At 40.8% G+C, this 71,359-nt stretch overlaps 3 protein-coding genes across 6 annotated transcripts; 1 reads left to right on the top strand and 2 right to left on the bottom strand.

Annotated features, from left to right (window-relative positions):
• Nucleotides 1–16,125: 16,125 nt before the first annotated feature.
• HNRNPDL (heterogeneous nuclear ribonucleoprotein D like) lies at nucleotides 16,126–21,540 on the bottom strand. Of its 2 annotated transcripts, XR_006596985.1 has the most exons (9): nucleotides 20,909–21,540; nucleotides 19,956–20,124; nucleotides 19,696–19,857; nucleotides 19,117–19,248; nucleotides 18,857–18,971; nucleotides 17,972–18,142; nucleotides 17,543–17,635; nucleotides 17,065–17,169; nucleotides 16,292–16,389 (listed from the first exon to the last, which is right to left on the bottom strand). XR_006596985.1 is itself a non-coding variant. In XM_003985238.6 (8 exons), exons 1-7 carry the CDS (start codon nucleotides 21,349–21,351, stop codon nucleotides 17,565–17,567), a joined length of 1,263 nt encoding a protein of 420 aa, XP_003985287.1. In that variant the 5' UTR covers nucleotides 21,352–21,540; the 3' UTR covers nucleotides 16,126–16,389; nucleotides 17,543–17,564. The 2 variants fall into 2 exon arrangements, 1 of the variants encoding a protein (XP_003985287.1); XM_003985238.6 differs by lacking the exon at nucleotides 17,065–17,169 and having other exon boundaries at nucleotides 16,126–16,389.
• Nucleotides 21,541–21,774: 234 nt separating this feature from the next.
• Nucleotides 21,775–59,604, top strand: ENOPH1 (enolase-phosphatase 1). 3 transcript variants are annotated; one of them, XM_023252989.2, is made up of 6 exons: nucleotides 21,775–21,899; nucleotides 44,704–44,805; nucleotides 48,105–48,307; nucleotides 50,630–50,762; nucleotides 52,615–52,738; nucleotides 58,479–59,604. In XM_023252989.2, exons 3-6 carry the CDS (start codon nucleotides 48,183–48,185, stop codon nucleotides 58,616–58,618), a joined length of 522 nt encoding a protein of 173 aa, XP_023108757.1. In that variant the 5' UTR covers nucleotides 21,775–21,899; nucleotides 44,704–44,805; nucleotides 48,105–48,182; the 3' UTR covers nucleotides 58,619–59,604. The 3 variants fall into 3 exon arrangements, with proteins under 3 accessions (XP_023108757.1, XP_004001402.2, XP_023108755.1); XM_004001353.6 differs by lacking the exon at nucleotides 21,775–21,899 and adding an exon at nucleotides 21,906–22,604; XM_023252987.2 differs by lacking the exons at nucleotides 21,775–21,899; nucleotides 44,704–44,805 and adding an exon at nucleotides 21,906–22,604.
• On the bottom strand, nucleotides 45,616–47,013 carry LOC101088078 (heterogeneous nuclear ribonucleoprotein A3-like). Its single transcript, XM_045056166.1, is given in 2 exon segments — nucleotides 45,616–46,038; nucleotides 46,040–47,013. Coding segments are annotated over 2 exon segments (1,077 nt in total). The 5' UTR covers nucleotides 46,934–47,013; the 3' UTR covers nucleotides 45,616–45,855.
• Nucleotides 59,605–71,359: the final 11,755 nt, after the last annotated feature.

The following is a 71,359-nucleotide window of genomic DNA, read 5'->3' as shown; positions in this document are numbered from 1 at the left end:
AGGGTATTATGCTAAGCAAAATTAGTCAGAGAAAGACAAATATCGTAAGACTTCACTCATATGAGGACTTTAAGATACAAAACAGGTGAACATAAAGGAAGGGAAGCAAAAGTAATATAAAAACAGGGAGGAGAACAAAAATAAAAGAGACTCTTAAATATGGAGAACAAACAGAGGTTTGCAGGACAGGTTGCGGGAGGGGGGATGGGCCAAATGGGCACCAAGGAATTTACTCCTGAAATAATTGTTGCACTATATGCTAACTTGGATGTAAATTTTAAAAAATAAATTAAATTTTAAAAAAGTTTTTATACCACTATTTTGAAATTAGAAAAATTTTTATCATATATTTTTTATTAAAAATATTTCAATAGAATGTTAATTTGATCAATTATCAAATCTCTAGGTGAATATAAAGTAAATTTAAAATTTTAATTTCATATGTAGAGCAGTAAAAACATTTCTAATGTTTTTCATTTTCTTTTTATGTCTCTGAAATTATTTAATCAGAATCAATTCTTTATTTTGAAGATTCAGTCATGTTTTGCCCATGTCTAATTTTATCATTGAAGATTTTGCTACTAAAATTTCTTTTCTTTTCTTTTTTCTTCTCTTTTCTTTTCTTTTGTAAGTAAGCCCTACACCCAATGTGGAACTTGAACTCATGACTCTGCGATCAAGAGTTGCATATTCTATCAACTGAGCCAGCCAGGCACCCCACTATCATTTCTTTTTATGACCATAATGTCTACCAAATCACATTTCCCCAGCTCTAATATTCACATCTAAATTTTGTCAAAAAAAGATTTTGTTCTTCAAGTTTTAGTTAATAAAGGTTTTCCTTCTTTCAGTTGAAAGTTTTTAAAATAAAATTTTAAGTTTATTTATTTATTTTCAAGTGGGAAAGTGCAGAGAAAAAGAGAGAGAGATTCTTAAGCAGGCTCCCCAGTGTCAGCGCAGAGCCCCATGCAGGCCTCAAACCCACAAACCATGAGATCTTGAGCTGAGCTAAAATCAAGAGAAGGACCCTTAACTGATGGAACCATTCAGGTACCTTGAAAGTATTGTCTTATAGTTCAGTATTTCTAAGGTTTCCTGGGTCAATATGTAAAATTTTCCATGATATGAAAAGAGATGTGATTTTTAGAAATAAAATTTACATCATTAATTTCACCATATGCAGTTTTAGGTGAAATTATTTTTATGTCATTCATACCAGTAATATTCATTTTGGATTTAACAAAAGACTGATAATTTGTATTTCTCTCTTAGAAAATCCATGAGAAAATTACACACTTTTTGTGTGTAATTACTCAAGCTTCCTCCATTGTACTGGATGGTCTAATATTTGGCCAGTCTAATTTCTCCACATACTTAGGTCAGTTTCTATATGATGTAACAACTTTCCACACTATGGCTAATACAAAGAATAAATAGTGGTATATGAAAATATTCTGAATGTCCAAAATGACAGAGTCAAAGTATCCTACTTCAGTAACACAATTATAAGGTGGATAATAAAATTTATTTTGCATTTTAGGAACTAACTAGTTCAGTCATATTAAGATATAATGAAAGCAAACTAAAAGGGCTTAAGCTAACATTGTATCTCTCTTAAACTAGAAAAAACAAGTAAAGACCAATGTTGGCACACACACAAGAATAAAATGAATTAGTACAAATATGTTATAAGTAGCCCTGTAGATTATTCAGCCTTTTTGGAGAGCACAATAGATATACAGGTATACTACTTTGAGAAATGTACAAGAATTACTCAAATCCAAAGGAATAAAAAATATTATGCAAAGCTATTTATAGCCTTCTTCATACCAACTGAATTCTGAAAACCCCAAATTGTAACCATGATCTTATAAAAATGGTGGAATGTATACAAGAACACATACCTCTTTATGAACATTTACTTTTTCTTTAAAAAAAATTTTTTTAATGTTTATCTATTTTTGACAGAGAGGGAGAGACAGAGTGTGAGCAGGGAAGGTTCAGAGCAAGAGGGAGACACAGAATCTGAAGCAGTCTCCAGGCTCTAAGCTGTCAGCACTGAGCCCAACAGAGGGCTTGAACCCACAAACTGGGAGATCATGACCTGAGCTGAAGTTGGACGCTTAGCCAACTGAGCCACCCAGGTGCCCCTATTTTTTCACAGTGAAAATTCATTTACATTTCCCCACATTTACACTAACTCTTTTCCATTTCTTTTTGTATCTCAGGACTTTTCTCTGGGATTCACTTATTTTCTATATTTACTTAGGCTTTAACATTTCCTTTAGTGAAAACTTCCTCATGGTGAAGTGTTAATTTTTTTTCCAGAAAATATCTTAATTTCACCTCCAATCTTGAAAAAAGGTTTGGCTGATAGAGAATTCTTGGTCACAGTTAGCCTATTCCAGCATAGTAAATATATCGTTCCACTGTCGACTGGCTTCCATACTTTCCACTCACAAGTCAGCTATAAGCCTTACTGCTGCTCCTTTGGAAATAATACTTCTCTCCCTAGTTGCTTGTTATTTTACTCCCTTATTTATAGTTTTTTCATATTTTTAAAGGGAAACTTCCAAGAATACACTAGACTAGAAATAATCATATAAAGGACTCATGTACCCATCACCCATTTAAAAAAATTATCAGTGTTATTCCTATCTTTTTTTTTCTGTGTTTTTCTTCTTATGCTGTAAATACCATATACCATACCATGTTAGCACAAATGTTTTTTGTATGTATCTCTAACAGGTAAGAACTTTCTAAAAAATAACTATGTACTATTGTGATGTCCGTATTTTAACTTAATGTGTTTTAAAACTGTCTTGTCATAGTTGATTGAATCTGTTTCAAATAAAGGCATATAATTTGTACTGGATGGATTTGTATTTTTTTAGTAATAACTTGAAGGAGATATAACTCATATAGTTAAAAAATTCATCTTTTTTAAATGTACAATTTAATGGTTTGCAGTTCACAGAGTTATGCAACCATCACCACTTTACAACTTTTTCTTCACCCAAAAAGAATCTCATACATAAAAGCAATAATTTTCTACATCTTCTTCTAGCCCCTGGGCAACTGTTAATCTTTTTTAGGTCTTTATGGATTTACATAAATGGAACCACATAGTATGCGACCTTTTGTGTCCAGCTACTTTCAGTTAGCATGATGTTTTCAAGTTTCATCCATGTTGTAGTATGTACCAGTGCTCTATGATATTTTACAGCCAAATAATATTCTATCATATGGATATACCACACTTTGTTTATCCATTCTTTAATTGATGAACATTTGGATTGTTTCCATTTTTTGGCTATTATGAATAATGTTACTATGAATACTTAAGTACCAGTTTTTGTGTGGACATGTTTACATTTTTTTGGTATATATTTAAGAATGCAATTGCTGGGGGGTGAGAGGGAGAGGAGGGTGGGTGATGGGTATTGAGGAGGGCACCTTTTGGGATGAGCACTGGGTGTTGTATGGAAACCAATTTGACAATAAATTTCATATACTGAAAAAAAAAAGAATGAAATTGCTGGGCCCTATGATAATTCTACATGTAACTTTTTGAGGACTATGTCACATTGTTTTCCAAAGTTGCTCCTATTTCACATTCCAACCAATAATATATGAGGGTTCTAATTTCTCCATATTCTCACCAAAACTTGTTATTGTCTGTTTTTTTTATTTAGTTATCCTAGGGTGTGTGAAGCAGTATCTCATTGTGGTTTTGATATTTTCGTTTCCCTAATGACTAATGATGTTCAATATCTTTTCATGTACTTTTTGACCATTTGCATATCTTCTCTGGAGAAATGTCTATTTGGATGTTTTTGCACATTTAACAATTGGGTTTTTTTTTCTGAGTTGTAAGTGTTCCTTATATATTCTAGATACAAGTCTTTTTATCACATATATGTTTTTGCAATATGCTCTCCCATTCTATGTGCTGCCTTTTTACTTACTTGATGTTGTCCTTTGAAGTACATGTTTTTAATTTTGATGAAATCCACTTTATCTATTTTTTTTCTTTTGCATTTTTTCTTTCAGAAAGTGTTGCCTAAACACAAAGATTTACTCCTATGCCTCTACATTTTCTTCTAAGAATATTATAGTTTTAGCTATTGTATTTAGATGTTATATCTATCTGCAGTTAATGTTCGTATATGTTATGAAGTATGGGTCCAAATGCAATTTTTTTGCATGTTGATATCAAATTGCCCCAATACTGTTTGTTTAATTTTTTAAAAATGTTTTAGTTACTTTTGAGAGAGAGACAGAGAGACAGAGTGTGAGCGGGGTAGGGTCAGAGAGAGAGGGAGACACAGAATCAAAAGCAAGGTGCAGTCTCTGAGTTGTCAGCACAGAGCCTGATGCAGGGCTCAAACTTGTGAACCTCAAGGTCATGACCTGAGACAAAGTTGGACGGATGCTTAATATACTGAGCCACCCAGGCGCTCCAATGCTGTTTGTTTAAAATATTATGCTTCCTCCATTGAATTGTGTTGGTAACATTGTCAAAATTCAATTAATTATAAACATAATGATTTATTTCTGTATCCTCAACTCTATCTCATTGATCTATACGTCTATCTTTATGCCAGTACAACACTGTCTTGATTAATATAGTAGGAAGTTTTTGAAGGAAGTTTTGTAGGAAGTTTTGAAATCAGGAAGGGTGAGTCCTCCAACTTTGTTCTTTTTTCCCCCTAAGATTGTTTGGCTATTCTGGGTCATGTAAATTTACACAAGAATTTTAAGGTTAGCTTGTCAATATCTGCAGAATATGCAGCTGAGGTTTTGATAGTGATTGCATTGAATCTATAGATCAAGTTAGGGAACACTGTCATTTTAACAACATTAAGCCTAGTCCCTGAGCACAGGATTTCCATTTAACAATGTCTTCTTTCATTTCTTTCAGCAATATTTTATAGTTAGATATTTACAAGTCTTACACTTATTTTGTTAAATATATTCCTAAGCCTTTCACTCTTTTTGATGCTATTATAAAAATTATTGTTTTCTTAATTTTATTTTTGGATTGTTCATTGCTAATGTATAGAAATAAAGCTGATTTTCGTGTATTTATCTTGTACCCTGCAACCTTGCTGAGCTCATTCATTACTTCTAATATTTTGTGGAGTCTTTAGGATTTTCTATATACAAGATTATGTCATCTGCAAATAGAGATCATTTTACTTCTTTTTCAATCTGGAAACCTTTTATTTTTCAATCTTGCCTAACCAGTTTGATTAGAAACTTCAGTACAATAGAAGCATCAAGAGTTGACATCTTTGTGTAGTTACTCATTTTAGGGAGAAAGCATTCAGTATTTTTGTTTTTGTTTTTGTTTTCTTTTTTGCATCCAGTCTTTCTTAAGCACGATATTAGCTGTGGCATTGTCTAGATAGTTTTTATCAGGTTGAGGAAGTTCCCTTCTATATGTCTGCTCAGGCTGCCATAACAAAATATTACAAACGGGGTGATTTAAACAGTAGGCATTTATTTTCTCACAGTTGTGGAGGGTAGAAGTCCAAGATCAAGGTGCCAGCAGGGATGAATTCTGGTGAGGCATTTTTTACTGGCTTACATATGTCCTCCTTCTTGCTGTGTCCTAGCATGGCCTTTTCTGTGTATGTGTGTTGAGGAAGAGATTGATCTCAGGTGTTTCTTCCCTTTCATATAAGGATACCAGGTCTATCAGATTAGGATTATACCCTTATGACTTCATTTAACCTTAATTACCTCCTTAAAGGTCCTATTTCCAAATACAGTTGGGTGTTAGGGACTTAACATGTGAATTTTAGCAAGGGAACACAATTTAGTTCATAACACTTTGTATTCCTAGTTTGTTGAATTTTTTTTTTTTATCATGGAAGGGCATTGGATTTGTCAAATGCTTTTCTGCAACTGTTGAGGTTATCATATAGTTTTTGTTCTTTCGTATATTAATATGGTATGTTATGTGGCATTGATTTTTAAAATTTTTTTTTTCAACGTTTATTTTTATTTTTGGGACAGAGAGAGACAAAGCATGAACGGGGGAGGGGCAGAGAGAGAGGGAGACACAGAATCGGAAACAGGCTCCAGGTTCTGAGCCATCAGCCCAGACCCTGAGGCGGGGCTCGAACTCACGGACCGCGAGATCGCAACCTGGCTGAAGTCGGACGCTTAACCGACCGAGCCACCCAGGCGCCCCGGCATTGATTTTTTAAATGTTAAGCCAACCTTGCATTCCTGGGATAAATTCCACTTGGTCATAGTGTGTAATTGTTTTTATATGTTGCTGGATTCTCTTTACTAGAATTTTCCTAGAATTCCTAGAATTTTTTTAAGACTTTAGGTGTATAAATATTCCTAAGAGATATTAATCTGTAGTGTTCTTGTTATATCTTTGCCAGGTTTTGATATTAGGGTAATACTGGCCTCATAGAATAAGTCAGGAAGTGTTCTCTCCTCTTTTGTTTTTTGGAAGAGTTCATGAAGGATTGGTTTTAATTATTGGGGGGGGGGGGCTGTCTGTTAATTCTTTAAACATTTTGGTAAAATTCACCAGTGAAGCATCAGGTTCTTCATAGAAAGTTTTTTTTTAACTTAAAATTTTTATTTTTTAATTTTGTACTTTTTATGTTTAAAAAAATTTTATTTGGGGGCACCTGGGTGGCTCAGTTGGTTAAGTGTCCAACTCTTAATTTCAGCTCAGGTCATGATCTCATGGTTCATGGGTTCAAGACCTGTGTTGGGATCCACACTGACAGTGGGAAGCCTGATTGAGATTCTCTCTCTCTCCCTCTCTCTCTGTCCCTCCCCTGCTCATGTGCTCTCTCTCTCAAAATAAATAAACTTAAAAAACACTTTCTTCAATTTTTTTTTTAATTTTTTTTTTCAACGTTTATTTATTTTTGGGACAGAGAGAGACAGAGCATGAATGGCGGAGGGGCAGAGAGAGAGGGAGACACAGAATCGGAAACAGGCTCCAGGCTCCGAGCCATCAGCCCAGAGCCTGACGCGGGGCTCGAACTCCCAGACCGTGAGATCGTGACCTGGCTGAAGTCGGACGCTTAACCGACTGCGCCACCCAGGCTCCCCTCTTCAATTTTTTTTTAAGTTTTAAAGTAATCTCTATCCTCAATGTGGTCTTGAACTCACAACCCCAAGATCAAGAGTTGCATGCTCTACCAACTGAGCAGCCAGGCACCCCTCTTCATAGAAAGTTTTAAAAAAACTATTAATTCAATCTCTTGTTCAATTTGTCTATTTCTTCTTATATAGTTTCAGTAGTTCTTATCTTTTTAGGAATGTGTTCACTTCACCTGGGTAGCTAATTTGTTGGTATACAATTGTTCATTATATTCCCTTAAAGGGGAGTTACAACACCATAAAGTTCTGAGTCAGTCATTAAAAAAAAAAAAAAAAAAAAAAAAAGAATCTTGGATTGTTGCAAGACTATTTCCAGAGACCTAAAAAAAAGTTGATTTTGACAGTTTTTTGCCACTGCCCTCATTGCTTTTATAGCGAAATGAAATTTTGGATGTCCTCACTCTGCTGTTCTGTAGGTGCTTCTGATTACTGTCTGTTGTATATCTACTCCATATACACATATACATATATATTTAATAATGACTAATAAATTTAGTAATTTAATAATGACTATTTTAGTATCTCACACCCTCTAGGAGAGTTGGAAAGCCACACTTTGAAACTCTCATCCAGGAACAATTTCCAAATCATACCACAGAATTGGTTCCATAAGGATTCCTCTGTTTCTACTGCTGCTCCTGTTGCACACAGATGCTGCCACTAGAACCTTTAGGAAATTAGCTCCTTTAAGAAAGTACCTGCAACCATGGCTGCCACCTGTCCTAGCACTGACTCCACTAAATCACTTTGATTCACTAGCTCCCTGTCTCCAAGTCTAATGTAGGAGGATTTTGATTGATAGGTCACAAATCTGTGCTCTGGCTGTGAGCCTGGGAAGGTGATTATTAAATTACTATTTTAGGGACATCTGGGTGGCTCAGTCAGTTAAGTGTCTGACTCTGGATTTCAGCTCAGGTCATGATCTCACAATTCATGACCTCAAGCCCCACGTCTGGCTCTATGCTGACAGCGCAGAGCCTGCTTGGGATTCTTTCTCTCTCTCTCTCTCTCTCTCTCTCTCTCTCTCTCTCTCTCTCTCTCTCAAAATAAACCAAACCAACCAACCAACAAAAATCTTTAATATTTGTTTAATATTTATTTATTTTTGAGAGAGAAAGACAGAGAATGAGTAGGGAAGGGGCAGAGATAGGGTGAGACACAGAATCTGAAGCAGGCTCCAGGCTCTGAGCCATCAGCACAGTGCCTGATGCAGGCTGGAACTCACAAACCATGAGATCATGACCTGAGCCGAAGTCATATGCTTAACTGACTGAGCCACACAGGTGCCCCCCAAAAATGTCTTAAAAATTTTTTTTTGAGTGTTTCTCCTTACTTCTTGCCAGGCCTCCTATGATAAGAATTCTCCAGACATGGGGAAGTTCTCTCCATTTTGCATATAATCCATACAATGTCATAATTAAGGCATAATGATTTGTACATTAAATGGTTGCTTGCGATAATAATTTTGCTTTCCATAAGTCTTCTTTACTCTTGGAACCACCTCACTGCACACTTTTTTCAAGTCACTTATTTGTTGAAGAAATGGAACATTCTAATTGTTGAATTTTCCATATTCCAGATTTAGATGGTTGCATTCTCATGGTAATTTAACATGTGTCTCCATTTCTTGTATTTCCTTGTTACTGGTGGTTGGATCTAGATTTAGCTGCCTTTAAGGTTTTTCTCTTTGTTGTTAAATATTTTGGCTTCACCAAGATGTATCTCTGTATAGATTTCACTGTATTTTTCCTACTTGCAATTTGTTGGTACATTGAATCTGTAGATTGTCTTTCATCAATTCTGGAAAAAATTCAGCCATTTTCTCTTCATATATTGCCTCTTATTCTGTCTCTTTTTCTGGGGGGGGGGGGCAGGCCTCCCTGCAGGAAGACCTTAGTGCTCCTCTCCCATCCCAGCCATGCACCTTGCTCACCTTTTCAGCTGGCTGCTATATCCTTTATGTCATTTGTTCCCCATGGCAATTTTCATGTGTTTGTCTTTCCATGCTACATTTTAGATAGTTTCTTCTCATCTGTCCTTCAGTTTACTAATTTTAAGTTGCATCTACTCTTGTTTTCAGACTCATCCATCCTTGGTTTTTAATTTCATTTATTGTATTGTTTTATTTGTATAAGTTCTGATACTTTATCAGATCTACTATTGCTTTAAAAAAAAATGTATTTAAAAAGAGGGGTAGGGGGAGAGAATCCCAAGCAAGCTCCAAGCTCAGTGTGGAGGCAACACCAGGCTTGATCCCGTGACCCTGGGATCATGACCTGAGGCAAAATTAAGAGTTGGACACTCAACCAACTGAGCCACCCAGGTGCCACTACTATGTTGCTTTAATAGCTTCCTCTTCTTTGGAGATATTTTCAAGCTTATATTTTATTTCAATGTAATAAGCATGGGGGGGGGCCTAATATCTGCTGGGTTTGTTCACTGTGTTCTCACTCATGGTGGATTTTATTATGTATTGGTTATTATGTTTGAAAAAACATTCATAGAAACAATCAGAAATCAAGGATGAAGAAATTATTTTCATTTGCTTTTCCAGGCACTTGAGGCCCCTTACTTTACTAGAACTATCTTAATCTAAATTCTGAGATTAAAGTTCCCTTAACTGCCCAGGTAAGGAAACTGGGTTCTCTTGTCTTTTGTAAGCCTTTGACTAATTGGGGTATCAGAGTCTCCCCTTGGGGGTGGCCTAGGGTTTTGACTTCTGTGCCCATTGGTAAGGCCATCAAACCCAACTTTGAGTGCTAGTCTTATTCTCCTGGTTTTAACATTCTCTTAGATTAGATTTTAGCCAGGTGAATTATTCATGATCTTTTTAGCTCTTTTAAGGATATTTAAAAATATTTTGCATCCTGCTGGTCTTCCATAGGATTGGTTTGAATTACTTAGGCCATAATTGCTGAAAACAGAAGTATGGAATACTTTTTGAAAAAATGTCTGATAATTCTAATATAGTTATAGACATACACTTGAGTACATATTATTACCCTATATGGAGGAATGTGCTAATGCATGTAAATGTATGTACTACTAAATAAAAAAATAGAATATGATCTTAGGAGCATTTTATGGAATTTTAAGAACCTTTGACATCTTCATGTAATGCTTTTTCTTTTCTCATGGCAACAAATGTAGTTAATAAATTGTGACCACTGTTCCTAAATTGTACTAAAAATTTGCATACCTTTTCCGAATTGCCAAGAGAACAGTAATTAATGCCTAATGCCTATGTATTTCCTGGTTAAGAGTATCTGATTGATTCTATTAAAAGGCAAAGGAGAGAAATTTGTCCCCTGTGTCTCTAAATGAAGAGAGGGATGATTTCATCAAGGGGCAAATATTTATACCCAGGAGAATTTAAATAGGAAGATTTAAACAACAGTAACACTAGTCTAGTAGTATTGTGGACTTGGCTATGGGTCATTGGTAAATCTCTGTACCTGCCACTAACACCAAGACCCTCCTCTCTTGGGGTTGAAGATTTAAAAAAAAGGAAAGAATCCTACTGTCAGCAGAGAACTGAAAGTGATATGATACGGTGTGACTGAATGTCACTGTGTTGGTTGGGTAACAACAACAAAAAAACCCTTTCGTTGATGTCTGTATCTTCGTGTTCTAAAACATCATGCTAATAGTAATTAAAATAGCTTTTAATTAAAAGAATAAGGTAAGACCTAGGCCAGGATGAACTTATTCTCGGTTTTGACAGGCTCTAAGTCCTGTTTACATGGATTATAACTAAAGAATAAATACATGAAGAACATAGAAGTGTATTTTAAAATTTTTTTTGCGTTTTTATTTTATTTTTGAGAGAGAAACAGACCACTAGTGGAGAAGGGGCAGAGAGGGAGACACAGAATCTGAAACAGGCTCCAGGATCTGAGGTGTCGGCACGGAGTATGACGTGGGGCTCAAACTCACGGATGGTGAGATCATGACCTGAGATGAAGTCGGACGCTTAACCAACAGAGACACTCAGGTGCCACAGAAGTATATATTTTAAATAAGATCAAAAGTAAAGTTGGGGAGTCTTTTTGTTTCTGATGCAGTCGTTCAAATGTATAATTTAAAAGAACTTGAATTGTATCCATACTGCATGTATTTTAAAATCACTTTTCATCCAGAATATGAAGTAATGCATACTCGAAAATGCCTTTTCCTTTTCCTTATTTCCAATATGTTAAGTGCAGTGCTGCAGTCCTAGAAAGTAGTAATGAAAATTCTTAGACTTATTTTCAGTATTTAAAAAAAATTTTTTTTAACGTTTATTTTTGAGACAGAGAGAGAGCACGAACAGGGGAGGGGCAGAGAGAGAGGGAGACACAGAATCTGAAACAGGCTCCAGGCTCTGAGCCGTCAGCACAGAGCCCGACGCGGGGCTCAAATTCACGGACCGTGAGATCATAACCTGAGCCAAAGTCGGACGCTTAACCGACCAAGCCTCCCAGGCGCCCCTATTTTCAGTATTTTAAAAGTCTGATAGAAATCACAGATTTTAAAAAATCTGCACGAGCCAATGAAAATATTATTGCTTTGATTTTGACTGGCAATAAATTTGGTGGTATGATGCTGATTATCACACTATGGAAATTCTGATTGGCTCAGTTGTTTAAGCATTGGACTTTTGATTTTGGCTCAGGTCATGATCTCACAGGTTCATGGGATTGAGCCCTGCAGCAGTCTCGGGATCTGCCAACAGCAGAGAGCCTACTTGGGATTCTCTCTCTCTCTCTGCCCCTCTCCCCAGCTTGTGCGAGCACTCGCTCTCTAAAAAAAAAAAAAAAAAAAGTATCATCACATGAGAGCAATATACTTGATAACATGTATTCAAAACATATAGTCCATGGAAGAATATATTTAAAAGACTTGTCCTGGTAACGGAAAATGTTGGAACTATCCTAAAATACCACTTAGCCCCCACTATCACATCATTCTTTCATCCTTTCACTTACATGGTCTATGAGAAACTTATGTCCCAAATGTCTCATGGTTCAAGAGACAACCTAAATAATCACTGTCAATCCCATTGGACAGATCTGTCATGAGAATAAGGAGTTTGCTACAGATTATCAAGGCTTCAGTGTCATCAGAGGAAAAAGAATCAATCAACTGTACTAAAATCTTATTTTCCTACAAAAGATCTCAGTAGTTACAAATTAATTGTATTAAAGACTGCTGACCAATCTTAATGCTAACAGATCATTCCCATAGGTGGCAAAAGCTTGTTCAAAATCTAGGACTCAAGAGATGCTTAAGGGAATAGAAATCTAAGATTCCAAAATGCAGTGCATTTTTTTTTTTTCTTTAAAGATTGTTTGAGAGAGAGAGAAAGTGCAGGCACACATGAGTGGCAAAGGGGTAGAGAGAGAGAGAGACAGCAAGTGAGAATTCCAAGCAGGCTCTGTGCTGTCAGCCCAGACGTCTGCACGGGGCTTGAACTGTGATATCACGACCTAAGCCGAAACCATGAGTTGGATGCTTAACTGAGACACGCAGGTGCCCTGTGTGTTGGTATTTTTAATTAGCTAACTTCTACAATTTTAAAATCAGGAGATTAACCAAAATTTTGCATAGGGCCTTTTGTGGGGTTGGCAGCTCCTGTCTTTTAATAAAACTATCACCCTATGTAAGTGTTGACAACCCAAGACACAAATACCGAAGTAGAGAACATCTGAAGACACCCCTTGTGCAACCTCATCAATGATAGCAAATTCAGTAAATTTTAGTCAGTTACCATAAAAGCCACCAACTGCAAAAGCCTTTTAAAGTAGATAGCTTTCAAAGAATTTCTCTGAATCCACCCTTAAAATACTTATGTATGGATAGGCATTTTTCGGTCAGAGAATTCATTTTTGGTCAGATTCTCGAAAGGACATAACCACTGGAACAGCATAAGGAAAATTTTTTTTTTTTTTTTTTAGAGAGAGCACGTGCGAGCAAGCACATGAGCAGGGGAGGGACAGAGAGAGGGAGAGAATCCCAAGCAGCTCCACACTGTCAGCGCAGAGTCTGTTAGGGGACTTTATCTCACAAACCCTGACATCCTGTCCTGAACTGAAAATTGAGTAGGACGCTTAACCAACTGAGCCACCCAAGCACCCCTGCAAGACACTTTCTTACATATTTCTAATTTGTGTTGGCCTTTGATAAACTCTAACCATTCTGTTATTCAACATTTCTAGGTTTTAAGTAAATCTGAAATTATACTGAATATCCTTTTTAAAACTACAACTCCAGGCACCTGGATGGCTCGATCGGTTGAGTGTCTGACTCTGGATTTTGGCTCAGGTAATGACCTCACGGTTTGTGGGACTCTCTTCCCCTCTCTCAAAACAAACTTAAAAGAACAAACACCCTACAACTTACTCCCAACACCCTCTGACAATATACCTCCCCCCAAATGGGGGCACACCTTTTTAAAAAGATTTTTAAGTTTTCTCTACTCCCAACATGGCACTCAAACTTACAACCCTGGGATCAACACACATGCTCCACTGCCTAAGCCAGACAGCAACCCAAAGGGGTGCACCTCTTAAATGACTCCTAAAAGAATAAAACCAGGGGCCAAACTGCCACATAAACACAAATCTTCAGAATGTTTATTTTCCTGTAATCCCCAGGACAGCACTATATTCTATCCTAGTTTATAAAAAGCAGTGGCTGAAGTGTTATAGGTGGTTTCTTACCATTTCAACCAAAATTTGTTGCAATTCCACATCCAACCCGAGACAAAAATACGAAACCCCATCTAATCCTAACAGACCATATTTTATGAATGACTTCATACAAAAGGCAATAAAAAATAGTTTATACAACTGCAGCATCCTTAAAAGTGATTCAGTGAAATTTAGCATCCCGTGGTTGACATCTTATCAAATCTTGATATTGGGTAGTGATGAAGTTTTCATATATTAAAAAATTATTAAAGTGTAAGACTATCAAGAAGTCCAGTCCCTATCACCATTTTGAATGATGCATCTGAGAATGGAATAAAAGCTCTGCTTATCCACATTAGTACCCCAACACACATCTTAATTCTTAATATCCCCAATTATATAAATTTAACTGAAACTAATGAAATCAAATTTCTATTAGGATGAGGAACACCACACAGAACTTGGTCAAAACCATTCAGATAGCATACTTAACAAAATACACAGGCTACTTGAATGTTTGTCATAGGCTTTCAGAATTTCCATCGTCACCCCTTCAATTAACTTATCAAATTAGTTCTAAATGAATACTTCAGGGTATCTTGATAACTTTCATTCATCAAAATCAAGTGCCTAAAGCACTTTCTTGGCTTATTTAAAATTTACATCATTTGGCACTTATAGAGCCTAAATTCTTAATAAGAGTCCAAAGCCTCTTGAGGGGGTAAAAAACCAAGCACATTGTTTTTTGTAAACCTCAGACAATAATCTCTAGATGTAGTGTATTTCTTCAAAGCCATATATACCAAGACTTGATTGAAGAGTTTGGATTTTGTTTAAAAAGCCTTTATTCATTTTTGATCAGGGAAAGGACAATCTCAATGTCAACTTGTCACCTAATCATAAATTTGAACTTAACAGGATTCACTGCCCTAGACACTGCACCTACAGACTTTGACAACATAACTTAAAATGAAAATCTCCCTTGTTCCCTAAGGTTGCATGTTGAAAGAATAAACAGTCCCTTGCAATAACCAACATTGGTACTTGGCCTAGGTTTAAGGTCAAATAGCAAAACAGGAGCAGAACAAGGCCAAGTGCATTGTAACTTGATAGCCAGCGAGTACAAACATCATTAAACAAAGAAAGCTGCAGGCACCAAATAAAACAAAAGGCAGGTTCATCAGCATAAAAAATTTACATTTGGTTGAAGGTGAGGTCAACTGCTCTGCATAGGAACACGTATGCCAATCCTAAAGGCTAATGTAGAACCACAGAAACAAAACTTAAAAAAAAACCCTTAAATCCAACTACACTGAATGTAAAATTTGAAGCTTAGATTTACCCAGGAATTTCTCCAAAACCTAGAGCTAAAACTGCTTGATTCACCAGGAAAATCTGTTGTAATGACTCAGTCACCTTAGATTTGCATTGACATACATAAAATTTAAATTATACTTTTCCTCACTACTCCTATGTCTGAATATGGAATGCTTAACTATGCAGCTCATGCACTAATGCATTAAAAATGATGGAATCTACTAGCATGACTTTTTCTAAAAACTCACACCACATTAACAGTTAACACCCAATATAGCTTCCTAAAAACCCCCCAAAACATTTTGTTCAGTTTGGTGCTTGCTGTGACAATACCGATAGAATACAACTGACTTCCTCAAGTCACTACTTCAAATATCTGCATCTAACTTTTGCTCAAATTTTAACCACCTCATACCTATCTGCCAAAATCCTTGTAACGATTTCGGATACTCAAACTGTAGCTCCAACACACTGTTTAACAGTGCCTTTTCCCTGGGTATATCTGGATGTTTTAATCAAGAAAACAAGTAAAGTCATGGTATTACAATTAGCCAAAGCTCTAACAGACCAGATTCTGAATGAGCTTACCCTAATCAATGGCTTTCCAGAGACAGGAACAAAGCACAATCACTTCTATTTACGAAAAGGAACTACCAACATGCTTTGCGCTAAAAAGGTACAGTTCTTCAAAATATAATCCAGAAGACTGGTGGTCTGCTAGAAAGCTTCCACTAATGACAACACTATGACAAGGTCTCCAAATACACAGAGAAACGTTACAGGTGTGGTGGAAACCTCAGCAGGGAAATGAAGCCTTAGAGCATAGACTACATCTAACAAAAAGGGGGAACAGGGGCACACTGTAGCTGGCTATTCGTAAAAGGACCACAGTTTCTCCCTATGGACCAATATTCCCTACAAAATAAACTGTGCCTTAATTATTGCTTATTTTAAATTACACTTTTACAGAGCTATTTAGTACCTGACGCAGAAAAACAATCACATAAGGAAGCATTTATTTGAGGTTTAACATGAAATCATACAAATAAAATTTGTATAAACACAAATCCACATTGAGTCATAACACAGATAGCAAAGACAAAGTAAAAACAAAGAAAACTAATTGGCGGCTATATACAGTTGGACACAGTTGTATCTTGTACACTAGAAAGTCTTTTACAAAATAATCATCTTAGATCAACAGAAGACCAATCTTCAATGTCGTCCTGCAAGATGGGTTAACTTTAGCAATCTCCTCCTAAAAACAAAAACAAAATAGCAATTAGATTTGTGTAACTCTGAAAGCTTTCAAAGGTCCACTTTCATGAATTGTTTTAAGTCCTCAATTTATTCTTTTCTTCAATAATTAAAGATCACATGCATATTCAATTACAAAATGTAGATTGGGTAATTAATATTCACCCTGCAGTTCCCAAATGATAGTGAATTTAAATTTAGTAAGGAATCAGGGAATGCAATGTTCCCATATTCAGACTGAAGTATACTAGATTTAGGTCTACTAGAAGCATCTCTAGTAAGCCAAAAAATGCTCTTACAAAAATGAATTCCTAATAGGCTTATTATATTATAAGAACACGAATTGCTGTGTGCATATGATCTTTAATTTATATCCCAGATTTTAAAGTTCTTGTTTTGGTTTGTAGATTTCACTATTAGCTATAAAAAGAAAAAGCAAGCATTAAATCTTAAAGAATGAACACTTAAAATGAGGCTCCACAATTGAAATACAACACTAAACAGAAGACCAAAATGATTAAGCTGTAAAAAGGCATTTATGTACTTTAACTCCTGTAAAAAACCATTTAAGTTAAGTTTAGACACTTAATCTTCAAAAAGATTAAAAAAGAAGCCAAAGTCTGAAGTTTTCCACTTTAATCTTTACGCTGGTACATGAAGTTGGAAGAGACCATACCACAGGACAGCGTTTTCTGGTGTATGCCTTGCGCTCTGCCCGCAACGTGCGACCCCCAGAGATAGACGTGGTCAGGGTGACACACGGCCTGCAATGAAGTTCCCGCTGGCGGGTACAAACAAGGTATAATGTCAGAGTTAGAAGACAACATTCTTGTTTTCCTTAAGTTGTACCCATTTCAGTACTTTACCTGTTAATAGTTCTAAAAATGTTTAATTATTCCTCTAGACCACCTGGTACACAAAGCAAACAGAAAAACTCTTAAGTTTTTCTGTAATACTAAAGAAGGTGAGATAAGACTTTAAAGTTAAAGATCTATAGACACTTTAGGCAAAACAGGCTCATAAAGCAATTAAAAAATTAACAATTTAGTAAAAACAGACTACATAATATTTTGTTTTTACTTATTTTTCATTTGTCTATTGATCTTTAAATTAAATTAGACATTTCCACTGGTTTCTTGTACTCTTATACACACCTGTTTTCTCCAACGTCCTCCTTTAGTATGGCTGGTAATTGTTTTGGTGATTGCCACCCCCTCGAGACGCCTTGCCGTAAGTGCTCTGTTGGCCTATTTTGAAAACACAAAAAAATTACATTAAGAATGCTTTCTATAAAAGTTTCATCATAAGTATTAAGAAAACTATTAAATGTGTAATACTCTGCATGCCAAAACATCAAAACCATGTATTTTAAATAGCTATTATAAACTAGTCATGTATCACATACTCCAGAACATTTCTAACCAAAGTCTTTGTCAGTAACCATCCTATGACTATTAAATGCTTCAAAAACTCCCAAACACTTCAAAAAACGGAAAACCCACACACAATTGCAGAATGGGATTGCACTTTTAACACTGAATTTTAATACCATTGGTTTATGAAATTAAGTTAAATATTCTTACCACTGTAGTCTGCATATCCCTGTCCATATCCATAGTTCCCATAGTTATACCCAGTATAATCATAGCCGCCATAGCCACTATAGTTTTGATCACCACCATAGGCACTATTGTAATTTCCATATCCTTGATCATAATAGTTATTAAATCCTTGGTTCCAGTTTTGGCCCTGACCTGAAACAATGCACAATGATTGTTAGGAGACAACTTCTGACCCCCAATCCTAACATAAAATGTTGTGTTCCTGTCTCTCACTCCACAAATCTTAAACAAGCAGAATGTACATCTATATTGCTATCTGACTGGAGAAAATTATTAATTATCGTAAAAGGGGGCAGAAAGTCCAATTGTGCCAGTTATCAAGCTCCCTACATGTAATGGAAAATCAGGACAGGGGCACCTGGGTGGCTCAGTTGGTTAAGCAACAGACTTGATTTCCGCTCAGGTCATGATCTCAAGGTTTGTTGAGTTCCAAGCAGAGCCTGCCTTTGATTATCTCTTTCTGCCCCTCTGCCATGCGCACAGGGGCGCACTGTCCTTCAAAATAAATAAACTTTAACAGGAAGGAAAATCAGGAGAAGGTGAAAACAGGTAGATTGTTTAGCTTTAAAACAAGGACTCCTGCCCCCCAAAAAACCTATCATGCCATGATGTACCATGTAATCTTAACCACATTAAGTGGTATTATTTCTCCATTCGTAATGGCCCTGTCAGGCTGGCCATTCTTTGAAGAGGTGAAACCAGTAAACTAACAAAAACCCACCCACTAACCTGAGAATTTTTCATATTCGAACAGTTTAAAACTAGCTTTACTTTCTTATGGGCATATTCCTATTTAGCAATTTGCAGCCTAAACCACTGAGCCATCTTCAAAGAATTAAGTCTCACCTCGTCCACGACCCCTAGTACCACCTCGTCCACCAGCTGCAGCACCTCTTCCTCCTTTTTGTTGTTGCTGTTGCTGCCTATAGACCTCTTTGGGTTGTGCAACTTTGATTTCACACTATAAACACATTAAAAAAACAAATAGAACTTTTACTATGTCAAGCCCTTTTATTCTTCTCAAAACAAATTGAGAAATTCACTAAAAGAAACAAAACAAAAACCAGCCTCAACATTTTCACTTAATAGAATCAAGATGGCTTTACCTTCCCAGAACCAATTTGATGATATCTGCTTTCTAACAATTTCTTTACTGGCTCTTCATCTGTGTATGTAATAAAGCAAAATCCTCTTCTTTCATTTGTTTTTGTATCCATGGGAAGTTCAATATTTTCAATCTGAAATCAAGAAGCACACTCACGATCATCCAGTAATGATAAAAGCTATCAAAAGGTTTTAGAATACCCCAGGTCCTTTCCAAGTTTCAAACACATATTCCATGTTACTCTAGTCACATTACATCTGTATAAAAGCTCCTACTTTACTGTCAACTCAAACTGCAAAGATTCGTCTGTGAAGCATTTAGAAAGGAGAGCAAAACTTCATTTATTATTTTGTACCCAATAGATGCCATTGGTAGAAGTCCAAACACTGACCACACCAAAGCACCTGTGATTTGGCCAAAACAAATTCAGTATGGGTTTCCATCATAGCACAGTAAACAGTGATTAAGGTAGTGACTAAAAAGGACCTGAGTAGTTTAATCTCTTCCACATCGGATAATGTTCTTTTCTGTAAAAGGCCGGGATTACATAAACATACACAAAAGTAGTCATAAAGCGCACCTCTCCAAAGGCTCCAAAATATTCTTTAATTTGTTCTTCAGAAGTATCTGGGCTCAATCCACCCACAAAAACCTTTTTGGGAGGTTCTTTCCCTTTTAAAGCTTTGGCCCTTTTGGGGTCTATCAATTTGCCATCCAGTTTGTGTTCTTTCAGTTCCAAAACCTAGAAGACAAATTTAATCTGACAACGCTATGCAAGGAAAACCCCCAGACAATTTGCAAAAGTACACAGAAGGACTACAATGCAAAACCTGTTCCTACCTTATCAACACTAGCAGCATCTTTGAAAAGCACAAATCCAAATCCTCTTGATCTTCCAGTCACTGGATCTGTTTTTATTGTACAGTCTACAACTTCCCCAAATCGAGACAAATATTCAGTCAGATCTTTCTTGCTTGTATCCCAGCTCAAGCCTCCAATAAACATTTTACTAGAAATAAAGTTATTTTTTTAAAAAAGATTAGCAGCGCCTCACAAGATTACTTCAGTTCTGGAGTTATGTTAACTACGAACCAAGCACGGGGAAGTTTAACTGTATATGCAAGGAATTCACTCTGGGTCTACAGATCAAGTATTAAAACAAAAAACACAAACCCTCTCCCCAATTCATCGAGGTCGCTTATTCCGAAGAGTGGACAGCGTGCTCGCCATGCTTCATGATACGAAGTTTAAACAAGATCAGCAAAGTATGTTCGATTGCTTTAAGATTTAAAAACCCCAAGTTCCTAAGCTGATCCCTCACAACTTAGGTTCATCCTCTTTCACAGCTGTCAAGCCAACATGCCACCTAAAGAACTCTTAACACGTCCTGGGGATCCAAGTACCACTCACACACCGATTCCAAACGAGTATTTCCGTAACACCGCCCAGGAAAACTGCGCGGGGCTCTAGCACAGACACAATGAAAAGGCGGCAGCAGCTGCAGCATGTGGCGCAGCGAGGCCGGCCCCTCCCCCTCGGGCCCCACGCGGCGCCTGCGCACTCGGGACACAGACGCCGCCGCCGCCCTCCTCCTCCAACTCCTCCGCCCTTCCCCCACCCTCCGCTGGAGTCACCCCTCCGTTTCCTACTTTCCTCTTTCCTCTAAGCTAGTGGGGCCCGGCGGGCACGCGAGGAATCGACTCGGGGCAAGAACCGGAATAGCGCGCGGCTCCCGAAGGATGAAAGGCGCGTGCGGCGCGCTGGGGGAGGGGGAAGAGAGAAGCGTGCGGTACCCGTCATCCTGCTGATTCTTGCTCGCGTTGATCTTGGATCCCTCTGCGAATTCCTCTATGTTGCTGTACTCGTTCATGTCCTCCATGGTGGCGGAGCTGTCGGCCGGGGGATGCTGGCGCGCAGTCCGGGTCGCGGCAGCAGCGGCGGCGGAGCGTTGTATGGAGCTGGATTTAAAATGGCGGCGGAAGAGATCCGGGCGCCGCCTGCGCCCTCCCTTTATAGCCGCCCCTCCCGCCAATCGGGAGGGCTGCTGGGCGGTGACGTGGCGCTGGGGCCGGCGCGCCCCCTGCCGGGCGGAGCTGGGAGCGAGCGAAGGGAGGAGCGGGGCGAGCTGCCGAGGCGCCCGCGGCCGCCAATGGGAAAGGCTGCGGGAGGCTAAAGTAGCGGGAGCAGAGGGGAACAATGGCGGCGGCACATGGGAGAGCCGGGGCGGGACCTCCATCGCGGCCCTCCCGGTGAGGAGCGAGGTCGCGGGTGAGGGGACGCGGGCTTAAGATGAGAGAAGCGTCAGAAGAGAAAAACGAAGGGGCGAAAAGTCCTGGGGTCAAAAATCCCGAGCCGTGCCGTCGCAGGGCCACAGTCCCTCTTGTCTTGAGAGCCTTTGTCTCTGGCGTCCGGTCCAGCCCACTCCTAGTACAGAGCCATCAACCCCGCCTTTTTCCAAAGCCCTCGGTCCCCCAGTGCGGACTGCTGCGGTGGCTGCTGCTGCTATCGATTAGCACCGTGGCCGGGTCGCTCCAGAAAAAGGCGGACTGCGCCCGGCGCCGGCGGCTGAGACAGCGAGCGCGCTCCGCCGCGCGCACGCGTGTTTTGTCCTCGAGCTGGCTGGAACCAGCCGAACAGGAAGCGGGCGCGCGGTGGCCCCTCCGGACAGCGGCGCGGCGCGGGCGCCTCTTCCGCTACCGCCACAGGCGGGCCGAGGAAGCGCGGCGGGCCTCCCTAACCGATCGGCGGGAGCCCGGGCCGACGTAGTCAGGCAAACCAGTCCCGGTACGGCCTCTTTTGCTGGCTGAGGACGGGAGGAGGGGCGCGAGCCCGGTCAGGTTACTGTAAATATGCAAAAGCGGAGGCAGTGGGCGGGGAGGGGGCTAGGTGCCGTAGAGGGCAAGGGGCACTCACATCCCCGGCGCGCCACTCGCGGGGCTCCCGTCTGCACGTGCCCCGGGCCTCTCCCGCTCGCTCAACCAGTCTGCGGAGAGCGCGCGCGCGCCCGCGGACCCGGCTCCCGCGTTCGCTTCTTTGTTCCCGCCCACGCGAGGCCCATTTTGACGGATCGGGTTCGAGGCCCTCTCGCGGCCAATCGGCATCGAGGCATTTACCTCCCCCCACCCCTTCGGAACCCTGCGAGGACCGCCCCGTTTCCCTGCCCACGTGGTCTCGTCCTCTGGCCCTTGGCAGCTCTGTACTTCTGGGCCCCTGTACGGCCGTGTGATCCACCTTTAGGGGCGTGGAGGTGGTCCTGTACCTTAAGCTTCGGGCCGCACGCGGTTGCCGGGTGGGCGATTCTTGCGGGGCTGTCGGAAGCCCAGAACGGTGCTGAGGGCGCAGCCGGCGCCGCCCTCTGCCCTACCTACCAGTAGGCCGATTCTGGTAGTTGCATCCGGTAGGGAAATGGTCGTGCTTTCCGTGCCCGCCGAAGTCACTGTGATCCTGTTAGATATCGAAGGTACCACAACCCCGATTGCTTTCGTGAAGGTGAGGGGCGGAAGGGAGCGGGGAAGTGACTTGTGCTTAAAAGCATTAAAAACATTTTTTTTTTAGGTATTGCAGGCCTTGTACTACAGACGCGAGGCGTAGGAAAGGTGGTGTGGCTTTGCGCCGCTCTGAGATGGGAGGAAGTAGAAAGGCTGCGGCAGGTTGCGGGGATCTTTTTGTCACCGCACCCTGTTCATCATCCTCGCCATTCCCTGTCCTTGGTTAGATGCTGACGGGTGGGGAATGGGTGGAGATGGTGGCGAAAAAGGGTGGAGGAGGGCAGATGCGCTCAGACTGGGAGAGGCGAGGTGGGCGCCCCCCGCCGGCCAGGTGTGCGCCCTGTCGCCCCGCAGGTGAGCGCCTGCTTGGTTCTAGGTTGGGCCTGGCTAGGCGGTGGCTGCGATGGAGTGGTCCTGGAGACGTCTAGTCGCGCAAAACGTAGAGTGAAGTGTCAAGATAACTTTTCAGGTAACCCTGGTATTTTGGACCATGGTGGTTATTCTTCGCCCCTTCCCACTCTTGCAACATTAGTGGCCAACTGCACGCTTCGTGTTATTGGATTGGGCAAGGTGGAATGTAGCGCTGATTTATTAAGCTATAGATCAAACATGTCTAGATTCCGTTCATTTTCCTCTGAACACCATGGAAACTTGAAGCTCTTACACAGAGCCTTTCTTCTAGGGTGTCGTTATTAACCAAACACTTGCCTACACGTAATTCATAAGCATATAGCTCTGCTTTTAGCAGTTTTAAAAAATACATACGTTCTATCAGAGTAAGTAGCAAGCATTAGTGTAATTTGTAAAAGAATTCCTTGGTCTAGGCTACCCGTTATTTGATTTCTAGAGGTTTAAGATAAAAGCATTAACTAGAAGCGTTTACATACAGTAATAGGTTACTTACAACTAGGAAAAACCCATCTTTCAACAAACAAAGCAGTCTGAGTTTTAAATATTTTTACGTTTATTTGTTTATTTTGAGAGACAGAGAGAGTAGGGAAGGCGCAGAGAGAAAGAGGGAGAGAATCCCAGCAGGCTCAGTGCTGTCAGCACAGAGATCATGATCTGAGCTGAAATCCAGTCGGTGACTTAACTGACTGAGCTACCCAGGCACCCTGAGTTAAAAATTTATTTTATTTTATTTTATTTTTTTATTTTTGAGAGAGAGAGAGAGAGAAAGAGAGCACAAGCAGGGGAGGGACAGAGATAGAATCTGAAGCAGGCTCCAGGCTCCAAGGTGTCAGCACAGAGTCCTAGGCGGGACTTGAACCCACAAACTGAGAGATCATGACCTGAGCTGAAGTTGTCCGCTTCACCAACTAAGCCACCCAGGCACCCTGTGAGTTTTAAAATTTTTTGTTAGTTTTATTTATTTATTTTTTTATTTTAAAATGCTTATTGGGGCACCTGGGTGGCTCAGTCCGTTAAGCAACTGACTTTGAGCCCTGCGTCAGGCTCTGCGCTGACAGCTCAGAGCCTGGAACCTGCTTCGAATTTTGTGTCTCTGTCTGCTTCTTCCTTGCTCATACTCTCTCAAATAAACATTAAAATTGTTTTTAAAAAATGTTGATTTATTTTGAGAGAGAAAGAGGAGCAGAGGGAGAGAGAATCCTCAGCACGCTCCACGTTCAGCACAGAGCTGGAAATGGGACTTCATCTCACAACCTTGAGATCGTGCATGACCTGAGCCAAACAGGAGTCCCACTCTCAACTGACTGAGCCACCCAGACACCCAAGTTAGTTTTATTTTGAAAATTACCTGTGAAGAATGATTTTCTTGATGTCAATCAAATAAACATTTTAGGACTTCAATATAGAACCACTTGCAAATTTTTTAGAAGAATCACAATACCATTTTAGCACATGTTCCTAAGAAATCTAATTTGACATTTTTTCTCAGTTTTTAATATGTCAGAGGCCTCTGCAGAAATGTTCAGGATTGACCAAATGCTGTTAATGGAGTTGACTTTCTTTTTCCTACTGATTGTGACAGAACCATTGCTTTCTTAGAGTTTTCAGAGAAAAAATGATTCCTCATATTTGTGGTTTGTAGTTCACAGCTTATCTCCACCAAGGGTAATCACAGGAGAGGTAGTGATGTGGCATAAGATATATACATACCATTCTTGGAAAGTTGGTTAGGGAATAGGATACTTCATGCAAATCAGTTTTTTTAATGCTTATTTTGAGAGAGAGAGCAAGAGCAAGGAGTAGGCAGAGAGTGAGGGAGAGAGAGAGACTCCCAGTCAGGTTCTGTGCTGCCAGTACAGAGCCCAATGTGGGACTTGAACCCACAAACTATGAGTTCGTGGCCTGAGCTGAAACCAGGAGTCGGATGCTTAACCTACTGAGCCACCCAGGTAGCCCCATGCAAATCAGTTTTATAACAAAATATAGGTGCCTCCCACCTCTTCCCAATCCTGTCTTCTGCCAGATGACATTATAAGCCACTTCTTGAAATCTTTGTTTATGGTAGACTTATTCTGACATCTTCCTGAGAGTTAAAATGCCTTCCTGGCCTAAATAGATTTTTCTTTTTTTTAAGTTTGACACTGATCTATAGGTAAAGTCAAGGCAGGCTACAAAAATGATTTGGGGATTTTATTCAAAGGATAGTTTCTTGTGCTTTGTCCTATAATCTATTATTATTTTTTCATAATGATTATCGATCTATTGTAGTCTAATAACCTGTTATTAATTTGTTACACATTACTTTATCAAAACTGGTGTTTCTAAAAGTATGTTCATCACTTCTCTGCCTTTTGGCTAAGATCAAGTATAAAAGTATGTTATGTTTTTTTTATTTAAAAAAATTTTTTTTTAACATTTATTATTGAGAGATGGAGAGACACAGAACATGAGCAGGAGAGGGGCTGAGAGATGGAGAGACACAGAATCTGAAGCAGGCTCCAGGCTCTGAGCTGTCAGCACAGAGCCTGACACGGGGCTCGAACTCACAAACTGCAAGATCATGACCTGAACCGAAGTCAGACGCTTAACCGACTGAGCCACCCAGGTGCCCCAAGTATAAAAGTATGTTAAGAAGAGCATTAAGTCTGTGTGGATATTTATAGTAACTATGCAAAAAGGATTCCATTATTAAATGCACTTTTGGGAAATGTTAGGCTATACATATTCAACTAGGTTTCTTCATTGCACAGCTTCTCTGAGCTTTTCTATCATACGTACACACACACACACACACGTTTTATAAGTCTTCAAGAGAGTGGCATTTCACAAATTTACTTGAACAAAAAACTTTGAAGACTGTCAGAGACTAACTTTTGGACATCTTTTATTTATTTATTTTTGTTTGTTTTTGAACATCTTTTAAAGAGGTACTAAATTATGTCCTTCTTGAATCTCTGAGGATGGAGGTGGGAATCCGACCTTATCTACTTTGGACTTTATTAGTCACATTAGGTGTATGGAACATGTAGCCCCACTTCCTATGGAAACAAACATTGAGTATTGTATATAGGTGACTTGTATACTTGACTCATTCTCAGAAACTCTGAGGTGTGTGCACTGTCTGAATTTTACTGATAGGAAATTAAGGTTTTTAAAAGTTGAACTATTATACCTAGGATTTGAACCCAGACTGTCTGTCTGAGAAACTCTTACATTTTACATTATTGCACTTGATCTCTAAAATGGAAACCACAGTGCTTGTTCCGTGTCTTTGCTTGGCTTCTGTGTATGTTAAATGACACAGTTGATATGATAACACTTCAGTCAACACGAAGTATCATAAAAGGATATGGTAACAAATTTTAATTTATACTACCTCTTGGAGGGACGCCTGGGTGGCTCAATTGGTTGAGCAACCGACTTCAGCTCAGGTCATGATCTCACGGTTTGTGAGTTTGAGCCCCACGTCGGTCTCTGTGCTGACAGCTCAGAGCCTGGAGCCTGCTTCTGATTCTGTGTCTCCCTCTCTCTCTGCCCCTCCCCCACTCATGCTTTGTCTCTCTCTGTCTCAGAAATAAATAAGCATTAAAAAAAAAATATATACTGCCTCTTGGTGATAGGTTTAGGAGTGAACCCTTGAACCATAATAACTATAGTTGAGTCTTTATTTGCAGATTTGGTTCTGTAGTTGAATATACTATGAAAATTGAGTATTGTCAAAAATTGCTCTTGAAGCAATTAGGAATTAGGGAGCAATTTAGGAAGTCATTCCTCTTTATAGGCTGATTTCCATTTTCAGTAAGTCATGCATTCATTTTTCCTTTAGGGTGGAAACATATCCCTGCTTCTTCCCTTTAGCATCAGAGGAAGTAGTTGGTTTGGGATTAGGTGATATAAATGAAAAATATGTTGTGTCAAACATTGGCCTCATACTGAGCCACTCACACTGTAAGAGACAGTGGGAAACTGAGACTGTTTCATTGGGCAACAGAACACCCCCATTAAGTGGAATAACAGATTGCCAGCACTGGCTCTGGTTATTTTTTCCTCTCCTTTTTTTTTTTTTTTTTTTTTTTTGGGCTGAACACTTACAGTTAAATGTGTATATGATGTACCTTAACTATATAAGATAGCACTTTTTAAAAATAAATTTTATTAATGTTTATTTTTGAGAGAAAGTGTGACAGAGGGAAGGGCAGAGAGAGAGGGAGACACAGAATCTGAAGCAGGCTCTAGACTCTGAGCGACATGTCAGCACAGAGCCCGATGTGGGGCTCGAACTCAAAATCCGCAAGATCATGACCTGAGCCAAAGTTGGATGTTTCACCAACTGAGCCGCCCAGGCGCTCCTATGTAAGATAAAACTTAACAGTTTGCAATAGCTCATGGGATTCCCTAGACTCCTCCCAGTCTGGGAAATGGTGTTCTCTGGACAGCCTGCTGCTCTATTACGACATGCCTCAGCCCTTAGGTGTCAGACAACAAAAACAATGGTTTTATTTACCAGCTAGTGTATCTTATTTTCTCTTGAGTCATAGCATTGTCTAATTTTTAGAACAGGAGGGGCTCCTAGATGGAATCATGCAGTGAATGTTCAACTGACTAATTAATTTCTCATGAGTTGATGCCTGGAGGGATGTCCTGTGTGAAGATCATTACAATTTGTTGGAGGCAGAGCAGCGGTAGAGCCCAGCTTTCCTTAGATATTCACAGTGCATCTGAATTCTCAAAGCCTCTAGCCCCGCCCCTCACTGCAGGCAATATGCCTCTGGAGTTTGTTTTCTTTTCAGGTGCTGATTCTGATCCTTTACAGTGCTGATCTCCTAACGTTTTTTGGTCATATACACCATCAGCAGAATTGGAGCATGCATTGCCAGTAGAATTTATAAATTGTGAACACATTTTATGGTCTAATTATGAAGTTATAAAACACATTGGAATTTGAAGATGAGATTAAAGTAATAAATGTAAACAAAGGTTGTTACACTCTGTTCCCTTACTCTGTTGAATCATCTTGCATGGCCGTGGAGCCACCACTTGATTTTTGTCCATGTGTTGTCATACTCACTTTCTGACTTTGCATGGTGTATTATTCCAGTGTTTTTAATCTATAAGCCTGTGAAATAACACCATCACCTGTCTCTGTGGTTATCCTGTCAAAGAGCCTTCAACTATTGTTTCTGGGTTTGGAGACAATTGCCCTCTTGTTTCTGAAAATACTCTTTAATTTGGTGGGTTTCCTGTTGTTACGTGCTGAATCTGTACACCTAACAGTTGATGTAGTTATGTTCTATAAAGTCACCGAGAATCTTATATTAGCCAATAATGAATCATTGCCCCTAGAGAAAATACAGGGTTAGGTTCCTGTGAGCCTCTGGTCATAGCGTTTCTGTGAGCTGATCAGTAGTAACCTTGTCTTATGTGTGTTTCTGTTTCCCTTAATATATATTATTGATAGATTAACATTGAACTCACAGCCAGTGGCACTGTAACTCATGCTGTAGGGTAGCCTATCTAAACACCTGTATTTTCTCTCTAAGGCACATCACAGTTTCTTGGGCTTAGGAACATTAGGCAGCACTTAGGCACTTTGCTTGGGAGCCCTTTTGAAGTGCAAGGTCACCAACAAAAAGCACAAAATGCAAAAATATGTCAGTAAATCGACTCTGAAAAGGACACTTGTTTAAACTATGAGAGGTGAAACAAGTCAAATCGTCACTTTGTGTGGGGGAATGTGTACATCAAGTGTTTACAGATTTTTGCCACTTTGCACGTGTACCTGTTTCTGAATGTCAGGAAAGTGCAGCAAGTATTGATTTGGGGGTTACAAATAAACTTTAGTGAGTAGGAGAATTTGTAAGTACGGAACCGACAAATAATGAGGATTGACAGTATAGAGTAGTAGTTACAGGGATAGGTTTGGAGACTATACAGGTCTGGATTAGCATTCTGGCTTCTCCCAAATGTTTTATGACAAGTTAGTTAATGTCTCTGAGTGTAGGTACGTATTTCCTCAGCTATATTGTGTGGATCTCTACCTCATAAGGCTACTGACAACATTTAATGAATGCTTAACCCTTGAAAAAACTTTGTAAAATAAATATGTTTACATCAATATTTCATCCTACCACTCCAACAAATTGTAGTAGTGAATAGTGGGCAGGGAGCATGTTTTTCATTTATGCCTTAAGAAAACTTTGTGCTTGAAAAGAAAATCTTGGTAATTAAGAAGATTCCATTAACTGAAAATAAGAACCTGATTGGGATTTTTGTCCCTAAAATATATTAAGTGGGGCGTGGTGGGTACCCTTGCCAGAGGCTCTTTGTATTTGTGCTTCTCAGACTTGAATGTGTATACAAATAATTTAGGGACCTTGCTAAAATGTAGTTGGCTCTTTTTTTCTTTCTAAAGATTTATTTATTTATTTATTTATTTATTTATTTATTTATTTATTAAAAAAACATTTTTTTTTCCAGTTTATTTTGAGAGAACACACAAGCAGGGCAGGGGCAGAGAGAGAGGGAGAGAGAGAATCCCAAGCAGTCTCTGCACATCAGTGCAGAGCCTGATTCGGGGACTGAACTCATGAACCTATAGGTCATGACTTGAACTGAAACCAAGAGTCAGATGCTTAACCGACTGAGCCACCCAGGTGCCCCCCCCCTTTTTTAAATTAAAGTTGTTTTTTATTTTTATTTAGAGTGAGAGAGAGAGAGCATGAGTGGGGTTAGGGCAGAGAGGGAGACAGAGAATCCCAAGCAGGCTCTGTGCTGTCAGCACAGAGCCTGACATGGGGCTTGAACTTGCAGACGGTGAGATCATCACCTGGAGCCGAAATCAAGAGTTGGACACTTAACTGACTGAACCATCCAGGCACCCCCCTTTCTAAAAAATTTTTAAAGGATTTATTTATTTAGAGAGAGCACGAGTGGGGTTAGGGTGGAGAGGGAGAGAGAGAATCCCAAGCAGGCTCCACACTGTCAGTGCAGAGCCTGGTGCGGGGGAACTCATGAGCCGTGAGATCATGACCTGAGCCGAAATCAAGAGTTGGACACTTAACCGACTGAGCCACCCAGGTGCCCCTAAAATGGAGTTTCTGGTATAAAGATCTGGAACGGGACTTGATGCTGAGTTTCTCACAGATGCCCAGGTGATGCCACTGCTGCCGTTCTATGTACCACACTTTTAAGGATTTAGGCGTCATAGAAATTTGCAAGTTATACCTATGTGTAGGCCTGTTAGCACTGCTCTTTTCTGATGGCCCATTTGATATGGTAAAGCAGACCAAGAAAGAGTATAGATGAATTAGAGATCTGTCACCGTTAACAGAACCACAACCTCTGAGAGAGAGGTTAAGTAAATTGATTATGAATCAGTAAGGCTGTATACAAGGGAACAAGGTCATGCAGTAAGCCTGGTAGACACCAAGGATTAATAGCAGGTCGCCACTTCCCCAGCTTTTTTTGCAAATCGCCTTCCAAAACTGAACTGTAAAGCAAAAGCCCCTTTCTTAAAGGACAAATAGAATTGTTAGCAAGGAGTTATGTGTACTTCCAGGAGTAACTAGATAGTACACTTAAGTGTTTATTTAGTTGAATGTGTATGTATAATAGGGACTTGAGTATAATAAGCCTTTGGATATCCTGGCAGAGGGGCAGGTAAATAGTGCCTTGCTAAACCTGTTGTATTATTTTCCTCTGGTTGCTGTAACAAAATTACCACACACTTAGTGGTTTAAGACAATACAGATTTATCATGTTATACTTCTAGAGGCTCAACTGAAGTGGATCTCACGGAGTTAAAAAAGGTATTGGCAGGGTTGTGTCCCTTCTGAAGATTTTAGAAAATTCTAGAAAAATTTCTTTGCCATTCCCAGTTTCTAGAGGCTGCCCACATTTCCTGGTTCTTGGGCCTTTCCTCTGTCTTCAGAATCAACAGTATGGCATCTTCAGACCAACCTTTCAGTCTCTGACTTTGACCTTCCTACTTCCTTTTACCTATAATGACCCTTGGGATTGCATCAGGCCCAACCACATAATCCAAAGATAATCTTGCCATCTTGAGAATCTTAATTTATTATATCTACAGTCCCTTTGCCATATAAAGTAACATATTCATAGGTTTTGAGGTTTAGGATATGGACATCTGAGGGTGGGGGAATTTTCCCCTCTACCATGCTTGGTTAGCACAAACATCTCTAATAGATGCCTTTAGAGGATCTAGGCTATAAAGGAATTAGAATTTATATTTGCTCCGCTTGTCAAATTTATCATTAATGGTGTTGGATACAATCTATAATGTTTTCTTTAAGATTTGACAGTTTTTTTCTTATTTTTATTAATATTTATATTTGAGAGAGAGAGTGTGCACGAGCAGGGGAAAGACAGAGAGAGAGAGATGGAGACAGGATCTGAGCAGGCTTCAGGCTCTGTGCTGACAGCTCGGCCTGAGCTCAGTTCAACGTGGGGCTCAAACTCATGAGCCATGAGATCATGACCTGAGCCGAAGTCACACACTCAACCGCCTGAGCCACCCAAGTGTCCCTGACAGTTTTCGTTTTAAAGATTGTGTTGATATTTAAGGATTGTGCTGGTATGGAGGTTGGTAAAGACATTGTTTAAGGGCTAGAGTTTTACCTTAGAGAATGAGGTATTTGGCAAGGTTTTGAGTTAGATTAAGGGAAAAAAAAGATCTCAAACTAAACCTTCTATGTTTTAGAAAATACGAATTAAACAGACAAATCCTTGATCCTATAAATATTTGTTTGAGGTAGTGGATACCCGTTGTTTTTTTTTGTTTTTTTTTTTTCCAGTTTATTTTTGAGAGAGCATGTGCACACGCTAGCAGGGGAGAAGGAGAGAGACACACACACACACACACACACACACACACACACACACACACACACAATCCCAAGCAGGCTGTGTGCTTTCAGTGCAGAGCCTGACTCGGGGCTCAAACCCATGAGCTGTGAGATCATGACCTGAGCCAAAATCAAGAGTCAGACACTAAACTGACTGAGCCACCCAGGCGCCCCAGCAGATACCCATTGAGAGCAAATGATTGAGATCAAAATGATACAGGTTTTGATTCTATTTACTTATTTATTATTTATTTTTAAAGATTTTATTTTTAAGCAATCTCAACACCCGATGTGGGGCTTGAACTCACAACCCCAAGATCAAGAATAGAACAATCCACCGACTGAGCCAGCCAGGTGCTTCTTGATTCCCTTTAGAAACATAATCCTGCTTATATACTTTTCTAGTGTTAGTTTAATATGTATATTTTTGAAATATATTTTAGGTTAAAACACTTTTAGAAATGACTGATGTATTCTTGATTGTTTACCAATGCTTGTAATTTACTCTTATATGTTCTTTTATATTTCTTTTTTTTTTTTTTTAATTTTTTTTTTCAATGTTTATTTATTTTTGGGACAGAGAGAGACACAGCATGAACGGGGGAGGGGCAGAGAGAGAGGGAGACAGAATCGGGAACAGGTTCCAGGCTCTGAGCCATCAGCCCAGAGCCTGACTGACGCGGGGCTCGAACTCACGGACCTCGAGATCGTGACCTGGCTGAAGTCGGATGCTTAACCGACTGCGCCACCCAGGCGCCCCTGTTCTTTTATATTTCAGCAGTGTATTTAAAATTTTTTTTTTCAACGTTTTTTATTTATTTTTGGGACAGAGAGAGACAGAGCATGAACGGGGGAGGGGCAGAGAGAGAGGGAGACACAGAATCGGAAACAGGCTCCAGGCTCTGAGCCATCAGCCCAGAGCCTGACGCGGGGCTCGAACTCCCGGACCGCGAGATCGTGACCTGGCTGAAGTCGGACGCTTAACCGACTGCGCCACCCACGCGCCCCTCAGCATTGTATTTTAAAAGATAATAATTGAGAAATGTTGAGGTTGACATTTCTTTCTCATGAAAACTGCTATGTTACTTTTTTTTTTTAATTTTTTTTTTAACGTTTATTTATTTTTGAGACAGAGAGAGACAGAGCATGAACAGGGGAGGGGCAGAGAGAGAGGGAGACACAGAATCGGAAGCAGGCTCCAGGCTCTGAGCCATCAGCCCAGAGCCCGACGCGGGGCTCGAACTCACAGACTGCGAGATCGTGACCTGAGTTGAAGTCGGACGCTTAACCGACTGCGCCACTCAGGCGCCCCAACTGCTATGTTAATTTTATGGTTTTTCTGGGAAGAGAGCTTGTGTTGTCTGACAGTATATCCCAACTTTGGTTAAACATCCAAATGATAAGTATTGCCACTTCTACCGTTTTTAGCACTGAGAAATATATGATGCCCATTCTGCCCTCAATATGAAACCGGCTAGAAGACAGCCCTCAAAGGACAGCAAACTAGAAAATTCCTTCTACCTATACTGTTTATTATTGACACCAGTAACTGCAATTGAATTACGTTCCCCGTCTTCATTGAATCTCTGAATTTAGGCTTTTTCATCTGCAAGGATGAGATAGTAGGATCTGGGGTGCTTATCAGGTGGTGATGAAGACTGAATGGAATAGAACGCAGAACACTTTGAAAAATTATAAAGCTCTGTAGAAACACTGATGATAATGCAAGAAGTATCAGACTAAGGGATACAGAGAGTGCTTGTGAAGATTCAGTAAGGAAAAGGGGCAACTAACATTTACTGACACCTGCTCCACATATTTTCCCCACCATGATTACCTCCACCTCTACTCCTTATGGCTCTAGTCAAAAATACAGTAAGAATGAGACCAGTGTATCTACTTTCAAAGAATTTGTGGAAGCACTAGAATGGCAGGACTGTCTTGATAAGTAGCTGTTGGGTGGTTTACTTAACATTCTCCCAAACCTTCCCCATTGCTTCATTCTGTTTCCGAAAGGGACATATACCCATGTTTGGTACATGAGAGGATTTTTGTTGATTCAACCAGAAACAAAGGGAAGAGGCTTTGGAGAATCACTGTATTAGGTCTGAGTATATCAAGAAGTGGATGGAAAGCACCCCTGGCTTGACTTTCTGGTCTCTTACTCTAGAACCTTTTGTGTCACTGCACTTGTATGATCTTTCCTTCCTTTCTCTCACATTTATTTAAATACCAATCATGTGCCAGGCTCTTCTAGGATCCAGAATCCTTAAGACCCAGCCGTCACCCTCATGGAACCTGGTAAGGAGGACAGGTACATAAATAGGTTGTCTTTACACCATGGAAATCCTTTCTGGTTTCCTGTTGGCTGAGAGATAAAGTTTCAACTTCTGCTCTTCGGTGAACAGGATTTTCCAATTTCCTGTCCCTTTATTCTGTTACACGTTTTATAGCTGAAAATGCCCATTCAGGTCATGCCCTTTCATGCCACCACTGTTTCTTCAGCTCAGAATGTAATACTTTTTCCTCTCCAAGTGCAGGTTGGTTCCACGTACTCATTAACTTAAAAAATATTTATTGTGCTAGGCTATGGAAACGCAGAAGTGAGATCTGCTTCTGCTCTCAAAGGAGTTTTGTTTGAGCAGGAATTTCAGAATCCTCTCCCTCCTTTGTAGGGCCGTATATTTGCCACTGCAGCACATGCTGCCTCTGGTGTTAAATTTGTGTCCTGTCTCCCAGCAATGTTGAGAGCTCCCCATGGACAGAGACTGAAGCCTTTCTTTCCTTTTTTTTTTTTAATTTTGATAGCAACTGTTTAATTTACTTATTTCTTAGATGGAAAACCTGGTAGGTTATTTGGGTAATGGTCGACAATTACATAGCGTAACTTTGTATGTATGAATTGATTGGGGGGCCCAGTACAATCTAAAACAAGAATTTTTAAAAAAGGCACATAAGGCATTCAGTAAATGCTCTGTGATGGTGGTATGATGTGTTCCAGAATGGTCATGGGCAGGGTTGGGACTGAGTTTTTCCCCACCTTGTCTGTCCTTGCTATTTCACATTTCCTCAAGGTAGTACTTTATCTCATTTGAACAGCATATAACTTATCTGAAGTGTTTCTAGAGTGACATTAGAATTTTCATTGATCAACATTTCTAAAACCTAGAAGTCCGAAGGAAGAAATCAGCAAAAAATGGACCTTAAAAACTATGAAAGAGGGGCGCCTGGTGGGCTCAGTCGGGGAGCATGTGACTCTTGATTTCGGTGTAATGACTTGGTGTCATGAGTTCGAGCCCCGTCTTGGGGATAGAGTTTACTTAAAAAAAAAAAAATGAAAGGTAGAAATTTTATTAACCATTAAAATTAAGTTAAAAGGCTGTGGGGTTGGGGCACCTGGGTGGCTCAATCGGTTAAGCATCCTACTTCAGCTCAGGTCACGATCTCATGGTTCCTGAGTTTAAGCCCTGCAATGGGCTCACTGCTGTCAGCACAGAGCTGGCTTGAGATCTTCTGTCTGCCCCTCCCCCACTGGTTTTCTTTCCCTCTCTCCGCCCCCCCAAATAAATAAATAAACTTAAAAAAAATTGGAGAAAAAAAAGCTATGGGGCACCTGGGTGGCACAGTTGGTTGAGCATCCTATTCTTTTTTTTTTTCATTTTTTTTTTTCATTTTTTTTTTCAACGTTTATTTATTTTTGGGACAGAGAGAGACAGAGCATGAACGGGGGAGGGGCAGAGACAGAGGGAGACACAGAATCAGAAACAGGCTCCAGGCTCTGAGCCATCAGCCCAGAGCCTGACGCAGGGCTCGAACTCCCGGACTGCGAGATCGTGACCTAGCTGAAGTCGGACGCTTAACCGACTGCGCCACCCAGGCGCCCTGAGCATCCTATTCTTAATCTTGGCTCAGGTCATGATCTCACGGTTCATGAGTTCAAGCCCCACATCTGCACTGGGGGTGTGGAGCCTGCTTGGGACTCTCTCTCTGCCCCTCCTCACCTCTTGTGCTCTCTCTCTCTCTCAAAATAAATAAGTAAACATTTAAAAAATTAAGTTTAAAAGTTAAATATATTCTCCTATGGAAACTTATATCTGTTATTGTGAGAATAGAGGAAAGTCTTTTCCCCCCAAGTTTTTCTCAAAGTAATTCATGCTTGTTATAAATTGCACACATCATGGAAGAGTATAATATAGTAATATAGAGAGTGAATGTCTCCTTTTGCTCCTGCCACCCAGAGATGACCGTTAAGAATTTGGTGACTATTCCTTCTGATTTTTTTCCTTTGCGTAGAGCAGTTGAGATTATTGAAATAAATGTAGTCTGATCTACTCCAAAAAAAGGCACCAATTATAATATCTAACTCCCACTTTTTAAATATGTAGGTAGGCCTCTATCTTGCCCAGATAAACTTTTTAAGTATATCTTGTATTTAGCTCTGAGAAGTCCTTCTCTGTTTGATGATTCTTTTAAATTTTATTTTTTAATGTTTATTTATTTTTGAGACAGAGACAGAGCATGAACAGGGGAGGGGCAGAGAGAGAGGGAGACACAGAATCTGAAACAGGCTCCAGGCTCTGAGCTGTCAGCACAGAGCCTGATGCGGGACTCGAACCCTTGAACTGTGAGATCATGACCTGAGCCGAAGTTGGACGCTAAACCGACTGAGCCACCCAGGCGCCCTCCCGTGTTTGATGGTTCTTAACATTTTCCATTCTTACAGCTTACCCCCACGTTACTCCTTTACTAAAGAAAAAAAGGTATTCTTTTTATAGTAAAAAAAACAAACTTATTTTTGTATCATACTTTTGATTTTCATAATTAATTGCTCATTTAATTTTCAAAATTGGCTTTGGTGTATGTAGGGGTCAGAGAGGGGTGGAAGGCAACCCCCGGTGAGCCTGTTGTACCCAGTTTTCCATCACTCCTCTACAGAATGTGAACATAGTCAATAGCTCTGTCCTTAGAGGCCCTCCTGGAACCTCTTGGGACCTCTTCCCAGGGGATTCTATTTCAGAAACACAGATTTCTTTTCAAAGACAGCAGTCTTAAATACAGAAAAAGGTTCTTTGTCTTCTGGGTGTGTATATGAGGGGTTCATTAACTTGATTTTTTTCCCAATGATTCATTATTGTGACCTTTGAACAAATTCCTTTTCTTAAGTCTAAAAAGTGTGGAGCTAACACCCTTCACTGAGGAAAGAGACTAAGACACATAGTTTGGAAACTAGTGGTAATCCCGAGAGTGGGACCTGGGTGGGACTTTGAAGAGGAGCCGTGGTCAGGCCAGTGTTCGCAGTTCTCTTGGTATGCTCCAAGAGGCTGGCTGACTCCTGGGCTGGACCTTGTGTGGGTCTAAGTCACTGTAGGTTCAGTTAAGCTCATTAGATCCCTGCAGCCAGGGTGATGAAGCTCTGGGATCTGGTTCTTCAAACAAAACAGAACAAGACCTGATTGATAAACTGTTACCATAGTCTATTAATTTGTACTTAACCTTTATGTGTTTGTGTAAAATGGGAGAAATAATAATACTTGTTTCATTAGGGTTATTAAGAGAATTGAAATGAGATCATTCAGACCGTTCATTAATCCATTGAATAAATTTGGAGTGCTTGGTAGTTCAGGGAGAAGTTATATGGTAAAGCTGTGGATTTGAGGGTCAGTAGCAAATTTCATGATTTGAAATCATGAAATTAGATGAGAGGTCACTAAAGATTGACTATAGATAGAGAGTGCCTGGAATAATAAGGACTTAATAAACGTTGGCAGTTACTCCCACTATTATAAAACTTACTTATATTATTACTACTGTTTATTGGAAATGTTATAGAACTGCCAGGTGAACTCACATGTCTCATTTTCTTTTTCTTTTTTTTTCTATTTTTCTATTTTTTTATTTTCTTAATGTTTATTTATTTTTGAGAGAGAGAGAAAGAGCGCAAGCAGGGGAGGGCAGAGAGAGAGGGAGACACAAAATCTGAAGTGGGCTCCAGGCTCTGAGCTGTCCACACAGAGCCCAATGCAGGGCTTGAACTCAAATGATCTTAAACTGCAAGATTGTGACCTGAGCCCAAGTCAGACGTTCAACCGACTGAGCTACCCAGGTGCCCCTCAAATCTCTCATTTGCTTTGTACAAATGTCTTTGAGAAACCAAAGGTATATTAGAATTATCTGTAGAGAATATCACGATCCCCAGGGTGTTGGGTGATCCCAAGAGTAGTGCTCCCCAACGTCATCTACCCACAGAGCTGGATAGACTCAGGCATTGGGATTTCATAGGCCTGGGTTTGAGTTGTGCCTTTACTTTGTACCAGCAATGAAACCTTTTAGAACCCAGGCTTCATCATGTGTTCAGAGGGGGTCGCCATCAGGGATGGTAGGTGGATTCAAAAAGCTAATTGTCAATTCCTTTCCTTTCCCTTCTGCTGTTTGGGGCTAGGACTCCAGGCCAATCTGGTTTCCTTCTCTGAAATTCATGAGATCCTGATAATTCTGTCTCTGTGCGTCTTTTTTAAACCTTATCCCAGCTACTAGCCCCTTGTAATGACAACTTTCCCTTGTGTGATGTGATTCATTGCAATTAATTAGATTATAGTTTATCTTTCTTTAATTACAGTTTAATCTCCTTAACAGGATTTAGAAGACACTTTTTTTTTTTTTTTTATCAGCAACATATTTAATCATTTTGAATTCAGGTGATGAAATCTAATGTTTATTCCTAAAGGCTTCTGCTTTCAAAGAGGAATGGTTACATCCCTTCCTACCCCACTGAAGATAGGGACACCAAAGTCATAATTTCTGAGCTCCTGTGGCCCCATGTAGCAGCCAGAGCACCAAACTTTTGGTAGCTCCTAGTAGGGTCTTCAGGAAGGATATTGAAGGAGCAATTTTAATACCACCACTGCTGAAGCTGTCTTAACAGGTGGCATGGACCACTCCAAGAAGTAGTAAATTCCCAACATTGGAAGTGTTCAAGCAGGTACAAACTTAGAGTTACAAAATAAGTAAGTTCTGGAATATAATGTACAGCATGGTGACTGTATTGTATATTTTGAAAGTTGCCAAGAAAAATCTTAAAAGTTCTCATCACAAGATAAAATTTATAACTGTGTGGTGATGGATGTTAACTAGGCTTATTGTGGTGACCATTTTGCAGTATTATATACATGTATCAAATCACTGTGTTGTACACTCCAAACTAATATATGTCAATTATATCTCAATTTTAAAAAAAGATTATACACTGTCATTGTAGAAAATGACCTCCTGACCCAGTGAGAATGTAATGTAGTGTAAATGTCCATGTTCCCCTCAATTTTGTTCTGTGCATTAGATATTCCCCAGAATGGGATTATGTTCTTTATTTTTAACCTGTTTTATTTCTTATTTAGAGAATGTGATTTGCTTAGAGAATTAAGACCCCACTTAATTTTCCTTTGCTTTTTATCTTCTGAGATTAATAGAAAAATAGTAGCCTAAAAGTATTGCCTTCGTGTTTAATTTTCTGGCCGAAAAAGTTCTAAGTTCTCAAATACTTTGAATCATTTGTCGTACTATGTGGTTCATTGGAAGGGTTTTAAAATAGTTTCTTTAAATAGCTGTACTCTAAGTATTACCCATTACCTTTTTATTACCCATTTTCCTCAGAGGAGTCTTGAGTAAACATTATAGCAACTATTTTATTTTTATTGATTCTATGACCTTTTTATTAAAACGACCAGACCACTTGACTGTAAAGCAAATCCATATTTGGACTTCTAAACATTAATGAGGCAACTTCTTTAATTAGATGTTCAGAAATTTTGTGGCCCTTCAGGAGCCTTAATGGAGCTCTTTCAGAAAGCTACCATTGAGCTGTGCAGAGTAATGTAAATTGCTGCTTGCATAGGATCCCCTCCAGCATTTAGTGGAATTTAATCATAGTCGCCTGAAAGACAAATACTCTCATTTAGTTCTATGGCCTTTTGTTATATGTACTACTAAAGCATAACAGCCCCTTCGGTGCCTGGTGGACTAAAAACATTCACACACTTGTAGAATCCTGGGTTTACTGCAGCATTGTTTTCATGCTATAATATTCTGAAATTATCCATAAATGGATTATGACTGAAGTTAAAGCGTTTATCATTACAGTTCTTTCTGGAATTACTTTCAAAGCCTGAAAATGTTCAATGGGCAGGGTTGGGCAAGAAGCACTAGCTCTTTGACGTCTATTTTTAGAGCTTTCTTATATGTTATCATAGCATATATAATCGATACCGTTACTGACTTTAAAAATAAGCAACTTGAAGGCATTTTATTTGTCTCACAGAATAGATTGCTCAGAAAGTATGTTGAAAGAACAGGATAAAATCTTCACAATTTAGTTATGTGCCCCATGTACTTTTATACGATGCAGTAACACTTGTGCACTAAAATAGAAGTCTGCTAACATGTCAGCCCCAGGTGGTCTTGTTCCATGTGTCATACTAAGTTCTGCTTTCATTGCCTAGCTTTGCGTGTGTACTTAGCGCAGAAGGGAGTTTTATGTCTAGAGGAAAGGGGCAAATTGGATGAACAGGAATTCGAAAGTAATGTTTAACTTGTAAAGCTTTTCCTAAAAGTTCAAAATTGTTTGAAACCTTGCACCTGTGAGTTCGCTGAGGCGAGGCTGTGGTTCATAACTCTGTTATCAGCGGCGTCTGGCACTCAATAGGTCCTCAGTAAAACTTGAATGTATGACTTGATTGTGCTTGTGATTTATCCTCTGGGAACTTCTCTGCTATTATTTGTCACTCAGTTTGGGTCAAAGGTGATCCTTGTCCAGTTTAAATGTTTGTCTGTGCTGGAGAATATGGTAAGTGGTAAGGTCTAGGTGCTTTCTAGCTAATTATCTCTAATTTCTGCAGTGACTGCTTAGTATTATCATTCCCATTTAACAGGTGAGAAAACTGAGGCTCAGAGGGGGTAAGTTGAATATGTCAGTAAAAAGCAGAGGTAGGACCCCCTGGCCTGGCATACTGCCTATAGTCTATTTCTTCTCTTCTGCCAGAGAGGTTAAAGACTTGGGCTCTCAGGCTTCACAGGCTCTCCATAAATTGTTCTTGGGGTCAGTAAAGCTGGACATGGGAAATTGGGCTTTGTGAAACATAAAGTACTATAGCATTGTATCTGTTTTTATACCTTTCAAGTACTTCAACTTTTCAGTTACTGAGAGGCCATGAATCTAACCCAATAGTTTTTCCCCAGGAATGTTTCCAGTTGCTTGGGAGTTGAGGAATAATGGAGATAGGACATTGGAGGAGGATGACCAAGTGAGAAAGAAGCAGGTAGAGGAGGAGGGATCAAAGTTGCCTTGTGTTTTAATTGTGAAACATTTTAAATAAGCAAGAATACGGATTAATATAATGACCATGCATCCACCACAAAGCTTTTTAAATTTGAGACTATTTTGTTTTAGATCCTAAAGAAATAAAACATTATAAATATAAGTGAGACTCTTGAGTACCTCTCATTTTGTATGAATTTTATTTATACATTAGGGTTTATATTCACGTTTATAATCATAATTTCAGTACATTGATGTTTTTTCAAGTATTTTTTTTATTTAAGTAATCTCTACACCCAACGTGGGGCTCAAACTTACCCAAGATCAGGAGTCATATGCTTCTCCGACTGAGCCTGCCGGGTGCCCCTCAGTACATTGAGTTTTTAACTGCTGTATGTTGTTGTATTTTTTATTTTTATTATTTATTTATTTATTTATTTATTTATTTATTTATATGTTGTTTTAGAGAATGAAAGAATATACTGGACTTTATTCTCTAGCTAATAAAGATTTAGATTGTTTCCATTGATTTTGTTATTACACCCAGTACTAAAATAAACATTTTTTTTACTTCTCTCTTTGTGTACCTGTGTTAGAGTTTGTCTATGATATATGCTTAGGAGAGGACTGGCTGTGTGTGTACCTTCAGTTTTTGTGTATCTTCTCAGCATTGTTGAGTAGGGGGCCAGCTTGCAGTCCTGCTACAGTATATGAGTCGGGGAGAAATTAGTAGGTGAAAGGAAGGATAAGGAGGGGCACGATGTAGGGCATGATGGGAAAACCAAGTATTCAAAGAACAGAAGCCTATCAGTATGGTAAAAGGAGTCTCTTGCAGAAAAAGCAAGCTGTCAATCTCAGCTCTTCATTTTCCTTCTTTTAGATCAGGATTGAGTTTTTATTGAGTTTAAACAAGGCTGTTCTGTCAAGTATGCTGAACAATTTGTTTGATTACACTGTATGCTTTTGAATCTGCTGAATGATCCATTACTTACTGGAACGCCATGTGGGAACAAGCAAAATTGAATGACTTTATTTTTACTAGGCCAGGTGAAATTTGAATAATGTGTTATGAAGAGAGGTACACACATCAGCCCTACTCTTCATTTATTTTTCTGTTGAAATGCAGTTGACGTGCAATATTATATTAGTTTCAGGTGTGCAACGTAGTGACTGGACATTTTTTTACATTAGGAAACCCTCACCATAGTAAGTTTAATTACCATCCATAACCATATAAAGTTACTACAGTATTATCGAGTATATTCCCCATGCTCTACTTTATATCCCTGTGACTTACTTATTTTGTAACTGGAAGTTATAAGGGCATTCTGTAAATATTTGAGTAAAGAAATAAGTGAGTGAGGGGCACCTGGGGGGCTCAGTTGGTTGAGCATCCAACTTCGGCTCAGGTCATGATCTCGTGGTTCATAGGTTTGAACCCCACATAGGACTCGCTGCTATTGGTGCAGAACCCCCTTTGGATCCTCTACCCCCCCTTTGCCCCTTCCCTACTTGCGCTGTCTCAAAAATAAATAATAAAAACATTAAAAAAATAAGTGGATGAGTTTAGATAAACAGACTTCTTTTTAAAAAACTTTATTTTTTTATTATTTTTTTTTTAAAAACTTTATTTTTTTTAGAGAGAGACAGAGAGAGCATGCGAGCAATAGAGAGGAGCACGGAAAGAGAGAGAAATTCAAGCAGGCTCCATGCTCTGCACAGAGCCTGATGGAGGACTTTATCTCACAACCCTGGGATCGTGACCTGAGCCAAAATCAAGAGTTGGATGCTCAACCAACTGAGCCACTTAGGTGCCCCTAAATAAACTGACTTCTTTTTTAATGTTTATTTATTTTTGAGACAGAGACAGGGACAAAGAGAGGGAGGCACAGAATCCAAAGTAGGCTCTAGGCTCTGAGCTGTCAGCACAGAGCCTGATATGGGACTTGAACCCATGGACCCTGAGTTCATCACCTGAGCCGAAGTTGGATGCTTAACCAACTGAGCCACCCAAGCACCCCAATAAACTGACTTATTGAGTTCAACTTGATTATACAGTTTTCCTTAAAGTATGAGACCTTCTCTGAATTGTATACTTGGGGTGTACATCATAGAGTATATTAATTTTTCTGTATTTTTTAGAAAAATACAATATTTAGAAAATACTGGTAATTGCTAAGACTCTTGCAGGTTATCATACTCTGGATTGGTACAGCATTCTGCTTATACTCTGCTTGTCTCACCCTTTGCCCCATATCACAAGTTTTTGTTTGCTTGCCATCCTCCTGTCCCCCCACTAAATTCTTAAGCTTTTGGAGAAAAGGGACTCTGATTTATTTTATCTTTTCAATTCCCTTTTCTGTGCCCCACTAGTAGACACTAAAAAAAACAAAAAAACAAAAAAAACTTATTGAATGTACCACATTTACTTTGAAAAGATACATAGACTTGGAACATCTGGGTGGCTCAGTAGGTTAAATGTCAACTCTTGATTTCGGCTCCAGGTCATGATCTCATAGTTTATGGGGTTAAGCCCCGAGTTGGGCTCTGCACTGACAGCATGGAGCCTGCTTAGGATTCTCTCTCTCCCTATCTCTCTGTCCCTCCTCCCATTTGCTCACTCTACTTCTCTCTCAAAATAAATAAACAAAAAAAAAAAAAAAAAAAAAAGAAAAGATACATAAGCTCAGTGGTAAGTAAATAAAAATTTTGACCTAAGAGAAATCATGGTCCTAGTGTATGGATTACCGACAGGGTATTTATTTTTGAATTATTTTGCCCATCACTGTCTTACAGGGTATTCTATAGGTAGTCTGATTACCAAGAAAAAATCATGGTGATCAAATTGTTTTGTTTTTTTTTTTTTTTTTTTTTTGGAATATTTGTCATCCATGGACATGGGCCAAATAGTGTGTGTGTATTGATAACAGCTGTGAGCAAAGTATATTTGATCCCTACCCTCAAGGACCTATGGTCAACAATCTAGTTTAGGAGTCAGTGGACTTTTTCTGTAAAGGGCTGAACAGTAAATGTTTAGACTTTGCGGACCATATGGTCTTGGTTACAGATATTCAACTCTGCCATTGTGGCCCCAAAGTAGCCACTGACAATGCAAGGAAGTGAGAGTGGCTGTGTTCCAATAAAACTTGCTTTACAGGAGCGCCTGGCTGACTCAGTTGGTAGAACATATGACTGTTGATCTTGGGATTGTGAGTTTAAGACCCATGTTGGACATAGAGCTTACTTTAAGAAAAAACAAAAACAAAAACAAAACTTCATTTACAAAAACAGGAGGTAGACTGGATTTGGCCCATGGGCTATAGTTTGCTGACTCGATCTAATTCATTTGTTTCTTGGTCTCTGTTTCTGTTTCACACCTATATCCACAGCAGTAATTTTCATATTTTCAATGGCTTACATGCCACAACTAGCAAAGTGAGATTGTTGAAGAACTTGATCTCATACAAATGACTGAAGCTAATTCTTTTTTTTTTTTTTTTTTAAACTCATTTACCCAGGACATTTTATTTCCTTACATCAAAGAAAATGTTAAAGAGTATCTGCAGACACATTGGGAAGAAGAGGAGTGCCAGCAGGATGTCAGTCTTCTGAGGAAACAGGTTGGGACACTTCTCTTCCATTGCTTCCACATTCCCAAGTGTCTGAGAATTGAGGATGCCTGGAGACTTAGAATGCGCTCTGAGCATATTGTAAAAGAAGCTCTCTGGGCTCACAGGGCATGGCAGTTGCAGTGACTTGCCTGCTTAGGAATTCACAGTACATAATTAAACGGGCAGATCATGGCAGTTCATTGTCTCTACAGTTGCTTCTCTCTGGAGCTATTCCAAAAGCATAAAAATGTCATGTATTTTTAAAACGAAGCTTTTTCTGGGTAGTGTGTAAAAGGTTTTGTGCTGTCTTGTCACATTTTTCATTAATGTCTCCCAGTGACAGCACCTCAGCACCTCATTCTCCACTCTCTTCTGCCTCTTGCTAGGAGCCGTGCCGCCCCCCGCACAGTCCTCCTCGGGCTTCACATCCACACAGCCCTCTAGACCTGTCTCCCTGCTCATGGGCCAGCGTCTGTCTCTTGTGGTGCTCTGCTCTATTCTCCCTCCGGTTTACTGTCCGTTTTTCCCTTCCACATTGTGGAACTGGGAAAGAACTGATTTTTTCCTTTCTTTCTTTCTCTCTTTTTATTTTATTTATTTATTTTTATTTTATTTTTATTGTTTTGAAAAGTTAAAAATTCCTTAATTTTTTTTTCCTGGTACCAGTACCACAATTTACAGGGCAACATACCTGATATAATGTAAAGAAAAAGGCAAAGCTACAACAGAAAGAAGACCTCAGGAATACACATCCAATTGACACTACATTGCATTAATCAATAGCTGCACTTTTTGCCAACTGTGGCTATGACCGTCCTGAACAAGAAGGGTTTCCTGTTGAAGCTGCAGGAACTTTTCTGACTATGGAGCGTCGTTCCTTCTGTGGCAGATTTTTACAGTTCCTCTAATACAGTTGGGACGACTGTCTCAAAGTAACCTGAAGCTTTCCTGACAACTCCTCGCTCTCTCTCCTGCTGAGAACTGTAGCCCTTCTGAAAATTTTTAGAACCTTCTGCTACCGCATCTACCGCTTCCACCACCGGATCCATAACTACCACCTTAGGGACTGCCTGAGCTTCTTCCACCAAAACCGCCCCCCTTCATGGGTCCGTAATTTGATTGCTGTTGTCCCCTATAATTTCCAAAATCGTTACAGTTCCCATTCCCACCACCACCATACTTACCACCTCCAAAATTTCCTCCTTCATTGTAACCATCATATCCGCCACCACCGCCACCATTATCCACCTCCTTGGTTTCCATATCCTGGTCCACCACCACCATAGCCTCCTCCACCTTTAGAACCAGGACCACCACCATAGTTGCCACCATCACCTCCAAATCCATTATATCCACCATCACCTCCTCCATAACTACCCCTGCTGCCACCACCTCCACCACCATAGCCTCTTCTTCCACCAGAGTTTCCACCGTGGCCAAAGTTACCACCACCTCCCAAGTTTCCTCCACAACCCATAAAGTTGCCAGATCCACCTCCACGACCTCTTTGCGATCCAGCAGACCGCATTTCTTGTTTGGAAAAGGCCTTTTCCACTTCACAGTTATGCCCATTAATTGTGTGGTATTTCTGAACAACAGTTGTATCAACTGTATCAGAAGTTACAAAAGCATATCCTCTCTTTGTTCCACTCTGCCTGTCCTCCATAACTTCTGTGGTTTCCATCTTGCCATAGTTTTCAAAGTAGTCTCTCAAATTATATTCTTCTGTATCTTCTTTAATACCACAAACGAAAATTTTCTTCACAGTTAGACGGGTGCCAGGCTTTACAGAATCCTCTTTAGAAACAGCTCTCTTTGGTTCCACTACATGCCCATCAACCTTGTGTGGTCGAGCACACATTGCTACATCCACCTTCTCCACACAAGAGTAAGTCACAGAACCGAAACCTCTGGAACATTTTGTTTGGGGGTCTCTCATCACCACACAGTCTGTAAGTGTGCCCCATTTTTCACAATGTTCTCTTAAACTATCATCTGTAGTTTCAAAGCTGAAATCACCAATAAACAGTTTTCTCAACTGCTCTGGTTCCTTTGGATCATGGCCCTCCTCCCCCCGGTGGTAGCGGCGACGGACAGAGTTGGGCTGGGGGCGACTGGGCGGTGGTTTTACCTCCATTTTGAGACCGGACTCGCCTCTTCCAACTTAAGTTCAATATGGGACTCTTTCTTTCTCTTTCAAACGTTTATTTATTTGACAGAGTGAGAGAGCACACGCACATGCACACGAGGGGGGGGCAGGGGGAGCAAAATGAGGGAGACCGAGGATCCAAAGTGGGCCCTGCATTGAGAGCAGAGAGCCCGATGCGGGGCTCTAACACAAACTGTGAGATCATGACCTGAGCTGAAAGCAAACGTTTAACCTCCTGAGCCACCCAGCCACCCCTCTGTTGTTGCTGCTTTTTTTTTTTTTTCCTTATTAAAATTGCCTCAGTGGCAAAGATCTTATAGGCTGTGCAGGGTGAACTCTGGCAGTTACTTTCTAGTTAGTTTTCTACATCGGGCAATGTGGAACGCTCTGGAAATGTTTTAATGGTTGAATTTGGGATTGGACGTACAGTCCCTTCCTTTGGGCCGTGGAGTATTTGGGTTTGTTAAATATTCTAGATAACTCAGGGTTCGTCTGAAACTCCCCTCCCTCAGCTTTGTCTTGTCTTACAACTCTTGTTGTTGAAACATACATACATATTCCCCCATTGTAGCGTATAAATCATTGGAATATGCTTACTCACAGTCATTGTTCTAAATAGCTGTTAGGGTTTTGTTTTTTGTTTTTTTTTTTTGCAAAGAAAAAATTCCTTTCATATTGACAGATACCGAAAAAGAACCAACCCCAGACATTGCTTTGCTAGCTTCTTTTAATTGAATTCCAGGCAGAAACGGATTTTGTTGAGATTTTGTTTCTTCCTCAGTTCATTATAGTGCAGAAAAAATGATCAGATGTAATTAAAGTCCTGGTTTGTTGATCCCAGTAAGTGAATCAACACACTGGGTCTTACTATATCATTTTACCATTGTATGCTGTGTCTTTTCTCATGTACAACATGCCTCTTGATTTAAATTTCAGCTTTAGCAATATAGGAAAGGTAATGTAAATTCATTAATTAGAATCCACTTTTCCTTTAGGAATCGTTCACTATCCTCCTCCAAAGTGTAAGACACTTTAATTTGTCACAGTGCTAGGTGCTAATGATAGTTGGAGAAAATTGTTCAGCTTGGTTTTCAGGTCTCATTTTAAGTGATCTTTTTAAAAATAAGTCCGAACCAAACGTCTTGTTTACGACTTCAAGGCTGAAGAGGATTCCCACCTGGATGGGGCTGTTCCCATCCCTGCTGCATCTGGGAATGGAGCAGATGACCTGCAGCAGATGATCCAGGCCGTGGTGGATAACGTGCGCTGGCAGATGTCTCTGGATCGAAAGACCACGGCGCTGAAACAGCTGCAGGGCCACATGTGGAGGGCGGCTTTTGCAGCTGGGCGCATGAAAGCAGAGTATGTAACTCAAAACATTTCACCAGCCCCAAAACCGAATGCGTTTTCCACTGGTCCTCTCTGTCCAGTGTTCATTGTGTGATTTATAAAATAGATAAAGTCAACATTCTTTTTATTTTAACAAGTGAGGGTTTGTTTTGTTTGTTTCAGAGCCGGGGGAAAGCCTTCCATCCGGCTCAATTCCCCAGACCAGCATGCCTGGCTTTGTGGGATGGCCGAAGGACTTTTTATCCCAGTGTAAAACAGCTTCCTAGAAGATGGTGACTTCCTTGAACTAAGTCCTGTTTGATCCTTAGCATACGAGTGGCGGCACTGTCGGGCTATGTCTCAGGACTGTTCAATCACTTGCTTTCTGCTCTGTTAGAGGAGAAAGATGGGTGCCATTATTTACGTGTTACTTTGGGGTTACTCAGGGTGTTAGGAGTACCACCCTGACTGGAGTCTTGGCTGTGGTGTTCTGGGAGCGCTCCTGCCAAAGGAGACAGGGAGTCCTGTATTGCTCAGAAATTTTTTTTTTTTCAATATTTTATTTTTAAGTAATCTCTACATCCGATGTAGGGCTGAAACTTAGAACCTTAAGAGCAAGAAGCTCATGCTCTACTGACTGAACCAGCCAGGCACCCTGCTAAGAAATTCTTTTTTAAGTTTATTTATTTTGAGAGACAGTGAGAACGGGGGAGGGGCAGAGAGAGGGAGAGAAAGAATCCCAGGCAGGCTCCACACTGTCAGTACGGAGGCAGATTTGGGGCTTGAACCCACGAACCATGAGATCATGAGTTGAACTGAAATCAAGAGTCAGACACTCAACTGACTGAGCTACCCAGGTGCCCAAGAAATTCTTAGACACTGCCAACTAAGGGTTTTAGGCCATTGCCTCATGTAAACCCTAAGATCCAAGTCTACTTCTAGCTGTTGTATTTCTTTTGTTTTTCTGTCAAATGAGATACAATACCTTTATGTACTTTACAAGGGGCTTCCACTTTTTAAAGGCTGCATTAGAATTTCCAGATAGGCCGGGGAGCCTGGGTGGCTCAGTCTGTTAAGCGTCCAACTTCGGCTCAGGTCATGATCTCACAGTTCGTGGGTTTGAGCCCCGCGTCGGGCTCTGTGCCGACAGCTCAGAGCCTGGAGCCTGCTTCTGATTCTGTGTCTCCCTCTCTGTCTGCCTCTCCCCTGCTCATGCTGTCTCTTTCTGTCTCTCAAAAACAAATGTAAAAAAAAATTTTTTTTTTTAAATAAAAAATAAAAAAAAAAAGAATTTCCAGATCGGCCAGTGATCTGGGAATGTCTGCTGGTTCACTTTGTAAAACACAAGAGTGGAGCCAGGAGAGAATGCTTGAAGTAGTTAGTCCTTTCTTCTCTTGGTCTGGTTTACTTAATTATAAGAACCAGAGACGTGAAATAAGTTCTCTTAGACTTCTAAGCCCTGCATTGGCAACGTGAAAGAAATCCTGTCTCTAGGAGTATAAAGTAATGCACAAAGTAACCCATAATTATGTATACTGGTTTTGAACTAGTTGATCTCTTTCCTTCAATTAATATTACATATTAAGCTGTTTTATCCAGTAGGAGACTTCTCTGACATTTTCCAGTTAATCTTTTAGAGATGACTGGTTCCACATTCCAAGTTCCTTGTGCTTCTCTTTGCACCTATTTCCTGCGATATTATTTCCACCACCGGATAGGGAAGACCTTGTGGAATGGGTAAGCAGGACTTAGTGTCAGGAATCAAAAGCTAGACACTGCTGACCTGCTAATGTGGGATGGTACAGGTCTCTTAACTGGCTTATTTTGTAATTTTTTTTCTATAGAGTAAAACTTTAGGTTTTCTTAGTTCTCAAGAAGTGAAGTTCCATTTTCTAGCTGATCAGATATTAATAGCTTTGAACCCGCAAATGTTTTTCTTTTAATTGTTTGGAAGCACATCTTTTTAAAGGCATTGCCATGCTTTGTGAAGACACACTGGACATAATTTAACCTTTTCTTGTCATGGATTACATCAAAGATTCCATGATTGTTATTTGCTTTTTGGAGTTCCTTGGGAACTTTAAAAAACACTGTTATTTCATCCCTTATTTGTAATCACTATTTACTGTCATTAGTGTGGCTGTCTGCCCAAAACTGTCCTCTCCACCTAAGTTGTTGCTTCTAATCCACTGTGATCCTGAATCTCCAGTGACAGGCTTATCAGACCGGACTCGAAGTCTCTTGGAGGTGCTTCTCATGGGCACAAATAGAGAAACTTGTTCCAACTATTTTGCCTGGTTTTCATCTGGTTGAATAATGTGTTCCCTCACTTGACCTTGGTGGTCTTCCCTCCAGGTTCTTTGAAGATGTAGTTCCAGCAGTCAGGAAATGGAGAGAGGCTGGAATGAAGGTGTATATCTATTCTTCAGGGAGTGTAGAGGCCCAGAAGCTATTATTTGGGCATTCTACAGAGGGAGATATTCTTGAGGTAGGTTAACTGAGTAGGTTACTTTGTTTTTTGACACTATCAAAGCATGAAATAAAGAATCTTAAAGGAATATTCTACAGTTATAAGCTAAATCAACAATCAGATCATTGCATGCATATATGCTAAGCAGGTGGTAAAGAGACGTGGATAAACTGGAGAATACATTCGAAGGAAGGATAAACTGTTTCTGTGGAGCCAGTCTTGGCATTGGAGGTTCTTAAGCTATTGTGAATAGCGATCACCTGGGAGTCTGTTAAAAGTGTAGATCCCTGGGCCATGCTTCCTAGCAGATCTGAATTGGCAGGTCTGGGATGGGGTCAGGAATATATAAATGTATATTATATATAGATGTATATGTAATACAGCTAATAAGATAGGAGCTGGCTTATAAATCAGCTACCTTGCCAACATCAGAAAATTGTCAACTCAGAGGACACTAATGGCCCGCTTCTTTTGGTTGTTTAAAGTCAGGTAAGTGGTCCATAGTGGCACATACCCCATCCAAACACAGGCACACATAAACTTCTTTCATGAAGCAGAGTGCAGTGTGGGTTCATTTGTTTCTGGCGATTTGGAGAGACATTTCAGAAATTTCATTCTCTGTAAGAGAGAACTGGGCATGTTATTGAAGAGTGATACGTGCAGGCCACCTATTACGTTTCTTGTAGATGAGACAATTCCTGCCTGCTCCCCTGTCCCACCATCCCTACACCTTCTGGAGGATACGGTGGTCAGTGGAAGAAGGCAGGGCGTTTAGGACCTGAAAAAGAAATGCCAGCTAACCAAATACAGGCTGAATGTAGTGATATATAGTAGGTCATCCAGCCAGCTATCTTTTAACAAGTATTCATTGAGTCTCTACTGTGCACAGAGAATACTTTGGCTTTGGAGGTTGTCATATTCTCATTTTAGTACTTCCCTGTGTTTTAGTTTAAATCAAATATTAAGTCAGGAATAAAACCCTTGCATTATTGGTGTACAGATATCTGTATCTCTGATTACAGATGTAAACTACCGTTTTGCTCTCTAGTGGAACAGACATTAAGGTGATAGTAGATAAGACACAGTAATTACTGAATTCAATAATAAAAAAGTACTAAGTGAGGCAGACTTGAGAAAGAAAAAATCTATAAAACCGATCTTAACTTTTTAAAAGTTTTAAAAAAATCATAGTATTAATATTACCTTAATTTGTCTTTGAGTGTTGTTAGGCTTGTTTTTAGTTTGTGAAAAGTTCTGACAGTATTCAAAGTATCACATAATAGCTGATCCTAAATGTGGACTTATTTTGGTTCATGTTAGTTAAATAAGCAAGTTACATATTTTTATCCCAGTTATCTTTAAGACAGGAAGGATATATTTACTAGCTCTTGGGTAGAATTTCAAAATGTAAAAAATGGAAGTTTCTTGAAAGTTAAGTAACAGCTTATTAGTGAGACAGGTTAGAGAGATCTGTTCATTCTGGGATCAGAGGACAATGTTCAGGACCTGTCATCAGGAGTGAAACCCAGTCCAATAAGTAGTTTTTGAGTATAAATGGGGTTTTAAGGATAGAAAGTAGGGCATGTGTGTTTTAAAAGATTTTGGATATAAAATTAATGCTTCTCAAAGAAAACTAAGTAAATTAAAACATGATCTTATATACATTGAATTGTTTACTTCTTCCAAATGTTTATTTCTATAAAATCTTACCTTATGTTTTCTTTCTGTAGCCTCCATAAGGCTTTCAGGGATTATTTACTGAGGGGACGAAATCACTATGATTGTTACGTATCTCCGAGAAAATGGAAAGACAAAGGAGTTGGGTTGCAAGTGTATTTATGACGTCAGTCTTTTCTTTCCCTTTGTGCAGCTTGTTGATGGTCACTTTGATACCAAGATTGGACACAAAGTGGAGAGTGAGAGTTACCGAAAGATTGCAAACAGCATTGGGTGCTCAACCAACAACATCTTGTTTTTGACAGATGTTACTCTAGGTGAGTAATTGGACTCCTTTTTTTTTTTTTTTGACAGAGAGAGAGAAAGCACATGCAGGCATGAGACGGGGGGCAGGGCTGTGGTTAGGAGAGGGGGAGAAAAAGAATCCCAAGCAGGCTTCTCACTGTCAGCGCAGAGCCTGATGTGGGGCTCGAACTGTCAAACCGTGAGAGATCATGACCTGAGCCAAAATCAAGAGTTAAGACACTTACCCGGCTGAACTCCCCAGGTGCCCCGAGTAATCTGACTTCTGTTGTATACTCCAGGGTAAGTGCCGGGCCTGGCACTGCAAACACGTGGCCTCTGTAAAGAAAGTTTGTGTGGATCCTCAAAAAATGAAACAGGTTTATAAAAGGGAGCAGTGAATCAAATGACCCATGTTTCTCTCCATTTACCCTTCCTTGGGGGTTATGCGTGGGCAAGTGGTACTGGAAAGACTAGATCTTCTCACTGTAACTCTTATCCATGGTCTCCCACCCATCCTTCTGTATATACACACACATGGATGAAATGGCAAAATAACAAAGGACAACTTAAGGGGTGTCACTGGGTGATGGAGCATGCAGATGCGAGTATGAGGGTAGGTGCATGGTGAGGGACATCAGCTTACAGTAGACGTGATCATATGTATTTAACAGCACTGAGATGAGCTATGCACACTCAGAAAAATACCAAAAAAAGAAACAAAAAGCTAGAGGGGAGGAGAACTCTGAATGGTTTGAGAGCTTTTGTGTCATTCTTGTTCCAGTTGATAAGCACATCCCCCTGGTGACTAGGAGCCTTCTCTCCACCTTCCCTCAGGTGACCCCAGTCCCCAGGCACCCGTCATGCTCTGAACCTCAGGACTTTCTTGGCATGATCCACCTGTTTAAAGATACACATCTTTTTTACCCATTATAATAGTACTTTATTATATGGGGTACGTTAGCCAGATGCATTATTATTTTAAGGATTGAATCCACGTAACAGTATATACTGTACCGTACTGGTAATATAAGTGACTTCAAGAGTACTTTGGGTCAGAATAGAAAGCTCACACTCCAGTTTCTGTGTACGAATGTAGATCCTCTAGAGATTTACAGAAGGAAACGGTAGTGAATGAGGAAACAACTAGTGGCAGGTGAAGAGATAGTGGGTGCTGGGGGAAGGTTGGTCTCTGGTTGTTCTGTGAAAGCCTCTGCTTGGTAAGACTTGCCCAGACGCCTTCACCTGGTGCCAGCTGTTGATTGCATGCTCATTGTCCTTAGAGTTTGTGCGTCTTCCAGGGGGCCTAATTTTGGTGTGTTTATAATTGCACCTGTATTTGAAGGCTTTTTTTTTTTTTTTTTTAAGATTTATTTATTTTTGAGAGAGAGAGTACAAGTGGGGAAGGGCAAAGAGAGAGGGAGGACAGGATCCGAAGCGGGCTCTGCACTGACAGCAGTGAGCTAGATGCGGGGCTCGAACTCATGAGCCGCAAGATCGTGACCTGAGGTGAAGTCGGACGCTCAACTGACTGAGCCACCCAGGTGCCCCATCTTTTTTTTTTTTTTTAATGTTTTTTTATCTTTGAGAGAGAGAGACAGCCTGAGCGGGGGGCGGGGGGGACAGAAGATCTGAAACAGGCTCCCTCTTTGATAGCTGTGAGTCTGATGCAGAACTTGAAACTCATGAGCCTTGAGATGATCTGAGCTGAAGTCAGATGCTCAACCGACTGAGACACCCAGGTGCCCCGAGGGCAGTTCTTTATATTTGTTTCTTCTGTTTACCTTGGATTGGAAGTTTCATGTTCCGTTTATCCCCAGAGCAGGACTTTGTGTATTGTGTGGCTGTCCTGACACACTGTTCCCCAGCAGGCTGGGAAGGGCGTCAGGGAGAAGAGGTGCAGGGCTGGGTGCTCTCTTGCCTAGTTGGCCGTGTGACTCCAGAGCCCCTCGACGGCAGCTACAATAGTCTGCAGGCCAAATCCCTCTCTCTAGTCCTTTGAGAAACCCCCACCCACTAAGACTTTCAGAGATAGGGCCCAAAGGCAAACCCAAGCTGCTGACAGAGGTATCTTAGCAGAAGTGTGTATGAGCTGTATTCTCTCTCTGCTGCCGACCCTCCAGCTTTTGGTCTGTTCTGTTAGGCAAGAGTTACAGGTATCTAAGCAAGTACTAATTTGCTAAGCGGTTTTAAAAAAATCCTAACCAGCATAGATCACATATAATGCCTTCCAAAAGTTATAATAATGCTTTCTAGAGAAAGAGGAACTTAATTTTACCTAGCATGCGGTAGACATATAGTAATTGTTAATATTTCTGTTAAATTTTAAGCCTTGGTGAATGTAGACTGAAATTTTGATCCAGGTGGATGGTACCAGATCACAGCCATTTGTTATCTCGAGTTTGAAAACTCAGCAGATGTGGGGATCAGCCTCTGTCTTGCATATCCTGGCTTGGGTCAGTTCCAAGTCCAAGGGTTCCTACAAACTGTTGTCTTGTTTTTCCCTATCCTGGAAAACTTTACATTTACTGCTTGACTGCACCAAGGGAGAAGAGAGACAGATGTTTCAACGTTTGCTGTGTAACTAGGTAGCCAGGCCACATAAATGTACCATCGACAAGTATCAACCTTGATAACAGCCATTTTACCCGGTTTCTCCCCCCAGACTATAAATATACTATAAATATTCACCTATCTTATTTCTGTACAGAAACTTCTTCCGATTTAAAGTTATGATTTACCTTCTTTTAAGAATGGTTTTTGGGGACTTAGAGTGGTGGGGTGGGGAGGTTGCTCTACCGTCTACACAGGTTAAGGGTATGAAAGCCAGCAGTTTCTGTGAGGAATGATAATTTGAATACCTTTTATTTTGCTTTGTTCCTTATGGAAAGGAGATAGGCCCTGCTCTGCTGAGGTTAGCTGGTTTAATCTGTGAATTGCTTTTCTGTCATTCATATAAATGAATGGTTTGCCTTCTATTTAATTTCCTAGCAGTTTGGATGATAAGTTTCTGCCGGCTTAGCATCAGAGATCTGCTTTGTGGCTGGAGCTCCGCATGGAGTCTGTCTCGAGCATTCTGGGATTGAATGTGTTATGATCCCCAGACTTTCCCCCCTCCCTCACTTTATGGTTACTATTAATAATTATAATCCCTGCCCTAGTAAGATCACATATAGGTTCTTCATAGTCTTGTCTGTAGCCACATTTTTTTTCTAGTTGTTATCATAGTACATCTATAATTTTATGTCTTTTCTCTTTTCACTGAAGCGATTTCCTTAGGCTGCAGTCCCAGAAACTATTCTTAACTTTAGCGAATAGAGATAATCCCCAAGTTGGCCTCAAAACAAAATTGACTTTCTCCAAGGCCTCTGCACGGAGGTTTTGTTCTTGTCCCTCATCTTCTGCCAGCTCCACACCCAGTGAAGCAGTAGGGCCAGAACTGGGCTCATGTGTAGCTGGGATGCGGCCAGGCAGCTGGCTGCTTGCCTTGTTCTTTTCTGTTATTTCTGATCCTGTGTTTTTGGTACCACATGCCCAGACTCCACTGCCAAGACAGAATGGAAGACTAACTATTTGGTATCCCAAATAAGATCCAAGTATGAAAAAGAGACCTTGAAAGGCTTTTTCCTCTTGGAGGAAAGGAAGGAGGCCCAGGGTTTCAAGTCAATATTGTGCCAACAGGGCAAACAGATGCACAAGGACAACACTTGCCCCATGGTGATGCCGGTAAGAGGCTGAATGTGCAAAAGTCATTGGCTAGTGTCAGGTCCCACGTGGATCGTGGATTGTGATGGCTCAACTCAGTTGAGATCCTGGGTTGCTAGTCAAGAGGAAAGCTTTGCTTGAGGCAGTCAGGCTGGGAACTGGGGGTGAAGGGGTCTGCAGAGTTTGCCTGAGGATGGGATTTCCACACGAAGAGGGGATTGTTGAGCACTTTGTTTGCTCTGGGAAGTGACAGCCCTTTCACAGGAAGAGCAGAAGGTGGACATGGAAGAGATGGCTCTGCCCCATTCACTCCCTCTGGGAGCTTCTTACTCGCTCTGCACTGTTGCCCTGTAACCCATTTTGATGGTGCAACTGTTTTCCAAATGATAGGAAATGACTGTGGTTTCGTATTACACCAAATCTAAACTCCATAGAATGTGTTTCAGATTCTTCACCAGTTTTGCTCTGTCTGACCTGTGTGCTGTCTCCCACACTCATTCGCTCTATTCTTCCAATATTTATACATGGCTTTATGTCTGCCCAGAATGCCTCCTCTCTTGCCAGTTTTCTTTCCTTGAGACTTCTGATCAAAACTTACCCTGTGTGCTCAGAAGTCAGTCATTTGTTAAATTGCAGATCCTAATTCAGTAGTTCCATGTTGGGGACTTGAGATTCTGCATTTCTAACAAGCTTCCAGGTGGTTGCCCCACTATAAGTACATAGACCACACTTGGAGTAGTATTGCTGTAGAGCAGGAGTTGGCAAGCTTGCTCCGTAAAGGGCCAGTGGTGTATTTTAGGCTTTGCAGGCCCTACAGCCTTTGTTTCTACTCTTAAAACTCTGTCCTGGGAGTGGAAAAGCAGCCATAGACAATGCACGAATGAATGGGCATGGCTGTGTTCTAATAAAACTTTATTTACAGAAGCAGGTGGTAGGTCATAATTTTTTCGCCCTTGTTCTAGAGCAGAGACCATAGAGTCAGGTTGACACTTTGAAACGTTAGCTCTGCCACTTGCTAGCTCTCACTTTCCGTGTCTGTAGAATAGGGATAGTAATACTAACTACCTCAGGGTTGTTGTGAAGATTTAAATGAGAATGGGAGCTCCATGAAGACAGGAGCTTTGTTTTGTTCATATGTCTGTTCCTAGAATAGTACTTGGCACATAGTAGGTGCTAAACTAATATAAGGTATTAGCTGTTATCTTTCACATGGAAACAATGGAGAGAGGACTGTAACCCAAGGCATATTAGAGATGTTTCCTGCTATACCTAGCTCACCTAGTTTCATTTTACTAGTCCTATTTTCACTTCTGTCCACATGCAGTCACTGATCGTAAGGTACTCACTAAGTCTAATGAGAAGAGAGACAACAGATAATAACATGTCAATTCATATAGTCATGAGAGAGCTAAATACAAGGTGTTAAAGGAGCACATGGGATGCTCTAATACACATGGTAGGAATCTTATCTGGAAGATAAGATATCTTATCTGGAAGATATCTTATCTGGAAGATATCTTATCTGGAAGATAAGATATTTGAGCTGAATTTTGAAGAGTAGCAATTTTCCAAGCAAGTGACAGCAGGAATTTTGGCCTGATTGAATCATGGGCTTCCATTTGTCCCATCTCTGCCTAACTGGTATTATTACGGACAGCCTGCCTTTTGGGAAACCCTCAGTTTTATGTGGGACTGATGAGAGGGAATGGAGGAGAGTCGTGGACAGAACATGGCCTTTACCTTCTGCATTCATAAGTACTTAATAAAAGCTCGGAAGTCTAGGGCGCGCTATACACTATACACTGGGGCAGGGAAGTCTAAACCATTCTAGTCTGTCAGGTATAGTTTTATAGTAAGAATAAAAAAAAAAGCAACTCTATTATGGAAACATTGAAAGTTACATAAAAGAGAATAATGTGGCCAGACCCCCATGTTGCCAACTTCTAGCTTCAACAGTGATCAAATCAGGGCCAAACCTGTTTCCTAGTTTTCCACATCTCGCTAATTACTTTGAAGCAAATCTCAGACATCATATTGTGATGTCTCTGACACATACTTTGATTTTCACAGAGGCCAGTGCTGCTGAGGAAGCAGATGTTCATGTCGCTGTGGTGGTGAGACCCGGCAATGCGGGACTGACGGATGATGAAAAGACTTACTACAGCCTCATCACATCCTTCAGCGAACTGTACCTGCCTTCCTCAACCTAGAGGACAACTCATAGGGAAGACCAGCCTGTCTTCACAGAGTCGTCCCTGTAGTCTAGTTGTATTCCAATGGTAAAAGTAACTTACTTAAAAAAGACATATATACACACACACAGGTACGCGCGTGTATATATGTGTATGTTTAAATTGCCTTCCACGGGCACATAAGTGAAAAAAAAGTCTCAGTTCAGTGAAAAGGAAACTTATTTAAAGATGCTTTCTATGTAGAAATTGTTTGAAACCACAACCCTAACCCCAACTGAAAGCAAACTATAGCTGATAGAAGAATTACTGCAGTGTAAATCACACGTGTTAGGTTTATCAAATCGTGTACCAACATGGAAAGGTAGGGTTGAGAAATTATTCAGAAGCCTTGTTATTTTAAAAACTGGAAGTGTTTCACAGACTTACTCCTAATAATAATTCATTCCCCTTTCGAATTATAAGTTAGAAGATTGCGACAGCTGAATTTCAAAGTATTAGCCTCCTTCTCTACAGAAGTCAAAGCCATTTGTTTCTGCTCCAAAAGACAGCAAACCTGGGAAAGGAAACTCATTTGAGTCTTGATGACGCAAGCATCCATTACCAAGGAAACTTGCTCATCATTGTGGTGGCCCCAGCAAACGGTTGCCTTACCAATGATAAAGGTGCATTGATGTAACAGCTAAAATAGGAATGTGGTTCTTAATGTTTAACAGAATAGCACTAATCCTGCCGGTTGTTATCATCATACGTTTTCTGGTTGCCTTTCTAACTACTTTTTAGCAGTTTGAGAATATATGTTGCTCTTTACTATTGAAAAGCAAAAGGTTTACTGAAATCATTCTGTAAGACCCTTCTAGAAGAGCCCTAATAATGTAATATTTTCCTCTGAAATGGATATGAAGAGTGTAAATTTTATAACAGCATTATTTATCCTGGTTCAATCCTAATGGGATGTCATGTCAATTTCATGTTGTGATTAATAAAAACATTTTCTTCTTCACTCAGTTTTGCGTAGGTTCCTGAACCATGCCACCTATTGCCGTAAGCAAAAGAGAAACTGAAGAGAGATTGAAAAAATAAGAACTGGTTTTTGCCTGAATCTTGTGGATGGGAGGTGTGTGTGTGTTGTGTGTGTATTTTAATGCATTGCCCGTGAAAAGTCATTGACTACTATTTGAGTTATATACACATACATGACCTCACTGGTTATAATTCCACTTGGATAGTAAGCATTCATGTTATGAGTGGGTTTTCTTAGATTTTTGAGACTCTTACGTTTGAGGTATATAAAATAATGTTAGAAGGAGGCAAGTATTCTCTTAATTAAGAAAAGCTGTAATGAATCCTGGAGGAATAATTTTGGAAATGCTTTGAATAAGAAAAAGATTACAAATATGAGAGGACAGGGAATATAAAAGATTTTATGTTGATAATTTTTATCTTCCAGTAACTAATTAAAGAAGTCTAAGGACTATGAAAATATAGAAGGGTAATAAAAGGGAAATTAGTTTAAGTAAATTTTAGAAATGGTAGTAATTTGTAAATGATAAAGCTACAAATGACAATAAAAGGATGAACTTCCTACAGTTTTTGAAAAAGCTCATGAGAAGATGACAGGTAAGATGTCTCTTAATGCCAGTAAAGGAATAGTTGGAAAAGTAAGGAAGAAATGAGAGAAAATTATGCACCAGAGTCTAGATGACAAAGGAATTAAAGGAAAAGGGTGTTCACTATGTAGCTGACAGAGAGTTGGGGTGGAGAGGTTAGTCTGTTTGGACTGCTCTAACAAAATCCCAGGACTTGGGTGGCTTATAAACAAAATTTTATTTCTCACAATTCTGGAGGCTGAGAAGTCTAAGATCCCAGTGCTGGCAAATTCCTTGTCTGGTGAGAGCCCATTTCCTCACAGACCAAGGTCGTTTTCCTGTAACCTCATGTGGTGGAAGGGCAAAGGGGCATTCTTGGGCTACTTTTTTTTTTTTTTTAACTGTTTACTTACTTATTTTGAGAGAGAGTGTGTGAGCAGAGAAGGGGCAGAGAGAGAGAGGGAGAGAGGGAATCCCTAATAGGCTTCAAGCTGTCAGCACAGAGCCCGACGTGGGGCTCGTTCCCACAAACCGTGAGATCATGACTTGAACTGGAATCAAGACTTGGACGCTTAACCGATTGAGCCACCCAGGTACCTTGGGGTACTTTTAAAAGGGCGCTAATCTGGGCTGCCACGCTGGCTCAGTTGGTAGAGCATGAGACTCGATCTCAGGGTGGTGTGTGGGAGTCCCACGTTGGGCATAGAGATTGCTTTAAGATATATACATACATAAGGGTGCAAATTCTATCCTTGGGCTCCACCAAAGGCCCCACCTCCAAATACCATCAATTTGGGGGTTAGATTTCAACATACAGATTTTGAGGGGACACAGATACTCAGTCTACAGCAAGAAGCATTTCTTGTCCATGATGAAAAGGGTACCAGAAAAACTATAATTCATTTTGAGTAATTGAGGGTGGAAATAGATTCAGGAATAAAGAGAAAGTTCCAATATTAGATTGAGTTTGTCAAAGGGGCAAGTGAAAGGAAGGGAAAAAGATGAGTGGAATATTTCTTAGACCCTAAGAAACTCATTCACAGTTAAATGTGATGGAAAAAAGACCTTAGGAAGAACTTGAGGTATAAAGTAGATAGGTCATGAGGGAGGAAACTGCCTAGGAAGAAGATAGGTAGATGGTGCATCCGTAAGGTCCTTACGTAAGGATGGTCCTTAGTAAGGGAAGGAGGAAAAATATCACCTCTGGAATATCCAAGAAGAGAACAAATGCACTAAATTTTGTCAACATTTTGTTTGCGGAGAATGTAGGAAACAAAGACCTCTTAAAACTGTGGCCCTTTTTATTCCTGTTAATTCACATCTACCTCAGTCGTGCTCTTTCTCACAATGGCACTGATTTCCAGTCTTGGATCAAAACTCAAGTTGATTTCCTAAAGTTTTTTTTTTTTTTTTTTTTTTTTTTTTTTAAGATTTTCTTTTCAGTTTATTTTGAGAGTGAGAAAGCGAGAGAGTGCAAGTGGGGGAGGGGCAGAGAGAGAGAGAGAGAGAGAGAGAGAGAGAAAGAAAGAGAGAATCCCAAGCAGGCTCTGCACTGCCATTGCAGAGCCTGATGGAGCTCCAACTATGAGATATGACCTGAGCCGAAATCAAGAGTCTGATGCTTAACTGACTGAGCCTCCCAGGTGCCCCTAAAGATTTTAAAGTACTCTGCAGCCAACGTAAGGCTTGAACTCAACCCGGAGATGGAGTCACAAGCTCTACTGACTAAGCCAACCAGGCATCCCAAAAACCTAAATTGATTTCTTAGAAGGGAATCCTCAGACAAAGGGGCTTCTCTAATCTTATCAGCATTTCTGGAGTATCAGGGCTTCTTGGCTTGGCTTCCTGGAAGACTAGCCTTAGTTGCTAACTCTAACCGATGCCCAGTTTAGAATTGCACAAAGATTGAGAGCCACTGGCATAATGCAGAGAAAAATGCACAGCAGCCTTTGCCCAGCAGATGGTGCTGTTGACCCAGAGACCCTGTCAAGTGTGAGGCCACCAGATAGATACAGCAGATGGAGCTAAGAGGTGGCATTTAGAGAGAATAACGAGTATAGTTCATTATCTTTAAAAGCCTGTAGCATGATGTTGCAAGAGTCAGAATAGTTTGGAAAAAATGGCAATAATCCTGAATGAAATCCACCCACTAACATTCCTCTTCTCCTTTTATTCCGCAAGTCACATAAAAAAACAAAAGCCCAAAATGGTCATTTTTGGATAGCTAGTTTTTCCAGTGGTAGTGTTAAAAATAACTTGTTTTCAGGTTTTTAAAATTCCTATCAGAGTACCAAGTTGAATATAATATGTGCCCAATTTATTATCCCACCACTTGAGCCCCAGATGGGGAAGAATAATTTGCAGTTTTTGCTAACACATCAGAGTAACCAAGAGAAGTAGAATTCACCTTCCTTGCCCAAGTTACTTAGATTTAGGCCAAGTTATTCATTCAGATATTGATAGGTATGTGTTAAAAATATATATATGTGTGTGTGTGTTGGGGGGGGGGGTGAATGCATGCATAAAAGAAATCCTGGGGGAGAAATGCATGAACTGTTAACATTTGTTCGATTTAAGGGCATCTATATTGTACCCTGGATCTGCTGTCAGGGGTCAAAGTCCGGTCCTACTCTGCAGGTACATCCGTCCTTGGGGGAGGCAGGCTATAAACAGTGAACAACAACAAAGCCACGAGATGTGGCCACATAAGAAGAGTCTGTTGATAGAGAGCCTAGGCAGAGCTCTTGGTTTCCAGTATTAGGGAACAGGCTAAGGAGAGAAGCCAGCAAAGGAGATACGAAAGGATTGGGCATCAAGGAACGGAAACCAAGAGAGTGACAGGACAGTCCAACGAAGAAGGCAGTGCTCAGATGCTCAAATGCTGGTAAGAGTTCAAGTAAGTTGTGAACAGCAGTGGTCCTTGGATGAGACAGGTGCAGTCTCGAGTGGTGGGAACAAAAATTAAGTTGAGAAGGGAATGTGAAGCCAAAGGTTTATCCATTTTGTTTGTATCAGTTCTGTTTTCAAAGAACCAACTTTCGGCTTTATTGAGTCTCTATTTTATTTATCTCCACTCTAATCTTTCTTTCCTTCTGTTTGCTTAGCATTTAGTTTGCTCTTGGCCGGTTCCTTCAGGTGGGAGATTAGGTTATTGCTTTGAGATCTTTCTTCTTTTTCAAGGTAGTCCTAGCTTTATATTTGTCTCCCAGCACTGTTTTCACCCGCCTCCCATAGGTTTGGTATGTTGTGTTTTGGTTTTCATTGTCTCAAAGTGTTTTCTAGTTTTTTTCTTTAGGTTTATTTATTTATTTTGAGAGAGAGAGCAAGAGAGTGCGTGCATACACAGTGTGTATAAGGGAGGGGCAGAGAGGGAGAGAATCCCAGGCAGGCTCCTCTCTGTTAGTGCAGAGCCAGACGTGGGGCTCTGTCTCACAAACCATGAGATCGTGACCTGAGTCGAGATCAAAAGTTGGACACATACCCAACTGAGCCACCCAGGCACCCCTCAAAGTGTTTTCTTTCTTTTTTAAAAAATGAATATATATATTTAAAGTTAGAGAGAGAGAGGGAGACACAGAATCCAATGCAGGCTCCAGGCTCCAAGCTGTCAGCACAGAGCCCAAGTTGGGGCTCGAACTCACCAACTGTGAGATCATCACCTGAGCCCAAGTCAGATGCTCAACTGACTGAGCCACCCAGGTGCCCCCCTCAAAGTGTTTTCTAATTTCCCTTGTGATTTCATCTTTGACCCATTAGTTATTGAAGAGTGTGTTGTCTAAGTTCCACGTATTTCTGAATTTTCTAAATTTCCTTCTGTTATTGATTTCTCATTTCATGCCACTTACTTAGTGAACATACTTTGTGTGATTTTGATCGTTTAAAATGTATTGAGATTTGTTTTGTGGCCTAACATATGGTCTGTACTGGAGAATGTTCTTTCTGCACTGAAGAAAAACGTGTGTTGTGCCGCTGTTGGGTAGAGTGTTTTCTGGTGTTTGTCAGAACTGGTTGGTTTATAGTGGAGCTTCAGTCTTCTGTTTCCTTACTGATCTTCTATGGAGTTTTTGGTCCAGCATTGAGTGTGGAATACTGGATTCTCCATCTCTTATCGTTGACATATTTCTCCCTTCAGTATTGTCTGGTAATAAGATACAGAAGTTCGCTCCCATCCAACTTTACTCACCCCCTGCTTATGTGGTGTTCCAGGTGACATCTTTGAAATTTTTTAAGCTTTATTTATTTTGAGAGAGAGAGAGAGAGAACATGAGCAGGGGAGGGGTTAGAGGAAGAGAGAATCCCTCGCAGGCTCCATGCTGCCAGTGACACAGGGCTCGAACTCACGAATCGTGAGATCATGACCTGAACCAAAATCAAGAGGTGGACGCTTATCCGACTGAGCCACCCGGGTGCCTCGTGACATCTTTGTACATTGTGTGCCCATCGCCAGATTTATAATTACTGGTCTGGGTAGTGTCTTAAATCTGAAGAAAAAAAGGAGTTACAAGCAACAAATACATTTATACTTTCTTTTAATATTGACCTATTGTATTAGTTTCTTGGAGCTTCGAAGTACTACTAATAGGGTGGTTTAAAGAGGCAGAAATGTGTTCTCTCACAGTTCTGGATCCCAAAAGTCTAAAATAAAGGTGTTGGCAGGGTCGGTTCCTTCTGGAAGCAATGAAGCAGAATCTGTGCCATGCCTCCGAGCTTCTGGTGACAGCTAGAATCCTTAGCGTTACTTGGCTCGGAGAGGCATTGCTCCTGTCTCCACCTCCATCATCATGAGGCATTCTCCCCGTTTCTCCGCATCTTTGTTTGCATGGCTGTCCTGTAAGCACTCGGGTAGTATTGGATTAGTGGCTCACCCTAACCTTCCAGCATGACCTCATCTTAACTAATTACATCTGCGATGGTTCTGTTTCCAAATAAGGACACATTCAGAAGTTTTGGGGATTAGGACCTCAGCTTGTCTTTTTGGGGTGACACAATTCAACCCGTAACACCAGAGATATGTCAGAGCTTTCCAAAGCCATTACTTGCCAAAGCATCTCATCTTCTGCTCTTTCCTCTCATGCTTTTTGATTAGTCCGTTGTTTGCCCCAACTGCTATCCATTGTTCCGGGTAGCTGTGACTAGCACACCTGCCTTTAAATGTTTTTGACAAATGTCTGAGGGTAGCTGCCTCAGCACTGGGAGAATTCTTAGTCACCTAAGATAGAAGGTAAACCCTTTGAGCCTGTCCTCCAAGGTGCCACCGAACAGGCCGCTATGGACTGAACTGGGTTTCTCATGCCCCCCACCTCCACCCCTCTCAAATTTGTGTGTTGGGAAGCCCTAACCTCCAATGTGACTATTTGGAGATAGGGCTTTTAGGAGGTAATTTAAGTTAAGCGAAGTTATAAGGGTGGGGCCCAAATCGAATGGGACTGATGTCTTTAAAAGAGGAAGAAGAGATACCAGGGAGCTCTCACCAAAAATCAAATCAGTCAGAACTTTGATCCTGGACTTCTCAGCCTGCAGAAGTGTGAGATAACAAATTTCTGTTGTTTAAAACACCCTGTTTGTGGTTTTTTGTTATAGCAGCTCAACCTAACACACACAGTTCAAAACCACAATTCCTAGTGAATAAGGTCCATTTCTCTCCTGGTACTCTTTTCTAATTTTTTTTTTTTAATGTTTATTTATTTTTGAGAGAGACAGAGACAGAGTGAGAATGGGTTGGGGCAGAGAGAGAGGGAGACACAGAATCTGAAGCAGGCTCCAGGCTCCGAGTTGTCAGCACAGAGCCCAAAGCGGAGCTTGAAGTCACAAACTGTGAGATCATGACCTGAGCTGAAATGGGACATTTAACCGACTGAGCCACCCTGTAGCCCCTCCTGGTACTCTTTTCTGTGTTAGAAATACAGACTGTTACTTTTGAGGCCACCACTGAGCCGGGGGCCTGGAATGGGACCAGGGTATGTTAAAACACCACAAAGCTATTTTTACTGAGATTCAGCTAGCTTTTTTTTTTCTTAATTTATTTATGTATTTTGAGAGAGCGAGAGAGCACACACAAGTGGGGAAGGAGCAGAGAGAGGGGGAGAGAGAGAATCTCAAGCAGGCTCTGTACCACTGGCTCAGAGCCCAATGTGGGGCTCAAACTCCCGAACCACAAGATCATTACCTGAGCCGAAGTTGGATGTTCAACCGATTGAGCCACCCAGGTGCCCCCAGCTAGCTTTTCTTGATTAAGCATGCCCCTGGTTCCTGCGAGCTTTTACTTAGTTTGCAGAATTCTGAAAGCGTTGATTTTGGTGGTTTTTGCCAGTGTATATACTGGTGTTTTGGAGGGCAGGACTTTGGTGTTCCTTAATCCTCTATTTTCACTGCTGTCCTCCCACATGTTCTTTTCACGTTGACTTTGACACTCCTCCCACCAAGAGGTGGGGGTTTGTCTCCTGCCGCCTTGAGTCTGGGTGGGGGCTTAGGACTGCTCCGACCGAAAGAGGACAACTGAGGTGATGCTTTGTGACTTTCCAGGCGGGGTTATAAAAAGGCTACAGCTCCCATATCCCTTTCTGAGGAGCCAGGGTTGGAACACTTGCTCTGGGGAAGCCAGGTACCACGCTGTGAGGGAGCCCAAGTTCACTCACCTGGAGAGACCAGGTCAACAGGAACCAGGGCCCCAAGCTGACGGCCAGACTCAGTCTTCAGACAGGAATAAATTAGCCTTCAGACACTTCCAGCCTCCAGCCCTCAAGTCTTCCAGCTGAGACCCAGACATCATGGAGCAGGAATGAGCTGTCCCCGCTGTGCCCTGTCTGAATTTCTGACCCACAGCATCTGTGAGCATAATAAATAGTTATTTTATGCTGTTGCATTTTCTGGTAATTTGTTCAGCAATCAACAGTAACTGGAACAGTCGCCAAGTGAATTAAATGGTACCAGGCAGCGGACAGCCTTTTTCATCCCTTTCAGTGTAGCTGGGCTGTGAAAAGGCTGCGCTCAAGTTGCGGTTAGGAGCATCGAGATGATCTCATTAGTCACCCTTCCCTCCCTCCACACAGTGGCATCTCTTGTTCTAGATTTTACAAGTGTCGCCATCTTCCCAATCATCCGGGACTGGAACTGCAGAGTGTCTGATTTTTCCTTTCCCTTCCCCCTTCTGACAAAGGCAACAAGTGATGCCCATTGTCTTTTTGCTAGTGCCTCACAAATGTGTTCCTTCCATCCCGTTCCTAACAGAATTATAGACAGGATACAAAAGTCCCCTGTATTTAGAGACCACTGTCTCCTCCCAGGGCAATGCAATACGTGAACTGCCCGGTCTCTCTCTCTCTGAAATATTGCTAGCCCATCAATCGACTGTCCCTGTGTTCAGTCCAAGCCCTTTTCCTCTGGCTCCTCTTAAGTCTCCCTGGCTGCAAATCTAAATTTGGCTTACAGAAATTGAGTGGTGTTAGATAGTATTCTAATTGTGACTGTTAAATAAATCCCTCTGTTCTGCTTTCTATGGAAATATTCATTCAACAACTTACAGCTTTTTCTTTGTCCTGACTCAAACGGCATTTGGAGGGAGAGTTTTTGATGAGTTCAATTCAAAAATCTGGGTAGAGCCTACAGGGTCCGCTCGGCTTCTTGTCTTAAAAACATGAAATACGTGCGGTTTTCATCAGGCACGAACCAAGCTAGCCCCACTGTTTTTTTGTGAAGCTGCACGAGAGGAAGTCCAGTACTCACACAGAGTTGTGTAAGGATTATTTCAGGCCCTCTTAAGAACGTGGGTATTTAACATGTGCTAGTTACTACAGACATTATAAGAAATAACCCTTTTTATAATCTAGAACTTCCTCCTTACGACACAGAAAGCTGTTTGCTATAAGAAGCCAGAGGATAATTGCATCCTCTGAAATCTGACCACATTACCATTGTCTCCTAAATGCCTTGTTGAGCAGCCCATATTTAAGAGATTAAATCTTTAAAAAAGAGAGCGAGAAAAGGAAAAGAGGAGGGCAGCTACTGTCATTCATTTATTTTGCAAGTATTTATTAAGCACTTAACTCTGTGCCAGGCACTCTTTTAGTTACTAGGTGTGTGACAGACTCGGGTCCCGGGGCTCTCTAAAGCAGCAGAAATTGACAAGAGGCCAAAAGGGAATTCCAGGCAAGGCTTGTATTAGGGCTCATGCATGAGGGAAATGGCACAAAGGGAAAGTGTCCTTCAGGCTGACTCTCAGAACAAAGGCCGGGGAAAGTTTTCCAAGGGACTGAGGTGGGAAAGGGGTAACATCAAAACATGTTGGGGTGGGGAGGTATAGGAGGTTGGGTGGGCAGGCACAGTGGACAGAACGTTTCTCCATGCGGCTTATGTCTCATTAGCATGTTAGATCTGGGCATGATATTTAGTATTACAATGAGGGAGAAAGTAGGTAAAAGTTCAGTACTGGGGTCCATCTTGGCACAGACTGGTTTGGTCCGGTCTGGGTTTGTTTTTTTGTTTTTTGTGGTTTTTTGCCTAATTTTTTTTTTAATTTACTTATTTTTGAGAGAGAGAGAGAGAGCGCACGCGAGAGAGAGCTTGAGTGGGGGAGGGGCAGAAAGAGCCAGACACACAGAATTGGAAGCAGGCTCCAAGCTCTGAGCCATCAGCACAGAGCCTGATGCAGGGCTTGAACCCACGAACTGTGAGATCATGACCTGAGCCAAAGTCAGATGCTCAACAGACTGAGCCACCCGGGCACCCCTAGTTTGGTCCAGTCTTGACGAGTCTCCATAGTGAGCATTCCTGCAAGATATTACTGATCAAGGGGCATAGAGTTTTAGCTATCCTGAAGGATGTACTACTCAAGGGGCATCGCTATGCAGGAATGCTGGATTTTGGTGGTTAGGGTTGAGGGGATCTGAGTCCAGGCCCTGCTCTACCTCAGGTACATGACAGGTAAAAATCTGTGCCCTCAAAACAAACAAACACAATCCCTCAATCCCTGCCCTCATGGAGCTTACATTTTAGGGGTAGAGAAAATGACATAATAAAATAAGTAAAATGTGTTAAACAGTGTTATGCATGTTAGAATTTTAACTAACCCAGGACCATGTTTAGAAAATGCTAGCAAGCAAAATAAAGCTGGAAAGAGTAGTAGTAGTGCTGGTTTGGGCTTGAGTTTTAGAGGTCAGGTAGGCCTCAGTGAGAGGATAACATTGGAGGAGGTGAAGAGGGTGAGAGATTTCATCAAGTGCAAAAGTCCTGAGGTCAGAGCATGCCTGGCTGTTGGAGAAACATAAGAAGGTTGAGGGACTGGAACAGAGGGAATGAAAGGTGGAAAGGTGGATCTTACTGGCCCTTGCAGGGCATTTTAATGATTGGGGTTTTTAGTCTAAGCACAAGAGAAGCCATTGGAAGGTTGTAAGCAAGGGAGTGATGATCTCACTTAGCTTTTAAGAAGACCATTTTGTGGTGTTGAGGACAGTCTGAAGGGGACAAATGATGGAAGCAGACAGACCAGTTTTTGTGGGCTATTATAAGAGCCCACGAGAGATGGGAGGTTCCTGGACCACAGGGTAGCAGTGCATGGATTCTAGAATAATGTGAAGATTGAGCAGACTGGATTTGCTGACAGACGTGGGGTCTGAGAGAATGAAGAGCTACTTTAAGATTACCTATTTAAGGTTTCACTCTGAGCAACTAAAAGATGTGCTGTCCTTAACTTAGATGGGAAGATCCTGGGAGGAATGAGGTTAAGGGGATAAGATCAGGGCTTATTAAACTCTAGATGACAAGTGGAGATGTCACACAGGTAGGTGAATATACAGGAGAGAAGTCTAGGCTGGCGAAGTTGGGAGAGGTCAGCATCTGGTGATATTTAAAACAAGAAGACCAGGGGCGCCTGGGTGGCGCAGTCGGTTAAGCGCCCGACTTCAGCCAGGTCACGATCTCGCGGTCCGTGAGTTTGAGCCCCGCGTCAGGCTCTGGGCTGATGGCTCGGAGCCTGGAGCCTGTTTCCGATGCTGTGTCTCCCTCTCTCTCTGCCCCTCCCCCGTTCATGCTCTGTCTCTCTCTGTCCCAAAAATAAATAAAAAACGTTGAAAAAAAAAATTTAAAACAAGAAGACTGGATGAAGTCACCAGCACAATGAACTTACAAAGGAAGGGAAGAGTTCCAAGGACTGGGGCATGGGACACTCCAGTGTGAGGGTGTCAGGGAGAAGGCCCGGCAAAGGAGGTGGTGGTGTGGACAGTGAAGCGGGAGGCAAATTAAGAGGCAACGATTTCTGGAAGCCAAGTGAAGAACATGTTTTAAGCAGAGAAGGGAGGTAGGGATTGATCAAATTGTGAAGTATTGCTTATGGGTCTAGATAAGGTAGTAAAAGAACTAATCATCGTATGTAACATCACAAGATCTCTGGAGAACTTGAGTAAAGCAGTTCCGTGAAGTGATAGAAGCAAGCTCCAATGATTGGAGTGGGTTCAAGAGAGAACTGGGACAGAGGGCCTAGAGACAACAAATAGGGACTTTTTTTTTTTTTTTTTAAGTAATCTCTATGCCCAAAGTGGGGCTCAAACTCATGACCCTGAGATCAAGAGTTGTGTGGTCTACTGACTGAGCCAGCCAGGCTCCCCGGGACTTTTTTTTTTTTTTTTAAGTTTTATTATTTAAGTAATCTCTACACCCAACATGGGGCTTAAACTCATGACCCCGAAATTAAGAGTAGCATGCTCCACCAACCAAGCCAGCCAGGCGCCCTGGGGATTTTTTTATCTTTAAAGATAGGAGAAATATAAGCATATTTTATGCTGATGAAAAGATCTTTGCTTTTCCAGTGAGAGACCTAGCCTTCTCACCCACACTCCCTTCTTTGGACTTCATATTTGGATATTTGCTATTTCTTGGAAGAGTATAATTGGAATCTGAACTGATATGAAGCTGAGGATTGTGAAATCCAACTTATTTCATATGCAGAATTCTTCTCTCCCCCTAACTCTTGATTCCCATTGTTCGGGAGAAACACAACATAGATGGGGTCAAGACTGTCCTTAGGTTCAGTGGAATTGCTTTTCTCTCATTTATTATTTGGATGGTTCTTCATATTTGTAATTTGGTGCTCTATGTCAACTCCGCAGATAGCGCCTTTCCCCTATTTCTGTATGATGATGGTTCTTTACTGATTCTTTGTTACTCCTGCTTCAAGGGAATG

Source organism: Felis catus, chromosome B1 (genome assembly GCF_018350175.1).
Source record: "Felis catus isolate Fca126 chromosome B1, F.catus_Fca126_mat1.0, whole genome shotgun sequence".
NCBI classification, from domain to species: Eukaryota; Metazoa; Chordata; class Mammalia; order Carnivora; family Felidae; genus Felis; species Felis catus.
The sequence above is the reverse complement of the archived record's forward strand: the minus strand, read 5'-3'. Positions and strand labels throughout refer to the sequence as shown.

Coding starts and splice junctions, on each gene's coding strand:
- HNRNPDL (XM_003985238.6), bottom strand. CDS start 21,351: ATGGAGGTCCCGCCCCGGCTCTCCCATGTGCCGCCGCCATTGTTCCCC. Junction 18,972..19,116: donor ATCAAATTGGTTCTGGGAAG/GTAAAGCCATCT, acceptor ATGTGTTTATAG/TGTGAAATCAAAGTTGCACA. Junction 18,143..18,856: donor TACTAGGGGTCGTGGACGAG/GTGAGACTTAAT, acceptor GCATTGTTTCAG/GTCAGGGCCAAAACTGGAAC.
- ENOPH1 (XM_004001353.6), top strand. CDS start 22,521: ATGGTCGTGCTTTCCGTGCCCGCCGAAGTCACTGTGATCCTGTTAGAT. Junction 44,806..48,104: donor TCAGTCTTCTGAGGAAACAG/GTTGGGACACTT, acceptor TACGACTTCAAG/GCTGAAGAGGATTCCCACCT. Junction 50,763..52,614: donor CAGAGGGAGATATTCTTGAG/GTAGGTTAACTG, acceptor CCCTTTGTGCAG/CTTGTTGATGGTCACTTTGA.